This window comes from Amblyomma americanum, chromosome 1 (assembly GCF_052857255.1).
Source record: "Amblyomma americanum isolate KBUSLIRL-KWMA chromosome 1, ASM5285725v1, whole genome shotgun sequence".
Lineage (NCBI taxonomy): Eukaryota > Metazoa > Arthropoda > Arachnida > Ixodida > Ixodidae > Amblyomma > Amblyomma americanum.
In genome coordinates this window covers 84,609,162-84,681,250 of record NC_135497.1, presented here as the reverse complement: position 1 = coordinate 84,681,250, position 72,089 = coordinate 84,609,162, and positions in this window count along the sequence as shown.

Below are 72,089 nucleotides of genomic sequence, written 5' to 3'. Positions count from 1 at the left end.
GCAGTAACCTGGTCCGCAGCCGGAGTCGCGGCCGATGCAGAACCAGAAGCCGCAGAGCGATACCCAGGGCCCCGGAGCACCTCCGCAAAGGTGGGCTGAGGGACGGGCCGGCCGGGAAGGTCAAGTCGCGCCTCCGCAGGATAGGCCGGGGCCCTGGTGTCCGAGGACTCCCGGCGCTCGGCGGACCATATAGCCCGCAAGACCTCAGCTTGCCCGCGCGCATCAGAGGCCAACGCCTGGTATCGCGCACATCGGTTGACCACCTCACCAAAGAGGTCAATGATGACCAGACGATGGCTGACAGCAGTTTTGTTTTTGCAGCAGTTAACATAGGCGACCAGGTTCTCCTGCAGCGCAGTCACCTCGTTAAAACATGACATATCACAGAATCCCAGGTTAAGGAGCGGCTCGGAGGGAGCCGGTACCGCAGAAGGTGTGTCGCTCACCGCAGAAAAGGCAGGGGGCTCCCCAGAGGAGGACCCCCGGACAGGAAGGTCGTCGCTAGGGGAGAGTGGCCGCCGAGGGCTCCCGCACGCCACGGACCCTCGACGTCCCGAGGCGCAGCAGCAGGCGGCACGGTCTGGTCCGGCGCCGGAATGGGACCCAGGAGGTCGTCCCCGGCCGCCGAGAACGGTAAGCTCGCAGAGTTGGACCGGGCGCCCGATGTGCCCGAGTCCGAGGTGATGTCCGGCGAAACTGGGTGTAGCTCCACAACGGGCGAGTTGGCCCCCGTGGGCAACGTAGTAGGGGAAGAGCGCGAGGCGCTCGTGGCTGCGGCGGCGTTAGAGGTGATACCCGACCCCCAGCGGGACAGGACGGGGCCGGGCCTGGGCCTCGCTAGGGCTGGGCGTCAGAGCGAGGCCCAAAATCCGAACACCGCGTAAAAGCAGCAAAAAATGGTCGGCGTCCCGAAAAAGGGAGCCGGCGGGGACCGCGGTCGGGCGTCAGAAGGTGGGGGAAGACCCACCTGTAGGTGGTCGCGTAGACAGGCCACGCAGCAAGGCGGTCCTCGAACCGGAGCAGGGCCGCGGACAGGCGCAGAAAGGTGAGCAGGCCGCAGCGAAGTGCCCGACCACAAAAGTGGCCAGTGAATCTCAAATCGGCCTGCCGGACCGGTCACAGGAGCAGCAGGCAGGGCGCCCCGAAAGCTCCCGAAGGAGCCCGAGGCCGCAGCAGAGCTCAGAGAGCCAGGACGAGAAACTTCTTTCTCCTCACCAGCCGCGGCGGAAAGGAGCAGCGACCATGTCTAGACCTGCAAAAAGCGGTCAAAAAACCGCTCGAAGTCGTCGTGGACCGCAATGGAAAGGTCCGTAGTAGGTGGAGTCCGCAGGAATCAGGAGCGATGGCCACCGGCCCCCGCCAGCAGCAGTAGCGGCGGCGGCCCGCACCGGGCAGCACGAGCCAGGCCGCCAGGGAGCAGGAGCTGCGAAAGGCACGTACGATCAGTTCGAGAGCCGGCTCTTGCCGTTGCTATTAACTAGACTTGATGCCACCGTTCCTAATACTCCACAGCCATCTCTAATCCGCCCCTGTGAGCACGGTATGCAAAAGGTCACGTGACATAGATGGCAGATGGACCACCTGACTTTCTCAACACTCCGCCGACGCCGGGGTTTACGCTGAGCTGGACCCTTAACGATAGCTCTTAAAATGCAGGCACACCTCACAGGGTGGCTCGTGCTAAGGATTCCCCATACTTGCAAACGCCTCTGGTGCAGTCACAAGAGTCGTTAGCGCGGTGATCTCTGCTGCTTCGTACATCGAAGGTTTCGAGACTTCGGCACAAACTGGTGAACATCGTCGCCTCGAAGCTTGTACAGAAATCGAGTGTAATGATATTGCTACGGTTGTGCTTGTGCTTGGAACGCTCGTGCTTGGTGCGCTCGCGCTTGGAACGCGAAGAGGACGAAGTGCGTTTCTGCGGCTGGGCTTCGCGTGCCCGGTTGTTCGGCTGCGTGGCTGTAAGCTGTTTCCCTGTAAATATATTTTTCCCTTTTGGTGTGCACATCTTCACGTTACATTATTGGTGTGAGGTGCGGGGTACAGCCACAGCAAGCACGGAACTCCGCAGCGGTCGTCAGCTCGCCGGCTCTTCAACCATGACCAGCGAAGGGGCCGCTCCGTCGGCGTCCGCCAACCCGGCGTTCATCATTGCCCATCCGAGAGATCCTGGGACCTTCAACGGAACGGACGGCGTCGACGTGGAGGACTGGCTCGCAATGTACGAGCGCGTGAGCACACATAACAGGTGGGACCCGACCCTAAAGTTGGCCAACGTCATCTTCTACCTGACGGGCACTGCCAGGGTATGGTTCGAGACCCACGAGGATGAACTCACCAGCTGGGATCTCTGCAAGCGCAAGCTTTGTGACCTGTTTGGTAAGCCATTCGGGCGTCAGCTCGCTGCGAAGAAGGAGCTCGCATGCCGTGCACAAACGTCCACAGAGTCCTATGTATCATACATTCAGGACATATTAGCTCTCTGCATGAAAGTCGACGCCACTATGTCAGAGTGCGACAAAGTAGGTCACGTGCTCAAAGGCATCGCAGATGACGCCTTTAACCTTCTTGTATACAAGGACTGCGGAACGGTTGACGCAATCATCAAGGAATGCCGCCGGTTCGAACAAGCGAAGAGCCGCCGAATTTCTCCGCAGTTCACGCGGTTGCCGAATACGACTGCGACGTCGTCCTGTGTAGACTCGACTCCACCGAGCCGTCTGCCGACATCTGAGAGCCTGACACGACTTGTGCGCCAAGAAGTAGAGGCAATGTCCCCCGTTGCGTTTCATCCACCCGCAACAGACAGTACTCCAGCAGTATCCCTTATACAGGCTGTCGTTCGCAAAGAATTTGCCAATCTTGGGATTCAACCTGTTTGCTCAGTTAGTGCCCCATATGCTCGCCGCATGTCCCCGGAGCTCGGTTCTGAACGTGCATACTACCCTCGACGCAGCCGCAATCCAGATGAATGGAGAACACCTGATGACAGGCCCATCTGCTTTAACTGCTCCCGAGTTGGCCACATATCTCGACACTGCCGAAGCCGTCCGTCCTCGACCTACAGCCGCTACCCGCCGGGTTCTGCATATTCCCGCCGCTCTCCCTCGCCCTCGGAAACGACCTCTTCTGGCCACCACGCTCAGACCCCGCTTGCCAACCGCTCGTCGTCACCTCAGCGCCGTCGATCTCCATCGCCCCGACCTCGCCGCCCTTCGTCGCCGGCCCCATATGCCCGCTCCCGGTCGGAAAACTGATGGCTGCAGCGTCTGGGGGTGATGCTGCTCTGACGACCCGACCAGAAAACCCTCCTTTAACTCTTCATGCTCATCGGAACATCCTTAACGTCGACGTGGACGGGGTCCCTGTTACCGCTCTGATCGACACTGGAGCGCACGTCTCAGTCATGAATGCTCGTCTTCGCCGTCGCCTAAGGAAAGTGCTCACTCCTGCCCCCTCAACTGTGGTCCGTGTTGCAGATGGCGGTATGTCTATTGTCGTCGGAATGTGTACTGCTCGTGTTTCAATAGCCGGCCGCCATACTTCTGTGCTCTTCACTGTCCTCGAACACTGCCCTCATGACATCATTCTCGGCCTTGACTTTCTCACCGACCATTCCGCCCTTATAGATTGCGCCACAAGCATCGTTCAACTCGCTCTACCTGTTCCTTCAGAGCCACCGGATCCAATTGTTCACCGACTGTGCACCGCCGACTTTGTCCGCCTGGACCCCGATGCCGCCACTTATGTCCGTTTCTCCTCTGTCCCGCCAGTTCCCGATGGTGACTACATCATTACTCCGGTTCCCGATGTGCCCTTTAAACGCAGTGTTGCCCTTGCGCATACAGTTGTCACCATGTCGGCAAATCAAGCGTCCCTTCCGGTTCTCAACTTTGCCTCTTACGTTCAGCCGCTCCCACAAGGTATGTCGCTCGCCACGCTGTGCCCTGCTGCCGAATGCGTCGTATCGGCGGTGAGAAGCGTCCCACCCTCGTCGAACTGCCGCGACTCTGACGTCCCACCACCTGATGAATATGCAAAAATGATTGCTGCTGACCTCTTACCAGGGCAAGCTCACGACCTTCGGTATCTTCTGTCGTCTTTTCGCGACATCTTTGACTTCGATGACCGCCCTTTGGCTCGAACATCTGTGGTCACGCATCGCATCAACACCGGTGACGTAGCTCCTATTCACAGACGACCCTACAGAGTGTCCAGTACAGAACGCACCATCATACAGCAAGAGGTGGACAAGATACTCAGTAAAGACATCATAGAGCCCTCGTCGAGCCCTTGGGCCTCACCAGTTGTGCTGGTTAAAAAGAAGGACGGCAGCTGGCGCTTTTGTGTTGATTACCGGCACCTAAACAACATAACAAAAAAAGACGTCTATCCACTCCCAAGAATAGACGATGCTTTGGACTGCCTTCACGGAGCCAAATTTTTCTCTTCAATTGACCTTCGGTCCGGGTATTGGCAAATCTCTGTTGATGACAATGACCGCGAAAAGACGGCATTCGTCACACCGGACGGCTTATATCAGTTTAAAGTTATGCCATTCGGTCTCTGTAATGCGCCAGCTACCTTCGAAAGAATGATGGACTGCTTGCTTCGCGGCTTTAAATGGTCCACATGTCTATGTTACCTCGACGATGTTGTGGTTTTTTCGCCCACGTTTACCACGCACCTCGAAAGACTGGCGAGCATTCTTTCTGTCTTCCGTAGAGCCGGGCTACAGCTCAATTCGTCGAAATGTCAATTCGGTCGCCGCCAACTCACCATTCTCGGACATCTAGTCGACGCTTCTGGTGTCCGCCCGGATCCTGTTAAAGTTAAAGCCGTCAAGGACTTCCCTATTCCCCAGTCGTCTACGGATGTGCGCAGCTTCGTCGGCCTCTGCTCGTACTTCCGCCGTTTCATCAAAAATTTTGCCGGCACCGCTCGCCCCCTGACCGACCTTCTAAAGAAAGACACCCCTTTTACCTGGGGCCCTGCCCAAGAGGAGGCCTTTTCTTCGCTAGTCGACTTACTCACCTCCCCACCTATTCTGGCCCATTTTGATCCGTCGGCTCCGACTGAAGTTCGCACAGACGCCTGCGGTTATGGGATTGGCGCCGTGCTAGCCCAACGTCACCAAGGGCAAGAACGCGTTATTGCATATGCCAGCCGCCTCCTTTCTACAGCTGAGCGAAATTACTCAATTACAGAGCGCGAGTGTCTAGCTCTTGTTTGGGCTGTAGCTAAGTTCCGACCGTACCTGTTTGGCCGTCCATTCTCCGTAGTGACCGATCACCACGCCCTTTGTTGGCTGTCTTCACTGAAAGACCCCACAGGCCGGCTCGGACGTTGGACGTTGCGCCTCCAAGAGTATTCTTACACTGTTCATTACAAGTCAGGGCGTCTCCATCAAGACGCCGACTGCCTGTCTCGGCACCCTGTAGAGCCGCCTGATCCTGGAGACAACGACCTCGGCCCGTGCCTCTTCGCTATCTCCGATCTGGTTAACATCGCGGACGAGCAGCGACAAGACTCTTCCTTGCGTATTCTCATTGATCGCCTCAACTGTGCCAGCCGAGATCCTTCATTGCAACTGTTCGTCATTCAGGATGGCGTCCTATACCGCCGCAACCTTCGTCCTGACGGACCTCCGCTCCTGCTAGTCGTTCCCCACCGTCTCCGTTCATCTGTCCTAGCGGAACTACACGACCTACCGACCGCAGGCCACCTCGGCGTCTCCCGCACATACGATCGGGTCCGACGCCGCTTCTTTTGGCCTGGTCTGTACCGCTCTGTTCGGCGTTACGTTGCCTCCTGCGACCTCTGTCAACGCAGGAAGAGACCATCAACGTTGCCTGCTGGCCTTCTACAGCCTATTGACGTACCTCTCGAACCATTCTACCGTGTTGGACTCGACCTTCTCGGACCTTTTCCGACGTCCTGCTCCGGCAACCGTTGGATTGCTGTCGCGACCGACTATGCGACCCGGTACGCTATCACGCGTGCGTTACCAACAAGTTGCGCAACCGATGTCGCCGACTTCCTATTGCAGAACGTAATCCTTCACCACGGCGCTCCACACCAATTGCTGACGGACCGCGGCCGCTACTTTTTGTCCCGAGTAGTTGACGATATCCTCCGGTCCTGTGGCACGCAGCATAAGCTCACTACAGCTTACCATCCCCAGACGAACGGGCTTACCGAGCGCCTCAACAGGACTCTGACCGATATGCTATCCATGTATGTCTCGCCCGACCACCGCGATTGGGACGTTGCCTTGCCTTATGTAACATTTGCTTATAATTCGTCGCGGCATGATACCACCGGCTATTCTCCTTTCTACCTTCTGTTTGGTCGGCATCCTGCGCTGCCATTGGATACATTACTACCGAGTTCTACTGCCTCGACCTCAGAGTATGCACGTGACGCCATCTCCCGAGCAACTATGGCCCGTGAAATCGCCCGAGACCGGCTCACCGCATCTCAGACCTACCAGAAGTCAGTTTACGACCGCCGGCATCGCCCAGTACACTATCCGCCGGGCTCACTCGTCCTCCTTTGGTCTCCTTCTCGCCGTGTAGGTCTCTCTGAGAAACTTCTACGTCAGTACAGTGGCCCTTATCGAGTTCTCCGTCAGGTGACCGACGTGACCTACGAGATTACTCCTCTTCATGCTCCGACGTCGTCCACTAGCCCTTTGACTGACGTCGTTCATGTAATCCGTCTCAAACCGTACCACCCGCCTGCTACATCATCCACTTAGCACCGGGACGGTGCTTTTGCCGCCGGGAGTTATGCTACGGTTGTGCTTGTGCTTGGAACGCTCGTGCTTGGTGCGCTCGCGCTTGGAACGCGAAGAGGACGAAGTGCGTTTCTGCGGCTGGGCTTCGCGTGCCCGGTTGTTCGGCTGCGTGGCTGTAAGCTGTTTCCCTGTAAATATATTTTTCCCTTTTGGTGTGCACATCTTCACGTTACAATATGAACGCACTGTCACATATGCTTCGCCCTCCTCCAACGGGGTCACAGCCGCCACTCCAGTCCGCCCGTGTCCGGGGGACCGCGCCGCCGTATATCGCCGTCGTGCCGGGGTCGCGCTGCGGTTAGTGTGAAGTACCAATGTGGCCTAGAGGGTGAAACTCAGCCCAACTGCTCTGAGGATAAAGTCTGAGTGCCTCGAGGCACTCTGAGCAATAGGCGACCGCTTAGAAAGAGCCAGCCAATTGTAGACAGAGCATCCGATTTTGACCAGCCGAATACGCTATAGCTCCTTTAGAAATATAACACTGACTCTAGGGCGGTAATTGCTCTCAAAACGTTGGCGAGAAAAGCTAAACTTGCCGTGGCACTGTATAGATAAACTGTGTTGCACAATTTTAGCATATCATAGGGAATTCAGGGGCTCGTGACGACACCCAGGTTTACAAAGCCAGCAGCTGCTAGAGCGGACAGGCCTGCCACTGCGCCACCGCCACCTTTGTCTCCTGCTAATTGTCCAGCGGTCCCCACAGTTCCACCTATAAATACTCCCCGCCCCCTCCCCACGAGGTAGTTTCTAGCCCAACAACCTCGGATGAACATCCCCCGCCACCATCCGCAGAAGGCAGCATCTCTGATCCAGCCGTGTCGCTTGCGGTCGAATTCGCCCCGGTGGCTCAATGGTGAGGGCTCTCGGCTACTGAGCCGGAGTTCCCGTGTTCGAACCTGGCCGCGGTGGCCGCGTTTTGGGTGAAAGCGAAACGCAGAATGCGCCTGTGTGCTGCGTGACACGAGTGCACGTTAAAGATCCTCAGGTAGCCTAAATTATTACGGGAGCCATCACTACAGCACCTGTTTGTAACAGCGCTAGCTGTGAAGCGGCCGTTCCTAAGTTTCACGTCGCCGTAGTATGCCGTAGTCGTCGCTGTCTCACCAAGAAAACGGCGCGAAACACGGGGACAAAAGAGAAAGAAACACGAAAAGACCAGTTGGGGGGGAGGGGGAGGGGGGACTGTAACCGGTGGCACAGCCGTAGTGAAGAGACGGTGGTGCGATACAAAGCGCGCGCCGCTGCTCCAGTGTGGCCTTGCCAATGGGTGACTTGCTATGGGAACCACTTGGAAGGTGGTTAACGGGGAAGGAGGAGGAGAAAGGGAGGCAATTTAGTGATGACAGAAAAGGGGTGCCTGGTAGTTAACCTCGCATGCTACTCCAGATGAGGGTGAAGGAAGAGAGAAAAGAGGAAAAAAAATAAAACGTCAAAACGCACACAGGATCTTCAAAGTGAGTCCATCAAGCCCGTACCGCTAAGATGAGGTATTAGGGCTTCTGTCGCACGCGCATCCGAAACCGCATCATTCAAAGGTCCAAGGACATATTCCAGGAACAAGGCATTGCCCTGGCGGAGCCCTAAGTTCTTTGCAGTGCCTTACGGTGTGCATCAAAATTCTTGCAGCAGCAGACAAAGCGTCCAAAATCTTCGCGACCGCCACAGGTCGGGCACAAAGGGCTGCGTGATGCACCAGTGTTATGAAGACAGTATTTTGTGTAAGAAACGTCAAAGCGAATTCGGTGCACGCAATTATGGTCGCGCCTATCTAGACTGCGCGGCATGCTAAAGTAACAAGAGGGGTCGATACGAAGTAGGGGGTCTGTATTGACGCTTCAGTTCTTGCCACAGAGAGCGTTGCGCCCGCCAGTAGTCAGCAGGCACAAGTCTGGCGCCTTCACGACGGGAAAGAAATTGAAAGACGCTGTAGGGCCCGCTCGAGGTCCGCGCACTCGAATCCCGCGCCTCTCCCCGCGTGTACCCACGGTCACCCTTCCTCTCCCGAGTGGGGCAGGGGAAACCGGGCTACGCGGTGGGGCTATTTAGGGGGGGGGGGGGGGGATGGGGGGAGGCGACCGCCGAGACGGCCTCTTGTTTCCTGCCACGAACACTCCTGATTACCTTCCCTAACGATCCCCTGGCCCCCCGGCCGCAACATCATGTGATAGTAAACGGCCTTATTCTTAAGACCTGGCTGGAGTCTGTATGTTCGTCCTCGCGCTAGGAATCGTCCACAAACAATGCAGCCTAACTTGAGGCACCATTGCTTGAGGACGATTCCTCTGCGAAATCGAGTATCATTCGCACCAACCGCCTGCGCCTGCCTTTCCACGTCGGAAACCTATCGTAAGTCAGTTTACGACCGCTGACATCGGCAAACCCATTTCTCACCAGGCTGGCTCTTCCTCCTGTGGTGTCCATCCCACCGAATAAGACTATATGGAAAATCCTTGCCCTGTGCAATGGACCTCATTTCATAGTCTGAAAGTTCGCCGAATTGATACATGAAATTGCCCCACTCCAAAAACATGCAGAAAACCAACCTAATGCTCAACAGTCTCAAGAGAACAGCAGTTCAATATTGATAGCGAGGGGCTGGAATTGGTAAGCGAATACGTCTACTTTGGGCAGGTAGTGACCGCTGATCCGGATCATGAGAGGGAAATAATTAGAAGAATAAGAAAGGGTGGAGCGCATATGGCAGGTTCTCTCAGATCATGAATGACAGTTTAACAATATCCCTCAAGAGATAGGTATACAACAGCTGTATCTTACCGCTACTCACCTAGGGGGCAGAAACACGGAGGCTAACGAAAAGGGTTCAGCTGAAGTTAAGGACAACACAGCGAGCTATGGAAATAAAAATGGTAGGTGTAACGTTAAAAGACCGGAAGCGGGATGAGTGGGTAAGGAAACAAACGCGAATTAATGACATTCTAGTCTAAATCAGGAGGAAAAAAGTTAGCTTGGGCAGGGCATGTAATGCGAAGTCAAGATAACCGCTGGTCCTTAACGGTAACCGAGTGGATCCCAAGAGAAGGCAAGCGTAGCACGGGGCGGCAGAAAGTTAGCTGGGCGGTCGGGACTAAGAAGTTTGCGGGCATACGGTGACCGGAGCTGCCAAAGGACATGATTAATTGGAGAGACATGGCAGAGACCTTTTCCCTGCCGATGATGATGAGGATTCTCCGTAGTGATCCACCTGTCCCGCAACTGGCGCTGTTCATGCTGTTCGCCTTAAACCTTACGGAGCAGCAGATGCGCCTTCAGATTAGCTCTGAGGAGGTGGTGTTGCCACCTGAGGATTGTCTCACGACGGTGCGAGCGGAAAAAAGTGAAGAGCGGTTCTTGCTCATGGTGCTTCTTGTCTAACTAGCTCTTCGGCTGCAACTGTGCCTACGTCTTTTACTTTAATAACGGGTGTTTCATATTATTCAATACAGTTTTTCTTTCAAAAACTGATAAAGATACTTCGTTGCGGTCTGTGCATAAGGGTTTCTCTGCAAAACGCACACTATATATATATATATATATATATATATATATATATATATATATATATATATATATATATATATATATATTCATAGAAAATTTAAAATAAAGGCAAATGATTGTCAGTTTAACTACACAACTTTTTAAGTCTGTGTTTTGAGGGTTGAAGGCTGCATTGCAAATTGAAGGCTTTAACATGGAAAATGAACTGGGATTTAAAATGCCTAAATACGCACTGTGGTTCGAAATGCAGAAAGTGAAATACATGGTACTGAAGACTACTTAGGTTGGCATTCCCGTGTCGCACATTGAGGAAATGATGTCAGTTCAGTATTCAGCAGAGAAAATACTTATGCAGTTTATGCATGTTATGATGTTGGAGATCCTGGCGTTGTATTCGTGCCAGCACCACGTTTAGCGAAACCACCTGATGACAGTGCAATGTGGGAAAGTCAACCACAATGCGTTAATTCGGTGACATGTTTTCAATTTGGATATATCTCGAACCACGTTGCCGTTTTTGAAATTCACAAAATGGCCTGTGCAACTTGGCAACCACGTTGCCAAATTGGAAATTTAGAAAATGGGCTCTGTCAATTTTAGCGGGCTTCAGATTGAAAACATAAACTTGCATCCTGAAGCCAAAAATTATTAGGTTGCTTATGTAATTTTCGGTAATTATTTGTCTTTAGTTGTGTTTTCTTACGTAAATACTGTAAGCCTTATAGGTATATGCAATCTACGAGCACAGACCACACCGACGGATTTCACGGCTTTGAAATTACAGACAAACTTCAAAGCCCGTACTTTATTTCCCACTATCTTAAGATATTTTCATGCGGCACGGTAGAAAGCTGCATGTGCAGCGACTCAAGGCAATCATGTCGTAATGCGGCAAGTAGGGGGTGGTGGTGAAACACGCGGGGAAAGCACACCGGGTGCCGTTCGCCCTACTGACTGTACAGTTCTTGCCACAAAGCTCAAATCACACAATCGCGAAGTCACTATGGCTTGAGAGACAATCCAGTATCGATGTTTCCTTCAGCGTAGGAAAAAAATCATATATTACTATAGTTTGCCGACGACAAAGTCCTCAATATAATATAAAACTTCATGTATCTAACGGCGTATTCTTCATCTTGTTTGCCAAAGCCTGCGCCGCGATCCTCTCCTTACCCTGTCACCATCAGGACTCCAACCGTCCAACTTAAAATATACCAGAGGCGAAGTTCATTGCCAGGGGTCAGTGGAGGCAGCGTCATGGAGGATCGCCGTGATGCATTTCCCAAAGGGTCTCGTACACCGGCCACTCCACACGTTCATCTTTCAGCCTACCTCCGTCGTCTAGAAGCAATGCGGAATAAGGCAAAAGAGCTGCAACTCAACGTCCTGTGCAGGTGGCAGCCGTCTTGCGAAGCCTCCAGCATGCGGCCACCCCAGGCGTTCGTCTTTCCGTCAGTCATTGCTGAGTGTAGGCACGACGAATATGACGCGCCTGCTTCAACTTGACGTCTCTTTCGCCGTGTCTCCGATGTCCCACTGGCCTTCACCAACAGCTTACTTGGTGCGCTTCTTCTGCAGGCGGTGCACAAGTTCTTCCTCATCTTCTGTGGCACCACGGAGGTCAGATGGCGAAAGCGCAGTGGGAGCACCGTGAGCGGAGTCTGAGGAAAGACGAAGGAGTCGAGTAGCAGCCTTGGCCAGTGGCAGGCTAAAAGTCTCTTCCTCGCATTCCTTGACAGCATGGAGGCAGTGAGGCGCAAGTGCTCCAGGTGTGTCGTCAGTAGGGTCGAACGTGGGGCGGAAGGAGACTGTAACAGCATCAGGAACCGAATGCTGCGGGATGCCCACGAGTTCCGCATGTTCAGTGACCTTGATGACGGTTGGCGAAAGCGCGCAGAGCTCATCTGTACAAAGGTTTGTCATGAGGTTGAAAACTCCATCAACGCCGGGCACAAAGCCTTCCAGCAGGACGTCGATGTCTTCCGCATCTTCGTCTGCGATGAGTCCAGTTGGCGCAAGTGAACCAGACGACAGGATGGCAGCAGGCCCTGTTGCTAGTTGGAAGAGACGAATGGTAGCGCTTTGGAGAGGCGGCAGCATGAGGTGGTAAGTTTTCAGAAGCCGATAGCGTGGGCCGTGTGCCAACAGTACAAACACACCGTGGACGTAGGCGGCCATGACACTGGTCCCGGCGTCTGCTGTAGTCCGGAGCAGGTGGTCACACAGACACGAGTTCGCTTTTTTATCGCGGCGCACACGCTTTACGTATTGATAAGGATGGGTAAGGTGGATGTTTCTGTGCGTGAAATCGCTGAGGGGTTCCGGAGCCTGGGCCAAGTACGCAGCGTTCTCCCATGCTCCCACGAGTAGAGGTACACCTGCTCCATGCGAAAGGTACGTCTTGCTGCAGGCTATAACGCACCCGCTTATCGGTATCCGAGCAAATAGAGTGATGTTCGGGCTGCAGGACGACCGCGGCTGTTCAAGCTCAAACATGGCTCGGTGCTGCGCCATATAAGCAGCACTTACAGCAGAGCAGTGGCGTACACCGTCGACGCTGTGCAGAGAACAGTGGTCGCGCGTACAGCGCCGAGTGGAAGCACCCTGTCGCCGCGGCAAGCGTTGACGTTGCGGTCTGCAAAACACGTCGATGCCCTCGGTTTCGGCTCCGAGCTCAGTGTCGTCGTACAGCGAAGCAGGGCAGGAGGAAGGCTTGTGACTCGAAAGATGCTCAGCAGGTACGGCGCGTTCGCTATGGTGTCTGGTGCGGAACGACACCCAGGGGTACGAAAGCGGTGAGCTGCGCGAGAGTGAAGGCAGGTCCCTTCATCTTTCTCTTCCTCGCAATTTACCATGCGATCTACTTTTTGCCATACCAAAGATTGCAGGTATGTCGTACAAAAGTACGGTTTTGGACACAAAACAAAAATTACAAATAAGCGAGGCGTCCAGAACGCATCATTCCCAATTTTTGTCGACCGGGAGGGTCATGTTTTTTGTTCTGCAGCAAGAAAAAGAACATGTACATAAGAAGCACTCTGTTTGGAAGGTTATTTGCTTTGAAAACTATCAGCTACGTAAATGTGACCAGCTTTGGCAAGCAGGAGGAAATCAAGCATGCACAGCTGTTTCCTAATTGCGCGTGCATTACAGGTACCGTCACATTCTATGTGCTTGCAAGAAATTATGGGCACATTTAGGAGACGCCCACCATGGGCAACGTATACGCCTCCCACTGAATCGTCATATCCGAGTAAGGCCTTTCGCACAGTCGATTAAAATATTTTTGCGCACCTTGACGCACTCTTGAGGGTGATTTGTAAATGTGTCATTATACTCAGCTGGAGGAGAAATGCGCGCGTTTTCCCGGCACGCATAGCATTTTTCAATTCGATGTCTGATGTGACACTTCTCCCTGCGTGCAAGGGCCCGTCAGCGACGTCTAGGAAATCTTCAAGGACGCCCCTTTTGATGAAGCGGTGAAAGCTCATTTTTCGGTGTTATACCGAACTAGCTTAGCAGGTTCATTTCCTGAACCATCACAAATGTGTCGACTGGTACCGAGCCTGCACGTATACCTTACGTTCCTATTTGATTTCTTTTTACGAACCCTCATCTTTGTCTAGGCTGGACCAAAAACGGTTAAAGCTGCTCATTAAGGGCTCGACTTCGTAAACCGTAATGCCTCCCTATGACTTCTCCGGATCGGACTATGTAGCCTTGATATGCCCACTCCGACGTATACCTGCAGCTGGTACTTCCGGTTCCGCAACGACTTTGTTTGTTCGGATTACCTTCTCAGCACCGCTCATCTTGGCGTACCGCTCGCGTTGTAGTTTGCCGCTCACGTGCTACCGGGAGTGATCAATTTCTTTTAAAGCGAAAGCTTTACTACTCCATTCAGCGAGCTATTTCGGCTAGTCGCGCCGTATGCCGTATGTCATATGCGTGGCCCACGAACGACATTGAGCCGCCGTTGCCTTGCAACACCGCAGCCGCGCTCCAACAGATGGCGCCACCATCGATGCCGTCGCCGCTCGCTCCACAAGATGTGCTCCACTGCGGTAGAGGGAGAGGAGGTGTCGACTCGCGGGGTATATATATATATATATATATATATATATATATATATGCGCTTCTCCTCAGCGCATTGTAGTCGTTATGGAGAGCGCGAAAGAGACGCAACAACGACAGAACGAAGCGAGGAAGAGACAACGCGCTCAAGAGACGCCAGAAGAGCGCGCCGCACTACTCGAGAAGCGTCGTAACGAAGATGCGGCTAGATGAAATCGTGCCACGTCCCGGAGTGACTTTTTAACTGCGGAAGACACCGGTTTAAGTTCTCGAGAGCGTACGCTGCGTAGACAACGTGCCGAGGAAACGAATCTTTCGCAATTCAATTAGGGTTTATCATCATCATCATCATCATCATCATCATCATCATCATCATCATCATCATCATCATCATCATCATCATCATCAGCCTGACTACACCCACTGCGGGGCAAAGGCCTCTTCTATGTCTCTCCAATTAACCCGGTCCTTTGCCAGCTGCGCCCACCCTATGCCTGCGAACTTAATCTCATCCGCCCACCTAACTTTCTGCCGCCCCCTGCTACGCTTGCCTTCTCTTGGAATCCACTCCGTTACCCTCAAGGAGCAGAGGTTGCATTGCCTTCGCATCACATGCCCTGCCCAAGCCAATTTATACCTCTTTATTTCGACTAGGATGTTATTAACCCGCGTTTGTTCCCTCACCCACTGTACCCGCTTCCGATCTCTTAACGTTACAGTTATAAGTTTTCTTTCCATGGCTCTCTGCGTTATCCTCAACTTAAGCTGAACCCTTTTCGTTAGCCTCCACGTTTCTGCCCCATAGGTGAGTACCGGCAAGATACAGCTGTTGTACACTTTTCTCTTGAGGAATATCGGTAAACTGCTATTCATGATCTGAGAGAACCTGCCATATGCGCTCCACCCCATTCTTATACTTCAAGCTATTTCCCTCTCATGATCCAGATCTGTTGTCACTGCCTGTCTTATCTAGACGTGTTCCTTTAACGCTTCGAGCACCTCGCTACCAATTGTGAACTGCTGTTTCCTTGCTAGGCTGTTGAACATTACTTTGTTTTTTTGCATGTTAATTTTTAGACCCGCCGTTCTGCTCTGCCTATCTAACTCATTGATAATGCACTGCAGTTCATCTCCTGAGTGGCTCAGCAAGGAAATGTCATCAGCGAATCGCAGATTATTTAAGTATTCTCCATTAACTTTTATCCCCAACTGTTCCCAATTCAGGCCTCTGAATACCTCCTGTAAACAGGGGGGTGAATAGCATTGGCGAGATCGTATCTCCTTGCCTGACGCCATTCCTTATTAGAATTTTATTGATGACTTTATGTAGAACTATGATAGCTGTGCAGTTGCTATAGATATCTTCCAGTATTTTCACATAAGGCTCTTCGATACTCTGATTCCGCAATGCCTGTATGACAGCTGAAGTTTCCACAGAGTCGAATGCTTTCTTGTAATCATTGAAGGCTATATATATAGGGGTTGGTTATATTCAGCGCATTTCTCTATCACTTGATTGATAGTGTGAATATGATCTATTTGTTGAATACACTTTACGAAAGCCTGCCTGATAATTTGGTTTATTAAAGTCTAAGGTGGCCCTGACTCCATGAACGGCTACCTTAGTAAATACCTTGTAGGCAACGGACAGTATGCTAATAAGTGTGTAATTTTTCAAGACTTTAGTATCTTCTTTCATATGAATTAAGACTATCTTTGCGTTCTTCCAAGCTTCTGGTACGGCAGAGGTCATAAGGCATTGCGTATACAGGGTGGCTAGTTTTTCTAGCACAATTTCCCCTCCGTCCTTCAGCAGATCTGCTGTTACCTGATCTTCACCAGCTGCTTTTCCCCTTTGCATTGCTCCTAAGGCTTTCGTTACTTAACCTTTCATTACTGTCGAGATATCACATTGCTGTGCTCTACTGTCTCTCTCATTAACGTTCTGATTACATTCACTACTGTATTGATTTGTGTCGAACTCTTCGGCTACTTTAACTATCTTATCCATACTGCTGACATTGCCCTCCCTGTCTCTTAACGCATACATCTTGTTTTTACCAATGCCTAGTTTCCTCTTCACCGCTTTCAGGCTTCCTGCGTTTTTTAGAGCATGCTCGATCCTCGCCATATTTAACTTCATTATGTCGGCTACCTCGCGCTTATTTATTAACTTCGATAGATCTGCTAGTTCTATCCTGTTTGTAGGGTTAGACGCGTTCATGCTTTGGCGTTTCTTAATCAGATATTTCGTCTCGTGAGATAGCTTGCCGGTGTTCAGTCGAGCCGTCCTACAGCCTGCTTCTACTGCGCACTCCGTAATGATTGCTGTCAGATTATCGTTCATTGTATGTTATCGTTGTTCTTCAGTTAAGGCTGACTATCTGTTCAGCAGCGATATCCTGAATTCCTCTATTCTCCATCTTATTGATAACTCGTTAATGGACTTCTTCACTAGCTTCTTCCGTTCCCTTCTCAAGTCTAAGCTAATTCAAAACCTTACCATTCAGTTGCCGCTATAGCGCACCTTTCCGAGGACGTCCACATCCTGAACGATGCCAGGTTGAGCGCATAGCATGAAGTTGATTTCATTTTTAGTCTCACCAGTGAGGCTCTTCCAGGTCCACTTACTGTTCTCTCGTTTACAGAAGAAGGTATTCATGATCCTTAAATTATTTCTTGCTGTGAATTCTACTAATAACTCTCCCCTGCTATTCCTTGACCCTATCCCATAGTCGCCTAACGCCCGGTCGCCAGCCTGCTTCTTGCCCACCTTCACATTGAAGTCGCACATCAGTACAGTGTACTGTGAATTTGCTTTGTTCATTGCCGATTCCATGTCTTCATAGAAGCTTTCAACGGCCTGGTCATCATGACAGGATGAAGGCGCGTAGGCCTACACCACCTTCAGCTTGTACCTCCTATTGAGGCTAATAACCATAGCTGCCACTCTCTCGTTAATACTATAATAAAACTCCTCTACATTGCCAGCTATATCCTGAATTATGAGGAATCCCACCCCTAGTTCTCATCTTTCCGCTAATCCACAATAGCAGAGTATGTGCCCGTCCTTTCGTACAGTGAACGCCTCACCTGTCCTCCTAAGTTCACTGAGCCCTATGACATCCCATTCAATGCCCACTAGTTCCTCTAACAGCACTGCTAGGCTAGCCCCACTAGATAAGGATCTAGCGTTGAACGTTGCCAGGTTCAGATTCTAGTGGCGGCCTGTCCGGAGCCAGAGATTCTTAGCACCCTCCGCTGCGTCACAGGCCTTACTGCCGCCTTGGCCAGTTGCTGCGCAGCCGCTGGGGACTGAGGGCCGAGGGTTAATTGGTTTGATCATAGAAGATTGTGGCCAAGTACTACACTAGGGTGGCCAAATCTTGTTCTGGTGAGGAGTGCGTTTGTCGGTTCTGGTCACCGAGCTCAGGCCGCACGCCGGGCCTGGTGTGCAATTCCATCGACAGGCGGAGATTTTTTTTAAAGCGGTGGAGAATAGCACGACACCGGGATTCCAACCCCGGTCCTCTTGCACACGAAGCAGATGCTCTACCTCGAAGCCATCGCTAACCAGAGCTAAACCATAGCCAACTTTTTCTTTCCTGTTTTTTACCGCACCGTACTGCTGCCACCTATGACCTCTTTCAGAGTAATAAGAGGTCATCTACAGCCTGTTGGTCCCCTTCAACCTATAGATTTACCTGCTAACCTGTTTCTTACGTTGGTCTCAACTTGCAAAGTCCTTTGCCGGCGTCCCGTACAAACAATAACTGGACTGACATTACAGCTAACTGTGCGACCAGGTACGATGTGACGCACTCGTTAGCCACAACGCATGGTGCCGAATTTGCAGATTTTGTTTTACAAGACATCATCGTCCACTGTGGTGCTACACGAGTGTTACCAATCGAGGCCGCTACTTTCTGACAGAACTGGGCGATGAGATCTTCCGCTTGCATTGCATCCGCACAAGCTGACAAACTATGGTCCCCAGACCAATGCTCTTACTAAACATCTCAATTGAACATTGACCGGTTTGTTGTCAAGCTACATATATGCCGAGCAGTGCCTGATACATGGTTCTAACTTATGTTACGTTCGTCTACAAGTCTTCTCGCCGCAACACCGCCGGATCGATCCTAGAGTACGCAAGAGATGCCATCGCGCAGTGCCACCACGCGAGACAGAATTCGCGCCAACCGCCTTCGCCCGCCTTTCCACGTCAGAGACCTATCTTACATCAGTTTACGACCGCAGACATCGGCAAGCCCATTTCTCTCCAGGCTCGCTTGATCTGTACAATGGCCCTCGCTTCGTAGTCCCTAAGTTAGCCGAAGTGATACACGAAATTGCCCTACCCGATTCTCCGAAGTGGTCCACCTGTCACGCGACTGCGCGATTCCTGCTGTTCGCCTTTTAAACCTTACGGAACAGCTGATCCGCCTTCAGCTTCGCACCAGAGAGGTTGTTTTGCCACCTGAGGATTCTCACACGACGATGCACGCGGAAAGCGATGAAGAGTGGTTCTTGTTCAAGGTGCATCTTGCCTAACTAGATGTTTAGCTGCAACTGTGTCTGTGTCTTTCAGTTTAAAATCATCCAATACAGTTTTTCTTTTAGAAGCAGTGAAAGATACTTCGATGCGGTCTGTGCATAAGGAGTTCCCCCTAAAACGGACATATTTTCATGAAATATTTCAAATAAAGGCAAATTATTGACAATTTAACTAACCAACTTTTTTAATTTGCGTTTTTAGGGCTCAAGGCTACATGAAAACCTTTTAACACGGAAAAAGAACACGGTTTTAAAATGTCTAAATCCGCACTGTGGTTCGAAGTGCCGAAAGTGAAAGACGTGGTTTTGAAGACTTGTTAGGTTTCTTTCTCGTGTCGCTCATTGATCAAATGGCTTCAAATGAGTATTGAGCAGAGAAAATACTTATGCGGTTCATACATGTTGTTATGCAGAAGATACTGGCGTTGTATCCGTGTTAGCACAACATTTAGCTACACCACTTTATGAGAGCACAGCGTGGGAAATTCAAGCGTAGTGCGTTCTCTGACATGTTTTCACTTCGGATATACATTTCGAACCACGTTGCCATATTTGAAATTCAGAAAATGGACTGTTTCAATTTTCACGGGCTTCAACTTTGCAAAATAGCCTTGTACCCTGAAGCCAAAAATTATTAGGTTGCTTATGTTTTTTCGGTAACTATTCGACTTGAGAGGTCCGCTAGGTGGCGCCGCCCTGTTTAGCTTGCTGCCTATCGAGCTCCGCTTTCACCTGCCCCTGGCCTAATCCAGGGCTTCGCCCGCCCCTGGATTTCCTCTCCATCGTTTCCGGAAGGCTTCCGACGCACGTGGATACCATCGGCATCACGGCCCGCTGCCGGGCTGGCCCTTCAAGCGCCTCCAAAAGTCAGAAGCGGCGCGGCGCCTCGCTAACCCTAACGCGCCGCGCCTGCACCTCTGCAATGCAGCGTCTCACGAAGCCCCTGCAGCCCAGACCCACTGATGCCGCCACCGCGCGGCCTACTCCAACCGCCCACGCCACCGCGCAAAATCCTGTCGCAACCAACACTGTGAGCGACGCTGGGAGCTCCGGATCGAAGGCCGCGGCGCAGCCGGCAGCGTTCGTCGTCGCCGCAGCGTCCACTGCTCGCCAACTCCACGCTCTAAGAGACGTCAACACCTTTGGGCCCATAGACGCGTCGCAGCCGCCTGCGTTCGTCGACGCCGCCGGTGCCGCCGCGCCTACACCAGCCACATTACCCGCTGACACCAAGACCTGCAGCCCGGCACCAGCGTCGCAGATTGCGCCCCAGGCTGACGATTCGTCGGCAGACATGGACTTCATGGCGTCCCCGGTAGACGACACTTCATCCCCGGAAATCGGCTGGAGCACCATCGGTGCCAGCCGTAAGCCTGCTTCCGCCACCCGACCCCGCTCCGAGCTCATCACTGTTGGCATACAACTCCCTCCTGGTACCCTCAATCCCAAGCTGCCTCTCTACGACGTGCTCGCCGCAGTCACCTCCGCTGCACAACTTTCCTCCAAGACCAGTGCAGACATCACCCTTCAGGCCAAGCCAGCCCAAAGCCTTGTGTTTTTAAAAACTCATTCTCCTCTCACCGCCCACCTCCTACTTTCTATCACGCACCTTCACCTTCACGGTAAGCCTGTCAGCATCAAAACTTATTCCCCCCATCCTCCCATCTCATGCCTCGGCGTCATCCATAACGCCGGTGGCCACTTCACTCCTGATGAGCTCATGCATGAACTAGAATCTTTCAAAACAGATATTCTCGCTGCTCGCATGATGGGATCCACTCAATCAGTGCTCATAACGTTCGCTGGTACCGTCATCCCCCACTTTGTATATTTCAAACGCGTTGCCTTCCGGTGCCGTCCTCATAAACCTAAGCCTCCCACCTGCACCCGTTGTCTCACTCTAGGCCACCGCGCCCACCAATGCCCCCAGCACAGCGTTCCGGCAAAGTGCCGTCGCTGTGCTGCTCCTCTACCCGCTGACCCTTCCGCTCATGTGTGTGCCCAGCCCTGGTGCGTTCATTGCCAGGTGAATACCCACCCCTCCCTCGACCCCACTTGCCCCTTCCTCCTTGCTAAACAACGCGAGTGTGCTAAAGCTGCATACCTCCGACGCCTAGCTTTGCGCCGGGCCACTCAACCCACCACCCCCTCCTCCTCCTCCTCGTCCTCCTCCTCTAATCATGAATATCCATCAGCTCCGATCACGTCACCACCAGGCTCCTTCGCCGCCATAGTTAAAGGATCCTCGGTGCCAGCGTCCCTCTCTTCCACTACACCACCCTCTCCATCCTTGACTGACGCGAGCCGCTCCTTCGACCTCCGGCTAGCAATGCTCGAACGCCAGCAGCGAGAGCAGCAGCGCATTTCCCACGATCTACAACAGCAGATACATGCCTTGACTCAAACCCTCCAGACAACCACCTCCTCTCTTACCTCCCAGCTTAGCAAGCTAAATGAGCACCTTGCCACGTTCCCCACTCCCTCCTCCAGAGCCCAGGTCGCCCCTTTGGCTGACCTTGTCGAAACCACCACACAGGCACATCACACTCGCTTGGTTCAGCTGGAAACTTCGGTTCTCCAGATTCTTACCACCCTCCAAGCACAATCAAAGCAATTGGAATCTTTCACATCTATGCTCCAATCCGTCCATGAGTCACTGCCCCCGGCAAAAAAGAAGGAACGCGTACCATCGCGTTCCTCTCCACTCTCATAATGGCGTTTGGCGAGGACCTCGAAATTGTGCAGTGGAACTGCCGAAATCTTTGTCACAATAAGACCCCCCTCCACCAGTACCTACTCACCCGCCCCTCTCTGCCTCATTTTCTCCTTCTCCAGGAGACCCGGACGGCCCGCAATGTCCCAGGCTACCGCGCCTACCATGCCACTACGGCCACGCCACTTGCGTCTATTTATGTACGCAGTGACGTGCTCGTAGAGCAAATTGACATCCCCTCCACCCTCCTTAAATATTTAGTTTGTGTGGTTTATTACCACCCTTCTTCCCGCATCTCACTCGTCCTTTTGTCTTTTTACAACCCCCCTGTCACTTCCTCTTTATTCTCTGCTCTGGGCAAATTCCTTCACTCTCTTCCTTCTACCTCCCATCTCCTCTTTGGTGGTGACTTTAATGCCCCTCACACACTCTGGGGCTACCCACAAACCCTCAAACCCGGCCGCCTCCTGCACTGTCTGGCCCAGGAACGCCACCTCACCCTTCTTAATACTCCTGGCTCTCCTACTCGAGCGGGCATTGCCCCACAACGCTCCACGACACCCGACCTCACTTTCTCTCGGGGTTCACTTTCCTTTCACTGGCAGGTGACAGCCGAAACTCTTCTAAGTGACCACTTTCTCATTCATATCACCACCTCTCTTTCCCACATCCCTCGCTGTCATCCGGTTATTCACACTGACTGGCATGCTTTTCGCACAAATCTCGCCTCCGACTCCTTTCAATCCTACGACGACTGGACGTCGCGCATATCTGCAGCGCTCACGTCCAGTAGCCGTCGCGTTCGCTCTCGTTACCCAATCCAGGACCCAGATCCACACCTTATCCGTTTATGGCGTCGCCGTAAACGTCTTCAACGCTCCTTTCGCTCCCAACCACACAATGCCCAACTTTCCTCCCGGATCACTGCTCTGCGGGCTGAGATCGTCGCCCACTGCGCCTCCCTCGAGCATTCTCGTTGGAGTGCTCTTTGTGATGGCCTTGATTCTGCATTGCACTCGCGATCCGCATGGTCTCTCTTTAAATCCCTCCTTGGCAGTAAGCCTGCCCTTGCTCCCACTCTAGCTAAAGCCCTCACTCAGGGGACTCCCTCCGAAGTTTTTGATCAACTCGCCTCTCTCTACCTCCCGCCCCCTCTGGCACCCTCCTACCCGGTGTACTCAGGTGGACCTAACCCCGATCTGGACCAATTCTTCACTCTCCGGGAGCTCGAATCTGCTCTGGCTGCTAATTCTACACGCTCGGCTCCCGGTGAGGATGCCATTACATACACCACACTTCGTAACCTTCCTGACTGCGCCAAAGAATTCCTCCTTCAAACCTACAATGAGGCCTGGGAGAGCGGCTGCTTGCCGAGCTCCTGGACATCCTCCCTTATTTCTATGATTCCAAAGCCGGGCAAACCTCCCTCTCTCTCTAACCTCCGCCCAATCTCCCTGACGTCGTGCGTTGGTAAGACCCTTGAGCGAATGGCTCTGACTCGCCTCTCTGATTTTCTTGAGGCACGGGAGTTCTTCCCCCATTCTCTCATTGGCTTCCGACGCCGCGTCTGTGCACAGGACATGTTTCTGATTCTCCAGCAAACGTTTCTGTCCCCTACACCCACTCAAATTTACGCACTTGTGACTGTCGATGTTCGCAAGGCCTTTGACGGTGTTTGCCACGATCACATCCTTTCTCAACTCGCCTCTTTGGATTGTGGCTCCCGCATGTACTCCTATATCCGCTCATTCCTCTCTAAACGTGTGGCTCGCTTTCGAGTAGATACCCACTTGTCTAACCCACACCACCTCACCCGTGGCACTCCTCAAGGTGCTGTTCTCTCTCCTACCCTTTTCAATCTCGCTATGGCCCCTCTCGCCTCCCAGCTAGCTGAAATTCCCGACCTGCATCATATATTTTACGCCGATGACATCACTCTCTGGTGTTCATCTGGCTCTCCCGGTCACGTACAGGACACCCTGCAACGTGGCCTAGATCTCATCGACTCCTTTCTCACCACCGCTGGCCTCTCTCCTGCTCCTGAGAAATCCGAGCTTCTCCTTCTCAACCATTCCTCCTACCAGCGCTCACACAACCACTTCGTCTCTCTCCACCTTTCTGGCTCTCCCATTCCTGTCGTCACACAGTGCAAAGTTCTTGGCTTCCCTTTGCATGCGGCTAAGAATGTGCAAGCCCTCCACCGCGCTGTCACCACCTGCCACTCTGTAACTCACCTCCTGCGGCGCGTGGTCACTCGACGCTCAGGTCTCCACGAGGCTCACGCGTGCCGCGTTGCCCACGCGCTGGCCCTCAACAAAGTCTTGTACTTTGCACCCTACGCTTCCTTCAATCAGACTCAACTTAACGCTCTCGAGACTGCCCTTGTGGGCCTCTACAAGGCAGCCCTCAACCTCCCTATCACTACCTCTACCACTAAGCTCTTTGCCACAGGCCTCTTCCATCCTCTTCGTTCTCTTATCAGTCTCCATCGTGACTCACAACTTGCCCGGCTTTCCCTTACCCGTCAGGGTCAGTGGTTATTGACTCAAGCGGGTATCTCGCCCATTCCAATCTCCCCGTTTACCTCTCCTATTCCCACCCCCGCTCCCAATCTTCGTATCCTTCCCCTCCCGGCCAACATGTCCCCCGTCCTGCACGCCGGACGTCGTCATGCGGCCGCACAGCACCATTCCCCTCTCTTTGATACCCAGGGTGTAGCTTACACGGATGCCTCCTTCGTGGCTCCTCGAGGTTCCTGCGGCTACGCCCTGTACCATCCACACCTCCCTTCTCCTGAAACCCACACCAGCGGGCCGTATCTACACCCTCCAGACGCATTGTCCCTCGAGGTCCTCGCCATTGCGCATGCCCTCCAGTCATTTGCCCTCCTTCCCTCTCTCCAAGAGTACACAGTCTATTCAGACTCACAAGCCGCTATACACCACATACAGAAACGCACCCTGACCCCTTCTCTCCAACAGGAGGTCGAGCGAGCGGTCTCCGCACTGCAGCCTTCCATCGTTTTCCTCCGCTGGGTCCCTGGGCATTCAGGGATTGACGGCAATGAGCTGGCCCATCAGCTCGCCCGCGACACACTTTTCCGGGCACCGTTGATCCCCTGGCCCAAGCCCTCGGAGGACGGTGGGAGGCTCACCCTTCGCCGCACCATAAAAGAGGTCTACCTTGAGCTCCGCCTCGACAAACGCCTTTACCCTCCTCCTCATCCATCACTCACGGTGCCGGAGTCTCGCCTTCTTCGGCACATTCAGATGAATGCAGTTATCACCCCGTCCCGCCTCTTCCTCTATCGCTATCGATCGGACCCTTCCTGTCCCAACTGCCCCTGCATCTACGCGGACCTGGCCCATTGCCTCTTCTATTGCCCGGCTGCTCAGCAGTCGGGTTCCTTCCCCCCACCCTTTCTATCCATCACCACCTGGCTCGACTGGCTTGGCGCTGAAGGGGAAGAAGAACAGCGGCTTCTGGTCGCCCAGGCGGTCGACATGCTCGGCCTATAAATTATGGTCGAATAAAAGTCTTTACTACTACTACTACTACTACTACTATTCGACTTTAGTTGTGCTTTATTACGCAAATACTGTACGCCTTGTATGTATACGCAATCTACGAGCACAGGCCACACCAGCGGATTACACGGCTTTGAAATGAAATACCTGCGCAGGAAAGTTTCAAAGCACCCATGGTATATTTGTCCCATCTTAAGATATCTTCACGCGGTACGGTAGACAGCTTCACAGCGACGCAGAGCAATAATGTTATGATGCGGCGGGTAGGGGGAGGGGACGAAGCACGCGGGGAAACCACACCAGGTGCCGTTCACTCTACTGGCTGCACTGTTCTTGCAACAAAGCTGCTTGCACACACTTGCGAAGGCATCATGGTTTGAGAGAAAAAGCAATATAGATGCGCGTAAGAAAAAGAAAGCATAGTACCATAGTTTGCCGACGACAAAGTCCTTGATAGAACATAAAATCTGACGTATGTATCGGCACATTCTTCATTCTCTTCGCGAAGGCCTGCGCCGTCATCCTCACCTTACCCTGTCACCATTAGGACTCCACCCGTCTGGCTTGAAATTTATACCGGAGGCGAAGTACATTCGTAGGGGTCAGTGGAGGCAGCGTCATGGAGGATGGGCGCGATGCATTTCCCAAAGGGTCCAACACCGGTCACTCCACACGTTCATCTTTCAGCCAACATTGGTCGTCTACAAACGATCGCGAATAAGGCCAGAGGGCTGCAACTCAACGTCCTGTACAAGGGGCAGCCGTCTTGCGAACACTCGAGCATGCGACCACCCCACACGTTCATCTTCGCGTCATTCATTGCTGGCTACAGGCACGACGACGAAGCTGACGCGCCAGGCGTAACTTGACGTCTCTTTCGCGGTGCCTCCGATGTCCCGCTGGCCTTCACCAACAGCAGGCGTGGTGCGCTCCTTCTGCAGGCGGTGCACAAGTTCTTCCTCGTGGTCTGTGGCACCACGGAGGCCAGATGGCGAAAGCGCAGCGGGAGCACTGTGAGCGGAGTCTGAGGTAAGACGAAGGAGTCGAGTAGCAGCCTTGGCCAGCGGCAGGTTACCAATTTCTTCCTCGGATCCTTTCACAGGGGAAAGCGTTCCAGATGCATCATCAGTGGGGTCGATCGCGAAGCGGAAGGAGACTGTAACAGCATCATGATGCAGATATTGCAGGTGGCCCAAGAGTTCCGCATGTTCAGTGACTTTGATGGCGGTTGGTGTAAGCGCAAAGAATTTGTGTGCGCAAAAATTTGCCGTGAAGCGGAAAACTCCACCAACGCCGTGCGCAAAGTCTTCCAGCAGGATGTCGAGGTCTTCCGCATCTTCGACTGCGATGAGTCCAGTTGGCGGAAGGGCGCGAGACGACACGATGGCAGCAGGGCCTTTCGCTAGTTGGAAGAGACGAACAGTAGCGCCGTGGAGAGCCGGCAGCACGAGGTGGTATGTGTTCAGAAGCCGATAGCGTGGGCCGTGTGCCAACAGTACAAACGCACCCTGGACGTGGTCAGCCGTGACACTCCTCCAGGTGTCTGCTGTAGTCTTGAGCAGGTGTTCACACAGACCGGAGTTCTCTATTTTATCGCGGCGCACACGCTTTACGTATTGATAAGGATGGGTAAGGTGGATGTTTCTGTGCGTGAAATCGCTGAGGGTTTGCGGAGCCTGGCCCAAGTGCGCAGTGTTCTCCCATGCTCCCACGAGTAGAGGTACACCTGCTCCATGTGAAAGGTACGCCTTGCTGCAGGCTATAAGGCATCCGCTTGTCGGTATCCGAGCAAATAGAGTGATGTTCGGGCTGCAGGACGACCGCGGCTGTTCAAGCTCAAACATGGCTCGGTGCTGCGCCATATAAGCAGCACTTACAGCAGAGCAGTGGCGTACACCGTCGACGCTGTGCAGAGAACCGTGGTCGCGCGTGCGGGGCCAAGTGGAAGCACCCTGTCGCCGCACCAAGCGTTGACGTTGCAGTCTGCAAAACACACCGATGCCCTGGGTTTCGGTTCCAAGCTCACTGTCGTCGCACAGCGAAGCAGGGCAGGAGGAAGGCTTGCGGCTCGAAAGATGCTCAGCAGGCACGGCGCGTTCGCTATGGCGACTTGTGCGGAACGCCACCCAGGGGCACGAAAGCGGTGAGCTGCGCGAGAGTGAAGGCAGCTCCTTTCATCTTTTTCTTCCCCGCGACCAGGTATGAAAATGCGCCCAGATGCCGGGAGACGTTTTACCATGCCAAAGATTTCGCTTATGTCGTACAGAAGCACGGTTTGGACAGAAAACGGTTATAAGTGTGAAAAAAATTCATATCTAGCGACGCCTCTAGAACGCATCGTTTCCAAATTTTTTGCCTGACCGGGTGGGTCAAGTTTTCCGTTCTACAGCAAGAAAAAAAAAGACATATAGGAAGCACTTTTGTTTAGAAAACTCTCCGCTACGTAACTGAGACCAGCTTTGCCAAGCAGGAGTGAGTCAAGCATGCACTCCTGTTTCCTAATTCCTTGTGTATTTCAAGTACCGTCACATTTTATGTGCCTACAAGAAATAATGGGCAACTTTCGAAAACGCGCAAAACGGGCACAGATACGCGTCCCACTGAATTGTCATATCCGAGTACGGCCTTTCACACACTCGATTAAAACATTTTTTCGCACCTTGACGCACTCTTGACGGTGATTTGTAAATGTGGATCATTAGTACTAAGCTGGAGCAGATACACCCGGCACCGGTGACAGTTTGCCCGCGAGGAAATTGATATGGGCGTGCCAACGCATATCGTGATCAAAGTGCACTCCGAAACATTCCATTGATCGTACAACTTCAGTTGCACAGTTGTTAAGCACAGTATCTCCAGGTAACACGGCATTCATATTTTCGGATAATAGATTAAGGCTTTGGTTTTTTCGGTGTTAATTATAAGGCCCTTTTTGGAGAGAAAACTGATGTAACTTAGCACGCTGTTGGAGGTAGCAGCAAATCATCTGGGGATTTGGATGAAAAGAGGAGTGTAGTGTCATGGGCATATATATATATATATATATATATATATATATATATATATATATATATATATATATATATATATATATATATATATATATATATATATATATATATATATATATATATATATATATATATGCACGTGGTCACAGGATCAATGTTATTGAGATCGTTAACGAAAATGCTGAACGAAAGAGTGCCAAATATGCACTCTTTTGCAGAGGAAAGACATTTGATGGTTAGCCGTAACATGCACAAATTGCATGCTTTCTATGGCTAAACTATATTCAAGTCGAATGGCGTATTTCGAATGTCATAAGTCAATTAACGACGCAATTTACGAAGCAACGAGACACGTTGACTGCCCCGAAAAACTGCAGGCGGTCCTAGTTGTCCAGATTTTCTTCTAAGTGTCCATTTCTGCCTCCATTGTGTTGTTAATGTACTAGTGCCTCTTTTGTCGCTTTTGACGGACGCTTTTGCCGGCCTGCGATCCTGAGTGTGATCTTTGGGAAGGCACGGTGGAGGAACTCTGGGGCGTTCCAGCGCGAATTTACAAATGCTTGCCACAAATATTCACCCGATAGGGTCCAGCCGGCACGCAGCTATTTGTTTCACGCTTTTCTTGTACCGAGGGGGGAATATGAGATTGAGTATGAGTATGAGACTGATTCCCGTAACGAATGACCAAGCTTCATATAGAAAGCCGCGTTCCCGGATTTCAAATCTGTTTCCTAATCTACAGTATTTCACTTCCGTTTTTCATGCTCTGCACTGTGCGGCAGGTGAGATCTGCAACATGTGCTCTACGATTAATCTGTTTGCGTCCAAATTATAAAAAAAAGTGCTGCCGTAATCCCTGAAGCGACGCTCGCTCTTTGCCTCGACTTCGAACAATCCCTTGCCTCCAGAACCAGTGACGACCCGATGGGGCGCATTTCCAGGAGCAGCGAAGTGCTATGCAGAAAACCGCACCAAGGCAGCAGACTTCGTGGAGAAGGTGACATCTTCTGCAGCGCAGCTGCTGCAATAAGTTGCAACCAACGGCGCTCTTGCCAGTGAGCTTTGCTGCGTCGAGAAGTACCGATTTATTCCAAACCCAATTGCAAAACTGCAAACCGCGGTACTGGTTCTAGAAACGCAGCTCGAAATTTTGTATCTTGTTGCAGAGAAGTTGCATGGCACTGCGAAAGACAAGTTTCGGAAGTTGCTTGAGAAAAGTGCAGACATAAATTGGGTTCGTTCAAAAGGAAAACAAAACTAACCTTTTGGCTTTAGCGTAAAAAGAACATTCAGGTTTCTGCCAATGGCCTCCGTGGAAGTGGAGCCCTTTATGACTTCAAGAATGTAGTAGCGGAGGAAAGGCGTAATCTAAGCAAATAGGTACTACAGTTATATGTCTGACTATGCCTTCAAGTGAAGAAAGTTGAAGATTCGATACCTGAAGGTAGCGGGTCTTTCTCCGTGCAACCCTGCTTCATATATTGCCTGGACGCTGGGACCGTACCATCTCTCACTACTGGACTTTAGAAAATCAGCTAACCTTTTTCCTTTACTTTAATCATTATTGCAACCTTCATCGCACCATCTCCCATTGATGCCCAAAGGCAATAAATCTCGTGAAATGAAAAGTATAAAGAACACCACCAAAATACAACGTTGCCTCACCCTAAAAGACCTGAAGGCAAAAAAGAGACAACTTTCGGTTTAGGTTTACAAGGGTTTAACGTCCCAAAGCAACTCAGGCTATGAAGGACGCCGTAGTGAAGAAGAGCTCCGGAAATTTCGACCACCTGGGATTCTTTAACGTGCACAGTCATCGCACAGAAGGCGGGCCTCTAGTATTTCGCCTCCATTAAAAGAGAACTTTGAAAACATTCACGCCTGCCCACGTTTTCCCGAAAAGTGTCCTGATATTTTAGTGTTTTTCAGTGTAGCATTGTCCCGGTAAACTAAGCTCCAGTGCTCTCATAGCAGGTAGACAAAATTTCGCATTCAATCGCTACTTTATTAGCTGCGTAAGAAGTGCGTTATTATACTGTGACGCGTGGTGCATGGACTAGCGCGCTCCGAGACAAGGAATATGCAAGTAAATTGCTTTTTGTAAGGCTAACTTGTTGCCACAAAAGAAAAGAAAACAACACGCTGTCAGCCGACTTGTTCTCAGCGATAAAATTCTCGAGCATCGCAGAAACTGTCGTGCGGCATGGATACAGAGCATTCCACTCGCGTCTCGTGCAGTCAACGCAAAGTGATAGGGAATTTCTAAAAGCGATAACTCAACGAATCTTCGCTGCAATTTTCGGAGGAAACGAGCGGTTACATTCAGATATATACACATGTTTCAAATAACATTATCCTGTACATCTTTTGTCCCTCGACACCGGAAGAGGTGACAGCCGCAGCACTCTTGGATGTCGGCAAACCAAGAAGAACATGCTTTATGCACGTGTTATAAAATTCTGTGAAACTTGAAAGGAACAGCTCAGATATTCACGCAACATTGATTCGCGAAAGCAAATCGGGTCATGTCACCTGATGGGGCTGAATGAAGGCGAAATAGAATTCTTCAAAGCTTGCCTTTGCGCGGCCATTTATAAATTTATAAGGCATCTGTACTTTTTCGCCTACATTCAATGCACAGGCCAGGTGTTAAAAGAAGTGCTATGGAATTTCGAATTTTCCATGCTTTTTGATAAGTGTCTAGCATTAGAACGCCTCACGGGCCAATCAAACACGTCAAAGAGAACACGTAAACGACATTTGCGAATCTGCACCTCCGATACCAATCCACGTGTCACTAATAGACCCTTTGCATAACTCTGGATGTCAGCTTCCCTACACAGCGAGAACCCCTTCAACATGGCTACCCTGCGTCTTTTTTCGGGCAGAAATTAGGTGCAGCTCTAGCAAATTCTAGCCACTAAATATTTCCGCGGGTCTCTCCTGCACACTTTTTCAGTGTGTTCCGATCGCAGTAAAGGGGTTAAGCGCTGTTCAGACAAGTCATTGCTTGGCAGGTGCAACCCACCTGCCGCGCATTGCACTCGCGACGGGGGGAAGAGCAACTGTGTCAAGCCGCTGCTCGCCAGGTGCGTGCACGGCATAAGTCTTTCTGCTTGTCTCCAGCCCTGCACCCAACTTCTGCCCTCAGGACGGGCCACGCCACCATGGTAAATGAGGTGTTGATGTTGAGGGAGGATAACTTTCGCAGATTTGCGAATGACCTACGAGGCCTTCCTGGACGTGATCGTATCACTGTGTGTCATGCGACGGTTCTATCGTCAGACAGCGCTCGGAAGCGAGTAAATACCATTCCGTAGCTACTCCAGAATTATTTATTAGGTGGTGCACTACGCTGCTCACTGACGGAGCAGAGGCTGCGAATACTCATTGGCAAAATAAAATGAGGGGAACAAATAATAAAAAAAGGTAGAAGACGAAGACGTATGCCCTGGCCCTCAAGCTTAAAGCACATATTTGCAAAAGCACTGTGGCTATAGAAGGGAAACATAAGATCAATAAGTGAAAAAAAGAAACTATACGCAGTATTAGTATGCCGATGACAAATTCCAAGTTCATTGGTGAGGGTAGGTGGAGGCAAGGATATGACATATGACCAGACTGTTTCTCCCAAATAATTCAGCATGCGGCCACTCCACACGTTCATTTTTCCGTCATTCTTCGTTGACTAGTCTCTACGCGGAAGACGGGGTACTGGCTGCAACTCAACGTTCTGATGCAGCCGCCTCGCAATGTCTCCAACGTCCCGCTGGCCCTCAATGAATGCGAGCGGGGCGCGCTCCTTTTCTGAGCGGTGCACAAGTCCTTCATCGTCTTCTATGGCACCACAGAGGCCAGGTGGCAAGAGTGCAGTGGGTGCACTGTCAGCAGAATCGGAGATAGAACGAAGGAGTCGAGTAGCAGCCTTGTGCAGCGGCAGTTCCTTCGCGTGTGTTTCAACATCGCGGAGGCCATAGGCACAAGCCCTGAAAATATATATCATCAGTAGGGTGCATCATGAGGCAGACGACTCTGGCATTATCGCTAAGCAGATGTTGAAGCATGTTAATGAGTTCTTCTGCACCTTCGGTGTCACGGTGGGCAGGTGTTGTAAGCGCAACACGCGTGCCATGACCAAGGGTTTTCGTGAGACGGAAGACACCGGCACAGTCCTCGATGATAGCTTCCAGATGGACGGCAAGCTGTTCCGTATCTTCGATTGTGGCGAAGCCAGGCATCACAAGCACATACGGGGCTCCAAGAAAAAGGTTCGTCGTAAGATGCAGGAGACGAGTGAGAGCACAGTAAAGAATAAGGAGGGGCACGAGGCGGTCGCATTTACCATCAGGGTGGTTGGGTCTGTGCGCCACGAGTACCAACGTTCCCCGGCCGCCGGCAACGATGGCTTAGTGCACGACCTGTGCTGTAGATTTCACCAGCTCCTCTCTGTCACCAGCATGTTCTTTGCTGTCATTTATAGAGTTTGTGTACTTGGAGATACGATCAATGACGGCGCTCAGGTGCGTGAAATTGTAACGGCGCTCTATGGCCGTGTTGAATAGCAGGACGTTGAGTGCTGCACCAACCATCACTCGTACACCAGCTACCACAGTATCGGACGCGCACGGCTCGTCGTAGGCGGCTAGGAGACCAGCTGCGCGCACAGAGCGAGCGAGGCGTCTTAGGGTGACCATGGCTGTTGAAGCTGGAAGGTGGGGCGGTGCTGCCCCATCGGACCAGGACTCACGGCCGTACCGCTGGGAAGACCAGTGAAGCTGCGCGTATGGGGAGAACTTTGAGTCCATGAGAAGTGGCGGCCCATAACCGAAAGTGATCTGGAGCCGTTCAAACCCTTGTTGCCGTCCATAATTCCCGCCGACGCCTCCAGTTTCGGTGCTCGCGTCAACAGGTTGCTGAAACGTCTTCGCGTAGTGCTAGATAGGGAGATGGGACATCATTTGATGGTGCACGGTGGCACAGCAAGGCTTAGGAAGGGACAGGAACTTTCGCTGCGTGGCCTGCGCCAAAGGCGATTCGACGGCACCTGTAGCCCGAAGTGGGAGAGAGCTGCACGAGTTCTCTTCATCTGTCTCTTCGTCGACATGAGTAAAACGGCCTCCAAACAGCGACGGCCGGCTTCGTTTCAAGCTTTTTTTAGCCAGTTTTTAACGCGACAGCGTTAAGGGCCCCGTGTCGAAGGAAAGCCGGTGTCGGCGTCGTTGGCCGCGAGCAAAAAATTGCCGAAAAATGCGCAGAGATGTAAGGTACCAGGTGGGCCACCTATGTCATGTGACCTTGGACGTCATCACAATCAGCCCAACACATTGTGAGCGCACAGGCCACCACACTAGGTGGCAGTTGAACTAATGATTGCTCGCGAGAGGTTGCTCTGGAAGAGCAACATGGGTCGCACGAGCCCCACCGATGGCAGCAGCTGTCAGCGCAGCACAGTGGCGCATAGCTTTACCAGTGCACCACTGCACCAGAAATGGTAGGAGGACTGGCAGGGATCTATGAATACAATGTAGAGAATGACCAATTCCGCACATATGGGCATTAACCCATGTACGCTATCGCGGCAGACACAACCTTAAGGCGGAGCTGAAGTGCTTTGGTTGGTTTGGTTTAACGTTCCAAAGCGACTCAGGCTATGAGGGGCGCCGTAGTGAAGGGTTCCGGAGATGTTCACCACGTGGGGTTCCCTAGCGTGCTCTGACGTCACAAAGTACACGGGTCATTAGCATTTATCCTTCATCGAAATTTGCAGAATGCAGGTAAATCCTGCCGCGGACGGGATCGAGCCTGCGTCTTTCGGGGCAGCAGCCGTGCGCCATGACCACTGAGCCATCGCGGTGGCAGGGAAGGTGACATTCAGCTTCTGTCTTCTCCACGCCGCTTTTCTGTATACCATGCATTAGATAAAAATTGCTGCAAGGTGATTTACCAGCATTCTGCACTCTTTATTTTGGGGCTTTCTCTTAATGACTGTTTTGTTTTGCGCATTACCGCCTCTTTTACACACTTGTAGTCGAGGGTTCGGCGGCATGCCGCCTGGTCAGGAATCATGGTTTGATGAGATTCACTGGTCACTGACCAGTCAAACACAAATAATGACGTTTCGGGAGCGCTATGGCTCCTTTGTTCACAATGAGCAACCCTCTGGACGTGCCGGGCTTTTTGTAGCGGTTAGCATCATTATTAGACATTTCGCATAGATAGGGTGTAAGGTGCCGTCATTCTTATTTATTGTGTTGGCGTAGTCTGAATGATTAGTGATTCGAGATTTCGGCGGGCTGATACATTCTTTTTCGTTGCGAATATGTCTACTTCATCCCAGTTAATTTCATGGCCAATCTCTTGCACATGCTGCGCGATTGCATTCGTTGTCACGTTTCCTTTTCGTACATCGTACTGATGTTTTCAGGCGTCTCGTGAAATCTTTCGTTTCGCCTATGTAAACTGATGAGCAGTCGGCGGAGGCAATTTTGTAAACCACGCCGCTGAACTTGGCACGAGGGAGCTGGGCTTTCACGTTTGCTAGCTCATTTCTTATCTTGATTGTTGGTACATGTGCAACATGGACGCCGTGCTTGCGGAACATCCGTGCCAGCGCCTCGCTGATCCCTGATACATGCGGGTAGGGGATCGTGTCGGTTTCGTTGCGTTAGCACTTTTGTCTTCCCGGGCAGTAGGCTTTTTCGGTGGAGCCACTCTTTGTGTGTTCCGAATGAAGGAAAAGAGGTAGCCGTTTCTTTTCAGGCCATTTTCCACGGTGTTCATTTCGTGGTTTAGGGCGGCGTCTTCACTGCATACCTCCCTGGCACGGTTGATTATAGAGGCAGCCACTGACCGCTTATGACTGACAGGGCTTGCTGATTTGAAATGTAGGTACCTTCCAGAGTGCGTCGGTTTCCGGTAGACGCGAAAACTAAGACCTGTCGGAGTACGTGTTACCATGGTGTTAAGGAACGGAAGGCAGCCGTCGGTCTCTTCGTGAACAGTAAAGTTGATTGAGGGCTCAGTGGCGTTGAGGTGATCCAGGAAAGTGCGGGTGTGCTTTCGGTCTATGACGCAGAAGAAGTCGTCCACATACCTCAGAAATACTTTTGGTCGCGTTTGGAAGGTGGCCAAAGCTTTGCTTTCGATGGCTTCCATAGCAATGTTAGCCGCTGTGACCGAAATAGCTGCCCCCATTGCTATGCCAAAGGTCGGTTGGTAGAAGTTGCCGCTGTACGTAAAATATGCGTTGGCGAGACGGAAATGCAAGAGTTGGCAAAGTTCCGCTGCTTCATACGGCGTCCGATCATGCCACGAAGTTTCATTCTCGAGACGCTGTTTACATGTCTCAACTGCGAGATCAACAGGTACGCTTGTAAATAGCGAGCAGACGTCGAAAGAAACGATCTCGTCTCTGTCTTCTAGGGCGACCGCTTTCCGCTTTGACCTTGTCGATGAAGTCGGATGAATTCTCGATGTTCGGGCCTGTCTTGCCCTCCAGCGGAGACAGAACGCCGTGAAGGTACTGTGACAACGAGTACGACGGAGACTTTCTAAAATCCACTATTGGGCCCAGGGGAGTGCCTGGTGTATGCACCTTTGGAAATCCGTATATGGCGGTCACTGAGCCGTTTGTACATAGACGGAGGGATGCCCTTGAAGATTTCTGTGAGCATTTTTTGAAGAGAAGTCTGCACTTTGGGAGTAGGGTCTTTCGGGATCCGGCAGTAAGTGGTCTCGTCCTGAAGCATGTCTCCATTTTATCCTTGTAAGGAGACCGGTCAAGGATAACAGTGACATTTCCTTTATCTAACGGTAGGATGTCTATATCCTTGTTAGCCTGGAGACTTCGTTTTGCTGAGCGTTCATCCTGACCAAGAGGGCGGTTTGATGACGTCTTCTTCATGCGTAACAACGCTCCTATCGCCTTCGGTGGAACTTCATCCTGAACGTCTGGTTTCAGAAGTCGTATTGAGCCTTCTACGGCGCATGCAGTCTTTTGTGGGTCTGGTGCCTTCTCTTGGTTGAAATTCAAACCTTTGCTGAGCACCTTGGCTTCGGATGGGTTCAGTTTGTAGGACGACAGGTTCCGTGTTTCGATGATTGGTGTGGCTCTGGTCACTGTCCCCTTTTCAGCAAGTAAAGTCTGCAGCCTTTGATCCTGTGATTTCAGATGTCTCTCCTCTCTTCTTTACATTTCTTGGTTCGCAACTAACTGAACGCTGGCGAGGACATGCGGAGCGGTAAGTTCCATGTCGCTATGCAAAGAACAGTTCGGTTTCTACGTACAGCCCCAACTTCTACCAACAGACCTTTGTCACAGCAATGGGGACAGCCGTCTCGGTCACAGAGGCTAACATCGCTACGGAAGACATCGAAAGCAAAGCTTTGGCCATCCTCCAACCACGACCAAATGTATTTATGAGGTATGAGGGCGACCATAGATGGGCAACCTCATGAGGTTTCGGACTCATGAGGTCGACCTCAACATCAAATTGACCTCAACCTCACGTCGTTAGGTGAGGTTGAGGTGAGGTCGGCGACGGCTCGAAATTTTGTGAGTGAGGTCAGCAAATCAGACCTCAACCTCACACGTGAGTTTGAGGTTGAGTGAGGTCGTCATTCAGTGAGGTCGAAGTTTTGAGGTAGGGACTTTTTGCAGTTGCCACGTCTTACTCCCACGAGTGCCGCTTCCGAAGTGGTGTTGCAATGCATCACCGCAATGTTCATGCAATGACGCTTGGTGTTCGGTTTTCCCTGTTTGGACAACCGGACGCCACAGTTCCCTCTTAGCTTCCGGTTCTGCGCCGTAATGTCCGTGCAGTCTGAGCCTACAGGAAGACCCACGCCTCTGGTCTTCCCGGAAGGAGTGTTACTGTCACAGCACGCCACTCTCCCTCCCCTTTGCTCAGCTGGCGTAGCACCCATAGCTGCCTGCCGCTCGGTTCGAACTCCCGGGAGCGCGCAAAGCACGTAACTCACGTTGACCCGCGATTGCTTTGTTTGATTCCGCAAACAAATAAGTTCCGTCCAACCAGCACGCAGTAAATTCGTCGCAGCGCGGATGGCCCCAAGCAAGACTGCTTCGTGTTCATACTGGTTGCCGGCGCGGACGTCATGGCTCTTGCCTTGCAGTCGAATAAAGGGAATCCTGCTGTACATTACAAGCATTAACAGAAACTGGAGTAACCGGCACATGCGAGAGAATGTGAATCAAGTGGATCCTAACAAGGACGCCTGCTGATTTGATTAAAAAAGCACGAAGCCAGAAAACCTGTATAACACCATCGAAGCTTTCGATCGGTGACGTCCCCTTTCGAATCTCACACCAATTCTGTGTATTCCCGTTTCGTAATGCAAGCAGATGCAAATATAATTTCACTTTTTTATCCTTCCGAGTCACCTCTCTTTTGGTCTCCGGTTCCTTGTTCCTTTTCGGAAATTCACTTATTATGCCGAAACACCGCAACACGAGACGAAAACGCCAGCATAGCGGTGTTTCAGCGGCGAAAAAGTGCAAAACTATAATGAATGTATGGTGATGTGGTAGCTGATTCCCTTCCCATTTTTTTAATGAAGATGTGGGAATAGAACTGATTACATGCTCGCGCTGTGCTGCTGAGTCGCTGTTTAAAAACCTTCTAATATGACGTTTAGTGGGACACACTGTTGTTCGCTTCTATTTTTAGTGTGGGATTTTTGTTTGTATGTTTCTAATCATTCTAATCATTCTCTTTACCCGCCGCGGTGGCTCAGTGGTTAGGGCGCTCGACTACTGATCCGGAGTTCCCGGGTTCGAACCCGACCGCGGCGGCTGCGTTTTTATGGAGGAAAAACGCTAAGGCGCCCGTGTGCTGTGCGATGTCAGTGCACGTTAAAGATCCCCAGGTGGTCGAAATTATTCCGGAGCCCTCCACTACAGGCACCTCTTCTTTTACTCCCTCCTTTATTCCTTCCCATACGGCGCGGATCAGGTGTCCAACGATATGAGACAGATACTGCGCCATTTCCTTTACCCCAAAAACCAATTATTATTATTATTATTAATCATTCTCTTTTTTGTAGCGATAGCTACATTTCGGTAGCATTTCGAGCCTTCAGCGTGGCGGCGCATTCACGTGGTTGGTCACGTGGTATGGAGCAGCTGCCTGCAGCGCGGCGCCGTGGCTGATCACGTGGTTCGTCGCGTGGTTGATCACGTGGTGCGGAGCAGCTGTCGGCGGCGCGGCGCCGTGGCTGATCGCGTGGTTGGTCACGTGACCAAGTTCCACTCAGCAAGCTGTAGCTATTGCTTCACTCCAGGTTAAACCAGAGCTAAACCATCGCCAATTATTTTCTTTTCTCGTATGGTATCAGTTAGGCTGGTGGCCTGCCTTGCAGACGACCAGGCACTACACGTTATCTTTCCATTAACTATTTTGCAGAGACCTATCGTTCACCTTAAACGGCTTCGCAGAATGCTCGCGCGGTGCTCGTTGATAAAAACCGTCGATGATGCTGGCTTATCATGATTAGTTCAGTTTTGAAGGAAAGCGAGTGGTTGACTTAAAGCAGCTTGTCTCAGACTGGTTGACGAAATGGTACCCAGAATTCCTATGAGGCGTATGAGTACTTAGACAGTTTTTTTTTCTACGCGGGGGGGGGGGGGGGGAGATTTCGCTGCGGGGAAATTTGAGCGGAGAGCCATGGTGCTCTTGACAGAGAGAGCGGTTCAAGCTGCCCACTCTAAGCCAGTTGTTTTGACCCGTGTGATTTTAATAGGTGGAACAGTGTTGGAAGACGTATACTCTAGCCCTTTCTTTCGAAATGCCGCGGGTTCACCGAGTCATCGGAGAATTCCCAGGATTTCGAAACCATTATCATCGCCACCTGGAGGTAAGTGGCGGAAACGGGGAGGGTCTTGACCTCCCAGGAACATCAACATCATCGTCCTTAATTATTAGCGGCAGGTATTCCTATTTTCCCGCACAATAATGGTCTTCGGTTGGTGGGTAATGTACAATTTTAATCAATATTCTGGCAACTTTTAATTTGGTAGCGGTATATCAGACTTCCTCGGGCTCATAAAGACAGACTGTTAGCATCATCACCATCACCATCATCTCGAGAGTCAAAGGCATGTGTCGTTGCATGATCTTCGCAGTATGTCATACATAAGAACTGGCGCGTTTATCTGCTGGACAATCCGAATGTCATTAATGTGGACTGGGTTGTGGGCAATCTGTAATGCTTCATGCGCGCATGTGTAGTAATGTCGGATCCACATGAATCTTGAAATGGGGGTGGAAGGGGGTGGATGGGGGTCTGGTATGACGAGAAATTACATCGCTGTCGAGTGAGTAGGTGTGATGTAATATTACAGCGTCATCACGTGACTAGGTTTGATGGTACATTACATCGCTGTCACGTGACTTGGTATGACGTCGAACTCACATGATGCCATCACTAATTATACTAATTAGTATCAGCGCTACCTAATCAAATTAATTAGATTTCATTAATTATGCGGCGTCATCACCTTCGTCGCGTGACTCGTTGGCTCGTGACGCCACATGGCGCCGTTTTTTGTGGGCACTTTTTGCGGATATGACCTTGAAAGTGAGCCATCTAATGCTTTCACATTAATAAACGAAGCCGCTAAATTCTACACAGAGATAAATACAACGTGCCTCTGTTGATGTACTACAGTCGCAGCTTGTTAAGTGTTTCGAAGGCAACATACAGAGGACTGAAAAGAGCATTCTCGCTATGCCGGATAGAGCTGGAAAATCGAAATATACTGACATGCGTCTGCATAACCGTCGCATTGGAAAGTACATCGACGACCAGTTTCTTTATATTCGGTAACTATTCTCAAGCCTGAAAAGAGTAACGCGAACACCTCCCCCCTCCTTGCGTTTTCCGGTAGATGGTGTAGAAGAGCTGTGTTTGTCAATTGCCGGTTCGTGCGTGAATGAGCGAGATACTTCCAAAACGAACAAGTATACACGAAGCAAGTTGCCAGATATTGACGCATATAAAGTACTCACCAACGTACTGGTGGCAACCGTGTATGGGACACCCGTGACCGCAGTCCATATACTCTCTGGGGGTTCATCCCAGGTTATAAGCTTCTCCTATTGCGTGCACATCAATAGTGTGTGTACACACCTTATTAAATTATATCATCATCATTTTGGCTTTCCTGTGTAACCGGATTCTCAGAATTGTTTTTAACGGAAAACGTCTTAATCGCTTTCTGTTTTGTTTTTCGTTTTTTTTTCTGAGGTCGAGGAGCCGACCTCAACCTCACAATTTGAGGTTGAGGTGAGATTGAGTGAAATCAGCAGTGGCTTCAGGAAAAGTGAGGTGAGGGCGCCTAAGAAGACCTCAACCTCAACTCATGAGGTTGAGGTTGAGTGAGGTCGGCAAATTCTTTTTGAGGTTGCGCCGCCGCGGTGGCTGGGTGGTTATGGCGCTCGACTGCCGGCCCGGAAGACGCGGGTTCGATCCCGGCCGCGGCGGTCGAAATTCGATGGAGGCGAAATTCTAGAGGCCCGTGTGCTGTGCGATGTCAGTGCACGTGAAAAAACCCCAAGTTGTCGAAATTTCCCGAGCCCTTCACTACGGCGCCCCTCATAGCTTGAGTCGCTTTGGGACGTTAAACCCCCATAAACTCATAAACTCTTTTTGAGGTTGAGGTGAGGTCCAGATTTTTTAGGTCAAATGCCCACATCTGTGGACGACTGTTTCTGCGTCATAGACCAAAAGCACACCCGCAGTTTCCTGGATCCCCTCAACGCCATTGAGCCCTCAATAAACATTCCTGTTGAAGAAGAGACCGACGGCTGCCTTACGTTCCTCGACACCATGGTAACCCGTACTCCGACAGGTCTTAGTTTTCGCGTCTACCGGAAACCGACGCAATCTGGAAGGTACCCAGACTTCAATTCAGCGCACCCTGTCAGTCATAAGCGGTCAGTGGTTGCATCTATAATCAACCGTGCCAGGGAAGTATGCAGTGAAGACGCAGCCCTAAACCAGGAAATGAACACCGTGGAAAATGTCCTGAAAAGAAACGGCTACCCGCTTTCTTTCATTCAGAACACGCAGAGTGGCTCCATCCAAAAAGCTTACTGCTAGGGAAGACCAAAGTGCTAACGCACCGAAACCGAGACGAGCCCCTATCACGTATGTATCAGGGATCAGCGAGGCGCTGGCACGGATGTTCCGCAAGTACGGCGTCCATGTTGCACAGTGTCCCTACAAGCAAGATAAGAAATGAGCTTGCAAACGTGAAAGACCAGCTCCCTTGTGCCAAGTTCCCCGGCTGCTCATCAATTTACATAGGCGAAACGAAAGATTTCACGAGACGCTTGAAAAAACATCAGTACGATGTACGAAAAAGAAAAGTGACAACGAACGCAATCGCGGAGGATGCGCAGGAGACTGGCTATGAAATTAACTAGGATGAAGCAGATATATTGACAACGGAAAAGAATGTATCAGCCCACCGAAATCTCGAATCATCCTCCAGACTACGCCCACACAATAAATAAGAATGATGGCAAATTGCACCCTATCTACGCGAAATTCCTAAGAACGCTACTAACCGCTACAAAAAGCCCGGGACGTCCGGCTGGTTGCTCATTGTGAACAATGGAGCCGTAGCACTCCCGAAACGTCATTATTTGTGTTTGACCTTGGTCAGTGACAAGTGAATCTCTTCACTCACCTTCCTCTCAATTCCTAGTACTGGAGCCTTACTCTTAGAGTCGGTGAAATTACACAATACACCGCCAATGTACACTTGTTCACGCCGTTCTCGGGGATAGGACGCGCCACATGCCCGGGATTCGTGGCGCTCTTCCTGGTTTGTGCGACAACCTCCGACTCTTGCTTCCCCATCTCCTGCGCGTTCCCGTGACCCCAGCGCGCACTTGGCTTCTCTCTCTCAGATGCCGTTGCGCACACGCTGCGGAGACGGAATGGGCGAGCTAAGTTCCGTAGTTGCGTGTCGTATATACATACCATCGAGCGCCGGTCGCTTAAACTTAGCCCTCGACATTGCGGATATGTATGTATGTACTCCGTCCTTGGAGTGTGAGCATCTATGGACTGTATCGTAACCCACTGAAAGAGAAGGCAGACGCCAAGTGCCCTGCGTCCCTATTTCGTCTTTCATAGTTTGTGCTGAGAATCAGGCGAGGGAATTTTTCGCTTCGCAATGAGACTTGTTCAAGCTGCCTCTGAAGACAGAAGATATTCGCTTCTTACGAAAGCAAAGAGTTTCATATGATAACACTTAAAGTATGCAGTGTATATGGTCATGTAGTTTGTTATTACCTCGATGAGACAGTTCCACATTAACGGCTAGCACTATATGCCTTCAGCAACCCGGCATTGGTGTTTGATTACAGCCGTAGGGCCAGTACTTCAAATATGGCAACCCGTATTACGTTGCCGTTGCTACGGTTACCGTGCTTGCTTAGCCGCGTTCGCCGTATGATCGTAATTACGGTAGTTTGCGTATTTACCGCACGACGGTGCTAAAACTCTCTATATTATTGATGGTAGAGAGCTCCGGCATAGAACGCCGACAAAAAGCGATGAACATTGCGTGGCACTGCGAAAACAGGTTTTTTAGGAACGGAAGTGTAAATTTGTGATGCGACAACAGTGATCACATTTTATTTATTCAGGAGCAATAGAGTGCGCTGAATGCTGATGGGCAGATCAGATATGCATGCAGGATAGATCAGCGGAACGACCTCCACTGCGGTAGCGTAAACCAGTCATGCGATGACTAAATCATGAAAGTTCTAATCACCTGTCTCTACCTAAGATTTATTTTTTTTGCTAAGACAAGAAATCACGTCATTTACCCACCTCTGTTGCTTGCGTATCGTTGGCAGCAATCCAAGGAACGAAGATAAATAATGTGAATCTATGGCTGTCGTTTCAGACCAGGCGGGCCGTCCATAACCTATGAAACGGGTCAGCAGCATGCATGTATGGCGCACAGTAATGATGATTATATTGCGACCGTACCTTTTGCAACGGATGGATGGATGGGTTGATGGACGGTTGTGTGGATGTTAGTTGTGTCCCCTTCGAAACCGGGTGGCGGAACATGCCACCATGCTCGACTTTTATTTTTCTTTACATTTGCCTAAACAAACCTGTCGAACTTACGGGCATTATCAATAAATTTGCGACTTTTGTTTGAATACACGTTTCACTGACTTTAATCATTTTGACCATTTTTTAATCTGGAACTTGCACCTTTGCGTTACGGTCCTGCTTTGGAGTCACACATTTAATCGCGCTTTGCTAACGTGAACCGCAGCAACATTGACATTATTTTTCTTATCTCTAAATCGTAGGGTCTCAGGGAGAGTGACTGTGCCTGTGTAGACATCCGGTTGGATAATGCCCATTTCAGTAAAATATGCTCAATTATTTCTACGGAGTTATGATACATATGTCACCTTCTTGCTAAATTTCTTTTTGTAGCTTCTCGTTCTAAGACACCCTGATCTCGCTTCAAATAGTAGGGCGTAGCCTCTTTCGGTATCATAGAATGATTTCTTCCTGATTTGTATTTCCATTTTCTACGGACGTCTAGTCTGATTTTTTTCCCATTGAATCAATCCAGTTCTTACACTCAGTGCTTTGGACGTATCGGTCAAAGCTCCTTATTTCTCCGTCCTGTTTTCCTAAAAAACTTACTGGTTAGTTTTCTCGTTTTTTTAGGTCACTGTGAATCGATATATTTCTACAGAAGTGCTTAAATGCCTTAGTTGTCAACCTTTTATCGTCCACTTCTTTCAGGCGTTCTTCATAGCTTCATACTTCGCGTGCTTCCCGTGCTCACCGGCGTCACCATTTAGGGCCATCTCCATGGAAATATTTTCATTTATTATTGAGAGGAAACATTAGAGTGGGCGGTGAGATAATGCGCGAAGACGCTGATACTGATTGCTTACTCTTTCTGCGCGCTGCAGAATCTGAATTAATAAATACCTGCTGCGCTCGCCCCGCATATTCTCGCGGCCTTTAGAAATCAAGAGTTCGCCAAGCATTCAAACTTTCCGCGAAGATTTTCGATGTTCAGCTTCGTGCAGAAGGTGGTGGTAGCCGCACAAACTAGAAGCGTCTGTTGGGATTTTCTGGACGCGATCTTATCGTAAGGCTTTCGTTGCAGCGAAAGCCCTCACCGTAGCAACCATATTTTCATTACACGACCGCGGTGGGCAGCAAGTAATTGCAGCTCCGTAGCGTTCGTTCGCGCTGACTGACTTGGCGGGGCAGTACGCTGCTCTCCGCCGGTATCACAGCTGTCAACCCACCACAGCAAAAAGAAACTGCGCACGGCCAAGATCAAGCAGAAGATTTTTCACCGATCTTTCGAGGGCGCACAAGTAAATGCAGTGTGGCTGGGCGAAGATTGTGTTGTTCTACATTGAAAGCAGACTACTAATTTGCAGACAACTTTACGATTCCATGCATCCGGTGCTGCCTTCCTATATTTGACAAAGCTAGAGCCGGGGTACGATTTTTTCGGTAACCGTCAGGACTCATAACGTGCCTCTCAAAGTTCATTGGTCGGAACAACTGGATACAACACGAAAGCGAGTGGCCACGGGGGTTTTTCTAGAGCGTCCAACATGGAGGAACTTTCTTGGCGCCAACTTTCACTCACACACATATTAATAAAGGCAACGTTGCTAATCAAGCTAAAACCGAAGTATTTTTTAACTTGTGAAAATAAAACAATGTAATAGATTGCTGGAGGAGAAGTTCATTGCCCGGGATGAGTAGAGAGAATTAAATCGTGCATGGCCCCAGTGTCTTTCCCATAGGGTTAAACGTTTGGCCACTCCACAAGTTCATCTTCGCATCGGTGGTCGACAAGGCGCGAAAACAAATATGGAGCGCTGGCTGCAACTCGAAGACCTGATGGAGCCGACAAGCCCCGCCTCCGACGTCCAGCTGGCCATCACCAACGGCCGGCCACCGTGGCGAGCTCCTTCTCCAGTCGATGCACAAAACCTTCCTCGTCTTCTATGGCGCCACGGAGGCCTGCAGGGGTTCAGCAGCAGCCCTGGTCAGCAGCACGCCAAGTTCTTCCTCGTCTTTGGGCGCATCATCAGTAGTGTCGATCGTGCGTCCGTAAACACGAACAGCATCATGGAACAGACGTCGGATGACCTTAATGAGATCTGCATGTTCCGCGACTTTGATGGCGATTAGCGTAAGCGCACAAGATGTACCAACACCAAGGTTTGCAGTCAGAATTAAGACCTCGTGAACATCCTGCAGATCTTCGAGCAGGACGTCAACTTTTTTTGTATCTGCGACTGTGGTGAAGCCATTTGTTGCAAATACACGTTGGGCTTCGCGAACGAGGTCCATTGCAAAATGGAAGAGACAAGCGATAGCGCAAAGAAAAATCGCGAACACACGGCTGTCACGTGCAGCGACCTTACAGTGGGGCCTGCGTGGTAAGGCAACAAAAACACCCCGGTGCGGACAACAGTGGCATAGTGCCCGATGTGTACGGTAGTCTTGACCAGTGGCGCAGCTTGCTCTTCTTGGTTGTCAGGAGCAGGCATTTTGTGTTTAGACAGGCGACCGATGGCGCGATTCTTGCGAGCAAAATTCTGGTAGCGCTCCGCGGCCTTGACGAAGAGCAGACCGTTGTATGGTGCACCGAACAGCACTGGTACTTCAGATGCCTCCATGAAGGAAGCGCACGAGTCGTCGTAGGACACTAGCCACTTCCCTTCCAGCAGCTGCGAATACGGCACAAGACTCGGGTAGCAGAGTGGCCGCGGGTGGTGTAGCACGGACATGGGCCAGTGCTTCTTCATCGCATCAGGACTCACGATTGCGGCGTCAAGGAGTCCAGCGACGCTCCACTTGTGGGTACACCTCTTGAGCTTGCGGGAGGTGCCAAGCTCTAATCAAAGGAACCCGTAGCCGTTGCAGTTGTTGACTTCGTTATCCACAAATCTCGCTCACTGCTCCGGTTTCGGTAACCTATAGGGTACTGAAACGTCGTCTTGTTGACCTATACGATAAGACAGGACAGCGTTTGATGTCGCTTGGTGAGGCAGCAAGGCTTAAGACTCGAAAGATGGTCAGCGGGCCGGGCACGTTCACTGTGCCGCTGCGCCGAAAGCAATAGAGGGCACGCGTTCCGCGAGGTGCGCGCAAGTGCATGGAATGAGCTGCTTTCAGCTTTCTCTGCGTCAGAATTACTTAAAAGGGCGCCGATACACCGGTGACCTAATCTGTTTGTGTGCAACCAGAGAATTTTGGTCCTGCCTCGAAGTACGGCATCCAGCTTTGGGCTCTTCCTGTAGCCATGTCACACACGTACAGTAGCCACGGCAATCGACGTGGCGTGACTTGGCTGCACTCTGCAGGGTCTTCGGTGTTCCCGTTTCCTCTGGTTGTTGTTTCGCAGACGCACTACTTCCGCAGCCTCCGCTACGTTGCCTACTATGTATGAAACGGACCATAGTGACTCGAACGGATTAATAGATTACTCTAGGAGGGGACTGTTTGAGGGGGGAAGAGGGGAGGTCACACCACTTAAGAATGACTGAAGATGTCAATGACATTTTTGTTTAATGCAACCAAACCTATCTCTCGTTGTTCCTTCTGTATGATTTAAAATTGTATTATTTGGTTGTAAAGTCGGGGGTCTGGTACATTCGGAGGCGTCATTGTGGCTATCTCCATTTGGCGCTACTGACTCGCTTCCGCGTGAACCCGGCTGGCAGAGGAATCAATCGCGGTAAGGTAAATTAAAGAATATTTTTTCTCAGTTGGGTGGGAGGAGGGGGGGGGGGGCTTGTTTTGACGGACACGGGGAAATAGCGGCCGAGACCTTCGGAAGGCCAGCGCCCTTCGGGGATTCACCACCTTTCTCTCAGTGCTGAGCAAACTGAAAATTTGCTCCAATTACGCTGTGTTCGAACTAATGCGAGCCCGATTGAAACGAGAAGCTGACGCTGATTTTTGCACAGGTAACAGCATTGGCGACGTGTAAGCGTGCGATCGGCCTTGAGTGGTATGACGTCAAGGTCCATATACTATGACTAGACCGTGTATATAAGCAGTGAAAGCTACCAATATTGTAGCTTTTCTATCAAAACATCAATGTGAATGCACTATACACGCAAAGAAATAAGTGGAAAGCGCTTGTAAACATGTTTAATGGGTGCGCACATAGAACTTTTGAATGAAAGAGAGTTGGAGAAGAAGACGAAGACCTAGTGGGTGGATACGTGTCTGCTTCTAGGTCTGTGTTTTCGCTTTTCGCTGTCTTCTCGTGTGTGGCGTGGGTCGGACAGTGCCCTCCGTGCGACCGAATGCTGACGACGCCCCTACGGAGAAATTCCCGGCACGGCGGGCGCATTCTCAAGTGAGAAAACCCAACCGGAACCCTCAGGGGCAAGCTAGGCTTAGCTCGGCGCTGCCGAGCGAGGCCGCGCTACGCGTCTGCATGGATTCTGCGTTGTCGACGACGGCTACGCGGATGCCCGCTGTGTTGCCACCTGACGCAGCCTCCACGTCCAGGCAATCGTCAGCGCCTCTAGGCCTCCAGCCTGCGCCGTCTTCCGATGCTACGACTTTGGCCTGTGACATGGACTGCTCTACCGCCTCCGTGCCCGTGGCACTCCCTCAAGAAACTGTGCCCGTCGCGCCAGTTCATTATTCCCACCAAGGGCCGTCACCAGCGTCTGAGCCTCCTCCACAGATGCCTCCCGTGAGTCAAGGCTCTCTTTCGCCTGCTGCGAACTCGTTCCGCGTTACCATCAAGCCTACATTGCGCTTTGATATGACTGCCATCCCTGCCCGGAATGTTCAAGCCACAATTGACCATGCCCTTGGCTCTTCGAACTACTGCGGGTTTGTCGTCCATCGCCCATCGAACACCATCACGGTAAACTTGTCATCCTTGATGGACGCCCAGAAACTTTGCGCAGTTACGCGGATCCCCCTGGATGACAGCAAGCATGTCCCGGTGCAAATATATTTTGCATCTGGTCCTGACACACTCCGCTGCATGGTTTATCATGTCGACAGCACGAGCCCTCCCGAGGAGGTGCGCGCAAATATTCGCTGCTCAACTCATGTTGTACTGCAAGCACGGCCTATGGGTCGCCGGGGCTCATACCTGCTCATCCTGCAAGGCCCGTTGACTCTCCCGAAGTACCTTACCTACTACGGTGCGATCGTCAAACCACAGCCCTTCCGACCTCGTCGTATTTTTGCTATCACTGCCACAAAGAAGGACATATGCAAAATACCTGCCCTAATCCAGCAGCTGTGGCCAACATGAATGAACCAACAGCTCATTGTGCCCTGTGCAAATCGCCAGACCATGACATTCGCTCCCCCGCTTGTCCAAAGAAGAAGCAAGCGAAGAAGTTTCACAAGTCGCCTGCAAAAATGGATGTCCCGACAAGTAATCGCTTTGCAGCTCTCGCATGTGACGACAACGACTTCCCTGAACTTCCTTTATCTGAGCCTGCTGCTCACCATACGTCTCCTCGCCAGCGTACATATGCACAAGCGGCTCACCTTCCCGGATCAAATGGTACGCCCAAACGTCCAGTGCATCCATCACATGTGGATACTACAGATGAAGACACAGCTTTAGACAATGCCATCGCGGAGGCTCGCCGCCGACTAGACGAACTCACCCAGCGCCGGGAACAGCGTCGTTCTCAATCCTCTCGAAGAATTCTCATAACTCGGGAGCAATCATCAGAGGAATCACCTAGGGTAAGCACTGGCCCACAATCAGGTGCCGACCACCTGTTAGACGTGCCTACCCCGACAGTGGACAAGATATTAGCGCTGATGAAGCAGGTGACATCCCTCATCGTGGAAGCTCTTCGGCCTCGTCATGGATAGCGCATCATCATCGGTGGTGGTGCAGTGGAACTGTCGAGGTTTCGCTAATAAGGCCTCTGAAGTGAACATCCGCCTTCGCGACGGAAAGTTGAGGGCATGGGCGTTCCTACTGCAAGAGCATAATGCACTCCCACGCCTTTCAGGTTTCTGCGCATACCATTCACCATCTATCCCCGATCGCCGTTGCACCGCCTCCTCCCTCAGCCCAGGTAAATCTGCAATTTATATTCACAGTTCAGTTCCGCACACACCGCTCGACCTTTCACGGTGGTGCAACACACGTCAAGAGGTTGTCGCCCTTCTCGTAAAACCTGCACGCACACCCCTTATTCTAGTTTCTTTTTATAGTCGTCCTGGCTCCGCATCTCCCAATCTGGGATGGGTTCGTTTTCTACGTTCTACCAACTCGGGTATCCCTATTCTAGTTGGCGGTGACTTCAACGGCGCACACACTGCGTGGGGTTACCCATCGGATTCCTCAAGGGGTTCACACATCCAAGGGAGCTTTTCAGATCATTCCTTTCAACTTTTAAACCACCCGAATACTTCTACCCGCCCACGAGGTGGCCCGTATTCACCTGATTTGACTTGGTGGTTAGGCCCCGGTAACCCTCGTTGGGCTGTTGATTCTGATACTTGGGGTAGCGATCACAGCCCTATTTTTATCTCCCTCACGCCTACGCGTCTACGGAAAATACGCCGCACTGTACGAATAACATCATGGGATTCTGTACGCGCAGACAATCATTTATCTACATTCAACCCCTCTTCAGCATTGTCTACTCTATCTGATGTTCTCGCTACTCACACTATTACCACTACTGTAAATGAAGATGACCCAAACCCGGACATACATCTCTTGAATCTGTGGGCTCTTCGTCGCCAGGCGGATCTTTACGCTACTCGTCACCCCGATGACCCTTCGGCTCTTCCTACTCTTCACCGCGCTACCGCACGGGCGCGGCGCTATGCAAAGCGGCTAGGCAGGCAACGCTGGGCTGCATGGTGTGCCCGCCTGTCCTCTACGCAGGGCAATCGACATCTTTGGAGAGTGTTTCACGCCATGGAGCGCCCTTCTCAGGTTGCAGATTACACAGAGAGCATTCGCCTCGCGCTAAATGTGGATGAGGACACATTTGCACAACAAGCGGCCCGTCAATTTTTTCCAAACCATGACTGCACCGCTACGTCTCCACCTGACTTATCGGTAACAGAGCCCCCCGATGGGATTACTTCTGACCTCACCATGGCAGAGCTGCTGGCCTCCATTGACCGTTTAAAAACTACTACTACTCCCGGGCACGACGGCATACCTAACTCCTTATTCCGTAACTTGGAAGGGAGGGCTTTGGAAACCCTACTTGATACTTTTAACGAAGTGTGGCTTTCTGGCATCATGCCGGGAGACTGGAAGCATTCTATTGTGGTTCCAATCCCCAAGTCAGGTCAGCCTCCAGTATCTCTCTCGGCCCTTCGTCCAATTTCTCTTACCCCTACCATCTGCAAGCTTTATGAAAACATTCTAGCCGCACGCTTATCATGGTGGCTGGAATCCCATGATTGTTACCCAGATTCCCAAATTGGTTTCCGCCCACATATTGGAACGGAGGACGGCCTTGCTACTTTGGCTGCTGACGTGCTTGACCACTCTCCACAGAGTCACCTTGTACGAACCGTAATCGCTACAGACATAACAAAGGCATATGATAACATCCTTCACTCTGCCATTCTCGCCTCCCTTCAAACTCTTGGTCTCCCTCACCGGTTCCTCCTCTCCATTCACGCCTTTTTAGCAAATCGAACCTTCAGCGTGCGTGTCCACGGAAAGCCCTTTGGTAATTTCACTTCCAATAGAGGAGTGCCGCAGGGCTCCGTTCTCGCCCCCACATTGTTTAATGTGGCTTTAATTCCTCTGGTTCGAGCCCTAGAGACCATCCCTTCTATCCGCGTGCTTGCATATGCCGATGATATCACCTTGTGGTGCTGTCATCCAGGTGCGTCTATTCATCAGTCGGTCCTTCAACACGCGCTGGATGTATTGACATCTCGCCTCCCACCTTTGGGTCTAACACTCTCTCCTACTAAATCATGTTTCATTCGAATTGGAAATAAAGCCGCCTTACGGAAAGCTCCCCCTTTAAATTTTACGGTACATAATTCTCTGATTCCTCAGGTAGAAACTGTTCGTATTCTTGGTCTTCTCCTCCATACATCTGGGACTGGCACCCCGTGGCTGACAGCCACCCGTAAATCGGCTCACGCTACTCTAGGTCTGATTCGTCGCATAGCTATGCGCTCTGGTGGCGCACGTGCTCATACGGCCCGCCAGCTTGTGCGCTCTATCCTTCAGCCACGGATAGTATATCAGGCTCAATTTCAACGTCTCACCCGCAGACAGTGGGACTCCCTTGAAGCTATCAATCGTGAGGCTATGCGCGTCATAACATATCTGCCTCGTTTAACACCCATACCTGTGCTACAGGAGTTCGCCCAACTTAATACACTCAGTGAGATCATCGACCAACGGGTGGCAAATAGAGCTCGAAAACAGTCTCTCAAACTTCATCGTTTAAAGACACTTCCTCCGTGGTCCTATTGCCAGCTCACTGACAATCGCCCCACTGTTTCCCCGTCGGTATCAGCAGCGTATCTGCCTGAAGGGTGCATATTATACACGGATGCATCTCATTCTGCAGAGAGGGGAGTTACTGCTGTGTATAGTCCATCTCATCCGCATCTCAACTCTCGCGCGACGTATACTGCGGATACGTGCACTCCCCTGGCATTGGAACTTCAAGCCATTTACAATGCCATTGCTTCCCTTCCGCTCGTTCCAACATTCAATACAGTTCACATTTACACCGACTCCCGCGCCGCCCTTAAACAGCTGAAGGCTGTTCGACGAACGTTCCAGATTTCACAATCTATTCATGTGCTCTGCGCAAAGTATCCATGTCCTGTGCGCATACACTGGATTCGCGGCCATGCCCAGGATCCACATAACATTCAAGCGGATGCTATGACTCATCTTCATACATTAGACGATCCGCCACCTTCCCCTCTTCCCCCAGATCCGTTCCTGTCCCACGTTTCCGATTCCGAAGTTCTGCGCCAGCGAACACGCGCTCTAATTCCTCCGTGTTCGCACCCTCTCCCCCGTAGTCTTACTCGGCAGGAGGAGGTATCCGTGCGCCGGATTCGGGCAGGGGCGGCTCTGACACCATCTGTCCGTCATCGGTGGCGTGCCAAAGATCTGCCACTACCTGACAGGTGCCCTCACTGTGGCGCTGCACCGGACATATGTGATGTGCGGCACTTGTTGTGGACGTGTCCAGCGACGGCTGCTATCAGAAAACGGCTCCTCAGGGAGGTTGGCCTGCGGTGGAACCGCGAAAGTGACTTCGTGAAGTGGACAATGGACAACCGTTTCATTAACAACCTCTGCGACTACCTCAGCGCAACGGTTCTTCACTCCTTCTTTTAACTTTCAATCCCGTGCATTCCTTCCCCCCTTTCCTTTTCAACTTATGCCTCATGGCACACTTCTCGAATAAAAAAAAAAAAAAAGAGAATACAAATTTACAGAAAGGTGAAAGGGAAACCGTAGAGAGAGATGAAGAAAGGGGGTTAACAAAAAAATCTCAGGCAGGGATTAATATGAGGCTCATGAGCAGAACACTGATGATGTGGCTTTATGATGGATACTTCACAACAATTCTAGTGAAGTCTGCAGAGTCTCTGAATCTATTAAACACAAAAAATAGCTTGCAAGCTCCACCATCCGCCATATACACTTTTGACGCGTGCGTATCGTTAAAAGCACGTAAGGGGACGAAAAACGCCAGATGTCAGTGTCAGAACACAACACTAATACCCAGATATGTGTATCCGTAGCATTCCATGTTTTCATCACTATACCGCGGCAGGCAGCGACTAACTGCTGTCCCATAGTGTCTCCGCACTAATATTAAGGTGCGGTACGCCGGTCCTGCAGCTGTTAATTAGCACAAAGGTTATGATCGACCTTAGAAAAATATATTGACATATTCTTGCCCCAAAGCTCCATGCTCGCAATCGCCAAGGCAACAATGCCTCACAGACGAGCAACGATCGATGTGTTTTCTGCGTGTAAAAAAAAAAAAACAGTTTCCCGACGACAAAGTCGACATTAGAACTTAAAAATTGATGTTTCCAGCTGCACCTCAATTCTTCAATCTATATATTTCAAAAAGCCTGCGCCGGGATACGTTTGTTACACCGTCACCATCAGGACTCATTGCGTCTGGCTTGAAATTTACCAGAGGCTAATTTCGTTGCAAGGAGTCAGTGGAGGAAGTGTACCATGGAGGATGGCCGCGATGCCTTTCCCAAAGAATCCAACACCGGCCACTCTATACGTTCATCTTGCAGCGAGTCTTGGTCGTATAGACACGATGCCGAATAACGCTAGCCGCCTCTCGAAGCCACCAGCAGGCGGCCACCCCACACGTTCGACTTCGCGTCATTCATTGTTGGCTATGGGCACGACGACGAAGCTGACGCGCCTACTGCAACTTGACGTCTCTTTCGCAGTGCCTCCGATGTCCCACTGGCCATCACCAACAGCAGACTTGGTGCGCTCCTTCTTCAGGCGGTGCTCAAGTTCTTCCTCGTGCTCTATGGCACCACGGAGGCCAGATGGCGAAAGCGCAGCGGGAGCACCGTGAGCGGAGTCTGAGGTAAGACGAAGGAGTCGAGTAGCAGCCTTGGCCAGTGGCAGGTTAACAGTTTCTTCCTCGCATCCTTTGATAGGCGCAAGTGCTCCAGGTGCATCATCAGTAGGGTCGATCGCGAGGCGGAAGGAGATTGTAAAAGCGCCACGAAGCAGATATTGTAGGAGGTTCACGAGTTCCGCATGTTCAGTGACCTTGAAGGCGGTTGGCGTAAGCGCAAAGAATTCGTGCGCACAAAAGTTTGCCGTGAAGCGGAAAACTCCATCAACGCCGTGCGCAAAGTCTTCCAGCAGGATGTCGAGGTCTCCCGCATCTTCGACTGCGATGAGTCCAGTTGGCGCAAAGGCGCGAGACGACACGATGGCAGCAGGGCCTTTCGCTAGTTGGAAGAGACGAATAGTAGCGCAGTGGAGAGGCGGCAGCGCGCGGTGGTCAATTTTCAGAAGCCGATGGCGTGGGCCGTGTGCGAAATGTACGAACACACAGTGGACGTGGTCAGCCGTGACACTGGCCCCGGCGTCTGCTGTAGTCCGGAGGAGGTGTTCAAACTGACCGCCGTGCTCTTTTTTATCGCCGGGCACACGCTTTGTGTATTGATAAGGATGGGTAAGCTGGATGTTTCTGCGCGTGAAATCACTGAGAGGTTGCGGAGCCTGGCCCAAGTGCGCAGCGCTCTCCCATGCTCCCACGAGTAGAGGTGCACCTGCTCCATGCAAAAGGTACGTCCTGCTGCAGGCTATAAGGCACCTGCTCCTCAGCGTCCGAGGAAATAGAGCGATGTTCGGGCTGCAGGGCGGCCGCGGCTGTTCAAGCTCAAACATGGCTCGGTGCTGCGCCATATAAGCAGCACTTAAAGCAGTGCAGCGGCGTACACCGTCGACGCTGTGCAGAGAACCGTGGTCGCGCGTGCGGGGCCAAGTGGAAGCACCCTGTCGCCGCACCTAGCGTTGGCGTTGCGGTCTGCAAAACACACCGATGCCCTGGGTTCCGGTTCCAAGCTCAGTGTCGTCACACAGCGAAGCAGGGCAGGAGCAAGGCTTGCGACTCGAAAGATGCTCAGCGGGCACGGCTCGTTCGCTATGACTGCCGCGGAATCCCACACAGGGGCACGAAAGCGATGAGCTGCGCGAAAGTGAAGGCATCTCCCTTCATCTTTCTTTTCTTCGCGATCAGGTATGAAAAGGCGCCCAGATGCCGGGAGACGTTTTACCATGCCAAAGATTTCGCTTATGTCGTACAGAAGCACGGTTTGGACAGAAAACGGTTATAAGTGACGCCTAGAACGCATCGATTCCAAGATTTTTGCCCGACCGGGTGGGTCAAGTTTTCCGTTCTACAGCAAGAAAAACAAAAGACATATAGGAAGCACTTTTGTTTTGAAAAATCACCGCTACGTAACCGAGACGAGCTTTGGCAAGAAGGAGGGAATCAAGCATGAACTGCTGTTTCCTTACTCCGCGTTCATTAGAAGTAACGTCACATTTTATGTGTCTACAAGAAATAATGGGCACGTTTCGAAAAAGCGCATCACGAGCACAGATACGCGTCCCACTGAATTGTCATATCCGAGTACGGCCTTTCACACAGGCGATTAAAATATTTTTTTGCACCTTGACGCACTCTTGACGGTGATTTGTAAATGTGGATCATTAGTACTCAGCTGGAGCAGATACACCCGGCACCTGTGACAGTCTTCCCGCGAGGATGTTTATATGGGCGTGCCAAGGCATATCGTGATCAAAGTGCACACCGAAACATTCCATTGATCGTACAAGTTCAGTTGCACAGTTGTTAAGCACAATATCTCCAGGTAACGCGACATTAATATTTTTGGATGAACGATTAAGGCTTTGGTTTTTTTGTGTTAATTATAAGGCCCTTTTTGGAGAGACACCTGATGTAACTTAGCACGGTGTTAGGAGGTGGGAGCAAATCATCTGGGGATGTGGATGAAAAGTGGGGTGCGGTGTCATCGGGATATATAATATTTATACGTGATGTCGGGATCAATGCTAATAAGAACGTTGACGAAAATGCTGAACACGAGTGCCCAAGATTGCTTCCTTGAGGGACGCGTACATGAACAGGAAACGCATTGGATGAGTAGCCGCTAACATGCAAAAATTCCATGATTTCTGTGGCTCAAGTATATTCAAGTTGAGGGCCGTATTTCGAATGCCATAAGTCAATTAACGACGCAATTGAAGCAATTTATGAAGCAACGGGATACGTTGAGTGCCCCGCAAAACTGCAGGCTGTCCCAGTTGTCAAGATTTTCTCCTCCATTTCTGTCTGCCTTATGTTGTTAATGTACCAGTGCCTCTAGTGAACGGACGCTTTTGTCGGCCTGCAATCCTGATTGTGATATTTGAGGAGGAATGGCGCAAGAACACAGGTGCGATCCAGCGCGAATTTACGAATGCTTGCCACAAATATTCACCGATAGGGTTCAACCGGCGCGCAGATATTTTTTTCCCAATTTCTTGTACCGAGGAATGAGTATGAGACTGATTCTTGTAACGACTGACCAAGCTTCATATAAGAAAGCCGCGTTCCCGAATTTCAAATCTGTTTCCTAACCTACAGCATTTCACTTCCGTTTCTCATGCTCTGCACCTTGTGGCAGGTGAGATCTGCAACATGTGCTCTGCGATTAATGTTTGCGGGCAAATTTAAAAAAAGGGGTGCCGCAATAACTGAAGCGATGTTCGCTTTTCGCCTCGACTTCGAACAGTCCCTTGCGTCCAGAACCAGTGACGACCCGATGGGGCGCATTTCCAGGAGCAGCGAAGTGCTATGCACACAACCGCACCAAGGCAGCAGACTTCGTGGAGAAGGTGACATCTAATGCCGCGCAGCTGCTGCAAGAAGTTGCAACCAACGGCGCTCTTGCCAGTGAGCTTTGCTGCGTCGAGGAGTGCCGATTTATTCCAAACCCAATTGCAAAACTGCAAACCGCGGCACTGGTTCTAGAAACGCAGCTCGAAATTTTGTATCTTGTTGCAGAGAAGTTGGATGGCACTGCGAAAGACAAGTTTCGGAAGTTGCTTGAGAAAAGTGCAGATATAAATTGTGTTCGTTTACAAGGAAAACAAAACTAAGCTTATGGCTTTAGCGTAAAAAGAGCATTCAGGTTTCTGCCAATGGTCCCCGTTGAAGTGGAGCCCTTTATGACTTCAAGAATGTAGTAGCGGAGAAAATACGTAACCTAAGCAAATAGGTACTACAGTTATATGTCTGACTGTTCCTTCGAGTGGAGTATGTAAAAGATTCGATACCTGAAGGTAGCGGGTCTTTCTCCGAGCAACCCTGCTTCATATATTGCCCGGACGCAGGGACAGTACCATCTCTCACTACTGGACTTTAGAAAATCAGCTAATCTTTTTTCATTACTTTAATCATTACAGCATCCTTCATCACACCTTCTCCCATTGATGCCCAGAGGCAATAAATCTCTTAAAGAAAGTGTAAAGAGCACCGGCAAAATACCACTTTGCCTCACCCTACACTATCTGAAGGCAAAAAAAGAGAGAACTTTTAAAGCATTCGCGCATGGCCACGTTGTCCCGAAAAGTAGACCGATTTTTTAATGTTTTTCAGTGTATCATTGTCCCGGTAAACTAAGCTCCAGTGCTCTCGTAGCAGGTAGACAAAATTTCGCATTCAATCGCTACTTTATTAGCTGCGTAAGAAGTGCGTTATTATACTGTGACGCCTGGTGGACGGCGCAGCGCGCTACGAGTCGAAGAATATGCAAGTAAATTGCTTTTTGTAAGGCGAACTTGTGGCCACAAAAAAGAAAACACGCACTCAGCCGAGTTGTTTCCAGCGATAAAATCCTCGAACATCGCAGAAACTGTCGTGCGTCCTGGATGCAGAGCTTTCTACTCGCGTTTCAGGGAGTCAACGCAAAGTTATAAGGAATTTCTAGATGCGATAACACAACGAATATTCACGGCAACGTTCGAAGGAAAGGAGAAGATACATTCAGATGTATATATATGTTTTAAATAACAGTATGCACGTTTTGTCCCTCGACGCCGGAAGAGGTCACAGCAGCAGCACTGTTGGATATCTGCAGACGAAGAAAAACGTGCTGTATCCACGTGTTAGATAATTCATCGAAAGTTGAAAGGCGGAGTGCTTATATTCTCGCAACATTGATTCGCAGAAGCACATCGGATCATGTCACCTGCTGGGGCTGAATGACGACCAAATAGAATTCTTCAAAGATTGTCTTTGCGCGGCCATTTCTAAATTTATTGGGCGCCTATACTTTCGCGCCTGAATTGAATGCACACGCAAGATGTAAAAAAAAAAACTGGTATGGAATTTCGAATTTTCCATGATTTTGGATAAGTGCCAATTATTAGAACACCTCACGGGCTGATCAAACACGTCAAAGAGAGCATGTCAAAGACATGTGCGAATTTACACCCCCCGATTCCAAGCCACGTGTAAATAATGGACCCTTTGCAAAACTCTGGATGTCAGCTTCCCTGCACAGCGAGAACCCTTTCAACATGGAAACACGGCCTCTTTTTTTGGGGGAAAAAATTAGATGCAACTCTGGCAACTTCTGCTCACAAAATATTTCTGCGGGCCTCTCCTGCACACTTCTGCAGTGTGTTGCGATCGCAGTAATCGGGTTAAGCGCTCTTCTGGCAAGTCACTGCTTGGCAGGTGCAACACACCTGCCGCGTGTTGCACTCGCGACGGGGGAAGAGCAACTGTGGCAAGCTGCTGCTCGCCAGGTGCGTGCACTGCATAAGTCTTTCTGTTTACCTCTAGCCCTGCACCCAAATTCTTCTGGGGCCACTCCGCCATGGTAAAGGAAGAGTTCATGTTGAGGGAGGCTAACTTTCGCAGATTTTCAAATGATCTACGAAGGCTTTGTAGAAGTGATCATATCACTGGATATTATGCGAAGTTTCTACCGTCAGATAGCGCTCGGAAGCGACTAAATACCGTTCCGTAGCTACTCCACAATGATTTATTTAGCGGTGCACTCCACTGCTCACTGTCGTAGGCGGCTAGGCACTTCCTGGACACCAGCTGCGCATACAGAGCGAGCGAATCGTCGTAGGGTGAACATGGCTGGTGCAGCTCTAAAGTGGGGTGGAGCTGCCCCATCGGACCAGGACTCAGGTCCGCTCCGTCAGGCAGACCAACGAAGCTGCGCTTACGGGAAGAACTTTGAGTCCTTGAGAAGTGCCGGGCCATAACCGAAAGTGGTCCGGAGCTGATCAAACCCTTGTTGCCGTCCATAAATCCCGCCGACGCATCCAGTTCCCGTCTTCAGCAAGTTTTGAAACATCTTCGCGTAGTGCTAGATAGGGAGATGGGACATCATTTGAAGGTGCACGGTGGTGCAGCAATGCTTAAGACGGGACCGGCACTTTCGCTGCGCGGGCTGTGGCAAACGCTATTCTGCGGGACGTATCTACGCCCCAAAGTGGTCTAGAGTGGGACGAACTCCCTTAATGTTTTCCTTCGTTGACACGAGCTAAAACGGCCGCCAAATAGCGACGGCTTGCTTCGCTTGAAGGGCTCTTTTTGTAGCCAGTTTTTAACGCGACAGCGCTAAGGTCCCCTGTCGGAGAAAAGCCGGCGTCGGCGTCGTTGACCGCGAACAAAAAAATTCCCGAAAAAAAAACCATGGATGTATTTAACTTTGGTAGCAGGAGGGCCACCTACGTCGCGTGACCTTGTGAAGTCATCGAAACCAGCCCCCCGCATTGTGAGCCCACTGGCCACCGCGGCAGGTGGCACCTAAATAAATGAATGGTCGCGAGAGGTTGCTCTTAAAGTGCAACCTGGGTCGCACAAGCCCCACCGATGCTAGCAGCTTTCATCACACGACAGTGGCACATAGCTTAGCCAGTGCAGCACTGAACTAGAAGTGGTGTGAGGACTTCCAGGGATCTATGAATGTAATGTAGAGAATCACCAATCCGCATTTATTGGCATTAACCCATTAACGCTATCGCATCCCACCCTTAAGGCGGAACTGAAGTGGTTTGGTTAGTTTATGGGGTTTAACGTTTCAAAGCGGCACATGTAGGCTATGAGGGAAGTTGTAGTGAAGGGCTCGAGAGATTTTAACCACCTGGGGTTCTTTAGCGTGCTCTGACGTCGCAATGTACACGAATCTTTAGCATTTATCCTTCGTCGAAATGCTACCGCCGCGGACGGGATCGAACCTGCGTCTTTCGGGGCAGCAGCCGTGCGCCATGACCACTGAGCCACCGCGGCTGTACGGAAGGCGACATTCAGCTTCTGGCTTCTCTCCGCTACGCTTCTCTATACCATGCATTGGATAAAAATTGCTGGGAAGTCATTTACCTGCATTCTGCACTCTTTATTTTGGGACTTTCTTTTAACGTCTGTTTTGTATTGCGGATTACCGCCTCTTTCACATACGTGTAGTCGAGGGTTCGATGGCGTACCGCCTGTTTAGGAATCATGGCTTGATGAGATTCATTGGCCAGTGACCAAGGTCAAACACAAATAATGACGGTTCGGCAGCGCTGCGGCTCCCTTGTTCACAATGAGGAACCAGCTCGACATCCCGGGTTTTTTGTAGCGGTTAGTATCGTTCTTAGACATTTCGCGTACATAGGGTGCAATGTGCCATTATTCTTATATATGTATTGCCTTGGGCGTAGTCTGGATGATCAGTGATTCGAGATTTCGGCGGGCTGGTACATTCTTTTTCGTTGTCAATATATCTGCTTCATCCCAGTTAATTTCATGGCCAGTCTCTTGCGTATGCTGCGCGATTGCGTTCGTTGTCACTTTTCCTTTTCGTACATCGTACTGATGTTTTTCCAGGCGTCTCGTGAAATCTTTCGTTTCGCCTATGTAAACTGATGAACAGTCAGCGCAGGCAATTTTGTAAACCATGCCGGGAAACTTGGCGCGAGGGAGCTGGTCTTTCACGTTTACAAGCTCATTTCTTATCTTGCTTGTTGGGGCATGTGCAACATGGACGCCGTGCTTGCGGAACATCCGTGCCAGCGCCTCGCTGATCCGTGATACATATGGGATAGGGGCTCGTTTCGGATTCGGTGCGTTAGCACTTTTGTCTTCCCTAGCAGTAGGCTTTTTCTATTGAGCCACTCTTTGCGTGTTCCGAATGAAGGAAAGCGGGTAGCCGTTGCTTTTCAGGTCACGGTCTTCATTTCGTGGTTTAGGGCGGCGTCTTCACTGCATACTTGCCTGGCACGGTTGATTAGAGAGGCAACCACTGACCGCTTATGACTGACAGGGTGCACTGAATTGAAATCTAGGTACCTTCCAGAGTGCGTCGGTTTCCGGTAGACGCGAAAACTAAGACCTGTCGGAGTACGGGTTAGCATGCTGTCGAGGAACGGAAGGCAGCCGTCGGTCTCTTCGTGAACAGTAAAGTTGATTGAGGGCTCAGTGGCGTTGAGGTGATCCAGGAATGTGCGGGTGTGCTTTCGGTCTATGACGCAGAAGCAGTCGTCCACATACCTCACAAATACTTTTGGCCGCGGGTGGAAGATGGCCAAAGCTTTGCTTTCGATGGCTTCCTAAGCGATGTTAGCGGCTGTGACCGAGATGACTGCCCCCATTGCTGTGCCAAAAGTCTATTGGTAGAAGTTGCCGCTTTACGTAAAATATCGGTTGGCGAGACAGAAATGCAAAAGTTGGCAAAGTTCCGCTGCCTCGAACGGCGTTCGATCCTGCCACGAAGTGTCCTTTTTGAGACGTTGTTTACATGTCTCAACGGCGAAGTCAACAGGTACGCTTGTAAATAGCGAGCAGACGTTGAAAGAAACGATCTCGTCTGTGTCTTCTAGGGCGACCGCTTTCCGCTTTGACCTTGTCGATGAAGTTGGATGAATTCTTGATGTTCGTGCCTGTCTTGCCCACCAGAGGAGACAGAACGCCATGAAGGTACGGTGACAACGAGTACAACGGAGACTTTCTAAAATCCAGTATTGGGCGCAGGGAAGTGCCATAATTCGTATATGGCGAGCGCTGAGCTGTTTGTACATAGCGACTGATAATAAAGCCGTTTAATACACGGAGGCATGTCCTGGAAGATTTCTGTGAGCATTTTTTGAAGAGACGTCTGCTCTTTGGGAGTAGGGTCTTTCGGGATCCGGCATTAAGTGGTCTCGTCCTGGAGTATGGCCCCCAGTTTTTCCTTGTAAGACGATTGGTCAATGATAACAGCGACATTACCTTTATCTGCCGGTAGGATGGCTATATCCTTGTTAGCCTGGAGGATTCGGATTGCTGAGCGTTCATTTTGGCCAACAGGGCGGTTTGATGACGTCTTCTTCATGCGTCACAACACTCCTATCGCGTTCGTTCGAACTTCGTCCCGAACGTCTCGTTCCAGAAGTCGTACTGCCCTTTCTAAGGCGCTTGCAATCTTTCATGGGTCCGGTGCCTTGTTGGGATTCAGGTAGCTTGGCTGGGCCGGAGAAGAGTCGAGGACGATCGGAGGAAGAAAAATTGGAAAACTTATACAAAGACTATTTACATACTGCACAGTTGAGAGCAACTGAGAGTGCTTCTCAGTAAAGAGACCTTCTTGGCGGTCGGAAGTGTCCCGGTACCTAAACCAGCAGCTCGTTAAGTACCCTTCCTATTCTCCAGATTCCTGGCTGGGGATTACAGTTCGAAGAATGATGTCCAATCAGACGATGACACTGGTGATACCACCCACGGCGGGGCGGTGCTGATGTTCTCTCGCAGCTCGGTCGATGGAAAGGGAACAGGACCCGGTCACGTTGTCGTCCACACGGCCTCCAGGTGGGCGCGCATGTGGGTCCGGCTTGCGCCCATGTATAACAGGAAGGCGCCTGCGTGACACAGGAATGCGGGCTGTCTCTCAGCAGGGGTTGAAAGGTCTTCTACTGATGACCGGAACGCGGAACCTCTGTCGAAGGCGCAGCTCTCGGGCAATTGTTCAACCCCAGCGTGACTGAAGAGGACAACACTCCGTTCGCCGACCTGATGGCATGTTCGAACACGTGGGGACGCTATTGTCGCTGCTTCCGACATTCCTGAAGACACGTTTCTTACAGAGGGCTCATTCACCTTCGCGGTGGTTTTCAGGGAATCCTCTCCATGTCCAAATTCGCCGAACTCAACAGCAGGAAGAGAGCGCGAGCACAGCAGCCTTGCCTTGGTTGAAATTCAAACCTCGGCTGAGCGCCTTGGGTTCGGATGGGTTCAGTTTGTAGGACAACAGGTTCCGTGTTTCCAAGATTGGTGTGGCTCTCGTCGCTGTCCCCTTTTCAGCAAGTAAAGTCTGCAACTTTTGATCCTGTGATTTCAGATGTCTCTCGTCTCTTCTGCACATTTCTTGGTTCGAAACCAACTGAACGCTGGCAAGGACATCTGGAGCGATGCATTCCAATTGTTGGTTTGCAAAGAACTTTTCGGTTTCTACGTACAGCGGCAACTTCTACCAACAGATCTTTGGCACAGCAATGGGGGCAGTCATCTCGGTCACAGCGGCTAACATCGCTTAGGAAGTCATCGAAAGCAAAGCTTTGGCCATCTTCCGACCGCGACTAAAAGTATTTCTGAGGTATGTGGACGACTGCTTCTGCGTCATAGACCGGAAGCACACGCGCACTTTCCAGCATCACCTCAACGCCATTGAGCCCTCAATCAACTTTATTGTTGAGGAAGAGACCGACGGCTGCCTTCCGTTCCTCGACAGCATGGTAACCCGTACTCCGACAGGTCTTAGTTTTCGCGTCTACCGGAAACCGATGCACTCTGGAAGGTACTTAGATTACAAATCAGAGCACCCTGTCAGCCATAAGCGGTTAGTGTTTGCCTCTCTAATCAAACGTGCCAGGCAAGTATGCAGTGAAGCACCGTCCTAAATAACGAAATGAAGACCGTGACCTGAAAAGCAACGGACACCCGCTTTCCTTCATTCCCAACACGCAAAGAGTGGCTCAATAGAAAAAGCCTACTGCTGGGGAAGACAAAAGTGCTAACGCACCGAAACGAGCCCCTATCCCGTATGTATCACGGATCAGCGAGGCTGGCACGGATGTTCCGCCAGCACGGCGTCCATGTTGCACATGCCCCAACAAGCAAGATAAGAAATGAGCTCGTAAACGTGAAAGACCAGCTCCCTCGTGCCAAGTTCCCCGGCGTGGTTTACAAGATTGCCTGCGACGGCTGTTCATCAGTTTACATGGGCGAAACGAAAGGTTTCACGAGACGCCTGAAAGAACATCAGTACGATGTTCGAAAAGGAAAAGTGACAACGAACGCCATCGCGGAGCATGCGCAAGAGACTGGCCAAGAGATTAACTGGGATGAAATAGATATGATGACAACGGAAAAGAATCTATCAGCCCGCCGAAATCTCGAATCACTAATCCTCCAGACTAATCACTAATCACTAATCATCCACATTGCACCCTATCTACGCGAAATGTCTAAGAACGATGCTAACCGCTACAAAATGCCCGGGACGTCCGGCTGGTTGCTCATTGTGAACAATGGAGCCGTAGCGCTCCCGAAACGTCATTATTTGTGTTTGACCTTATTCAGTGACCAGTGAATCTCTTCACGCAACTTGCTCTCAATTTCGAGTACTGGAGCCTTACTGTGAGAGTCGGTGAAATTACACAATGCACCGCCAATGTACACTTGTTCAGGCCGTTCTCGGGTGTAGGACGCGTCACTTGCCCGGAAAGCGTGGCGCTCTTCCTGGTTTGTGCGACAACCTGTGACTCTTGCTTCCCAATCTCCAGCGCGTTCCCGTGACCCCAGCGCGCACTTGGCTTTTCCCTTTCAGATGCAGTTGCGCACACGCTCGCGGAGATGGAACGGGCGAGCTAAGTTCCGTAGTTGCGTGTCGTATATACATACCATCGAGCGCCGGTCGCTTAATCGTAGCCCTCGCACTGCGGAGAGTTATGTATATATACGCCGTCCTTGGAATGTGAACATCTACGGACCCTATCCTAACCCCCTGAAAGGCAGAGGCCAAGTGCCCTGCGTTTCTATTTCGTCTTTCATAGTTTGTGCTGAGAATCAGGCGAGGGAATTTTTACGCTTCGCAATGCGACTTGTTCAAGCTGCCTCAGAAGACAGAAGATATTCGCTTCTTACGAAAGCAAAGAGTTTCATATGATAACACTCAAAGTATGCAGTGTATATGGTTATGTATTTTGTTATTACCTCGATGAGACAGTTCCACATTAACGGCTAGCACTATATGCCTTCAGCAACCCGGCATTGGTGTTTGATTACAGCCGTAGGGCCAGTACGGCAAATATGGTAACCCGTATTACGGTGCCGTTGCTACGGTTACCGTGCTTGCTTAGCCGCGTTCGCCGTATGATCGTAATTACTGTAGTTTGCGTACTTACCGCACGACGGTGCTAAAACTCTATATTATTGATGGTAGAGAGCTCCGGCATACAACGCCGACAAAAAGCGATGAACATTGCGTGGCACTGCGAAAACAGGTTATTTAGGAACGGAAGTGTAAATTTGTGATGCGAGAACAGAGATCACATTTTATTTATTCAGGAGCAATAGAGTGCGCTGAATGCGGATGGGCAGATCAGATATTCATGCAGGGTAGATCAGCGGAACGACCTTCACTGCGGTAGCGTAAAACAGTCATTCGATGACTAAATCATGAAAGTTCTAATCACCTGTCTCTACCTAAGATTTATTTTTTTTGCTTAAACAAGAAATCACGTCATTTACCCACCTCTGTTGTTTGCGTGTCGTTGGCAGCACACCAAGGAGCGAAGATAAATAACGTGAATCTACGGCAGTCGTTTCAAACCAGGCGGACTGTCCATAACCTTTGAAACGGGTCGGCAGCATGCATGTATGGCGCACAGTGATGATGATTATATTGCGACCGTACCTTTAGCAACGGATGGTTGGATGGGTTGATGGACGGTTGTGTGGATGTTAGTTGTGTCCACTTTGAAACAACGTGAAGGCAAATGCCACCATGCTCTACATTTCTTTTTTTTTACATTTTTCTAACCAACTCTGTCGATCTTAACGGTGATATTAATAAATTTGCGAATTTTCTTTGAATACACGTTTCACTGAATTTTATCATTTCGACCCTTTGTAATCTTGAACTGTAATCTTGTGCTACCGCCCTTCTTTTGAGTCAGATATTTATTCGCGTTTTGATAACGTTAAGTGCAGAAACATTCACATTATTTTTCTTATCTCTAAATCCTTGGCCCTGAGCGAGAGTGACTGTCCCTTTGTAGTTATCTGGGTGGATACTGCACATTCTAATAAAACATGTTAAATTCTTTCTAGGGAGTTACTGTACATGTGTCAGCTTGTTAAATTTCTTTTTGTAGCTTCTCATTCTAAGACACCCTGATTTCGCTTCAAATAGTAGGACGTAGCCTCTTGCGTTATCATAGAATGAATCCTTCCCGATTTGCTTTTTCCATTTTATACGGAGGTCTAGTCTGATTTTTCCCCATTGAATTAACCCAGTTCTTACACTCAGTGCTTTTGGCGTATCGGTTAAAGCTCTTTATTTCTCCGTCCTGGTTTCCTACATATTACTGGTTAGTTTTCTCGTCCTTTTACGTCACTGTGAATCGATATATTTCTACAGAAGTGCTTAAATGCCTTAGTTGCCAACCTTTTATCGTCCACTTCTTTCAGGCGTTCTTCATCCTTTCATACTTCCCGTGCTTCCCGTGCTCACCGGCGTCACCAGTTAGGGCCATCTCCATGGGAATATTTTCATTTATTATTGAGAGGAAACTTTAGAGTGGGCGGTGAGATAGTGCGCGAGGATGCTGATACTGATGGCTTACTCTTTCTGCGCGCTGCAGAATCTGAATTAATAAATACCTGCTGCTCTCGCCCCGCATATTCTCACGGCCTTTAGAAATCAATGGAGTTCGCCAAGCATTCAAAATTTCCGCGCAGATTTTCGGTCTTTTGCGTCCTGCAGAACGGGGTGTTAGCCGCGCACACTAGAAGCGTCTGTCCGGATTTTCTGGGCTCGTTTTTATCGTAACGCTTTCCTTGCAGCGAAAGCTCTCACCGTAGCAACCATATTTTCATTACACGACCGCGGTGGGCAGCAAGTAATTGCAGCTCCGTAGAGCTCGTTCGCGTTGATCGATTTGACGCTGCACTACGCTGCTCTCCTCCGGTGCCACAGCTGTCAACCCACTAGAGCAAAAAGAAACTGCGAATGGCCAAGATCAAGCAGCAGATTTTTCACCCATCTTTCGAGGGCGCACAAGTAAATGCAGTGTGACATAGCCAAGCAAATATTGTGTTGGTTTGTATGGAAAGCATATTACTAATTTGCAGACGAGAAAGTTATGTATTTAACTTCAAGATTCCACGCATCCGGCGATGGCTTCCTATATTTGACAAATCTAGAACCGGATTCCCCTTTATTCGGCAACCGTCAAGACTCAAAACGTGCGTCTCACAATGTACCAGAGGCAAAAACCGAGTGGCCGCGTTGATTTTTCTAAATGAGCCGACATGCGGCTACTTCAGAGAACACAAACTTAGCATCGCGAAAATCGAGCGAAAGATACTTGGCGCGAAATTTCACTCACACACATATTTATAATTGCGCCGCTGCTTAATCAAGCCAAGAGAGAGAGAGAGAGAGAGAACAACTTTATTGAAAATGCCTGCAGAATCGGTTAGGCTCCCTCCACGCAGGGAGGACAGGCTTTTACCGCGACGCGGCCACTACGTCAGTCTCGTGCGTTGTACTCCTCGAGGTCTTGGTCCCTGGCTACTTCCGCGGGTCCGAGACGGCCGCCGCCCCCTTCCTGGGGGTGCTGACCCCTTCTTCTCGGTTTGGCTCGGTCGCAGCCTTTCTAGAGCTGCCGAGACCTGCTGGACTGCCTTGAGTTGTGTCTCTTGATCATAGCTCCTCGTTGCAGCCTCTAGCTGCGGCGGGATCGTCGTCTTCTCGCTGGCTTCTCGCGGATTTACACTACAGTCCCAGAGGATGTGAGCAGCGGTGGCTCTCTCGTTCGCGCACAGTCTACACACGTCACTCGCGTACACACTCGGACACACGTGCTTAGCTAGCACCGGGGTGAGCAGGGACCCCGTCTTTTACTGTCTGTATAACACTGCCTCCTTCCGGGTAAGCCCCGGGTGAGGTGGTGGCATAGTCTGCCTGTTCAGCCTGTACCATTCCACTATTTCGTTGAAGGTGGTCATCTTGTCCTTGGCACTGCACCACGACCAACACTCCGAGTCGGCCGTGTTTGCAGCCGCGCGGTTGGTTAGTCCTCGCGAGGCCGAGTTGGCCGTCTCGTTGTGGTTCACGTTCCCGCGTTCCGTCACTGCCCACACGTCACGGGCCGGAAACCACTTGATCACCACAGCACTTTTGCGCCCAATGTCTTTGGCCTTGCGCAGCATGCGCGCGGCCTCACTACATACCCTATCCTTGGCGTAGTTCTTCACTGCCGTTCTAGAGTCACACAGCACTGTAGTGCATCCGGGGTCGGAGACGGCCAAGGCGATGGCCACCTCCTCCGCCCGGTGCGCTTCTCGAGTCCGGACGCTCGCCGCGGTCTTCGTTGCACCCGTCGATGCCCCGACATCCACCGCCGATGGCATTGACCCTCGATGGCTCCTCGATGGCGTTGACCGCTTCTTGTAGCGCGGTCTCGATGTGTCCGCCGCTTCCTCCCGGTACCCATAGCGTAACGTCGTCGGCGTAGATGGTGTGCCGGACGCCCGCTACTCTTTCTAGCCGGCTGGCCACCCCGATCATCACGAGGTTGAAGAGTAGCGGGGAGATCAGCGAGCCCTGCTGAGTTCCGACGCTGCCCAGCTGCTTCTCTTCGAGCTGCAGGTCTCCCGCGCAGATTTCGGTGGTCCGTTCCGTCAGGAAGTCTTTGATGTACTGGTATGTCCTCCTGCCCATGTTTAGCCTGGATACTTGGGCCAGGATAGCCGAGTGCCTCACTTTATTGAAGGCGCTCTGCAAGTCCAGCCCGAGTATGGCTCTGCTGTCCTTGGTGCCCGTCGTATCGTCGATGATCTCGTTCTTTAGTAAAATCATGGCGTCTAGCGTACCGAGCTCGTTCCGAAACCCGATGATGAAATTTGGGTAAAGCTCCGATTTTTCCAGGTAATGCTGCCACCTGTTCATGGGAACGTGCTCGAGGACTTTTCACGCACGAAGTGAGCGAGATCGGCCTGAGGTTCTCTATGTTGGGCGGCCTGCCTGGCTTGGGGATGAGGATAGTCTTGGCTGTTTTCCATTGCTTTGGCAGCCTTCCTTCTTGCCAGCACTTCTAGAAGTTCGTGAGCTTTTCGATGGCCGCTTCGTCGAGGTTCTTGCGCGCTCTGTTGGTCACTCGTTCGGGACCCGCGGCGGACCTGCCATTGAGATCCTGCAGGGCAACTCTGACTTCCCACGTCTGGATGTCTCGATCTAGCGTCTCGTTCTCGTTGCCTTGGTAATCCGGGTGTCTTTCCGTGGGGGTCGTCAGTAAGTACTTGGCGTCCAAGCGTCGCTTGACCTCGTCCTCCCCGTGGTCGCAGATTGCCTTGTATAGGATCCTGGCCAGGTTGTTGTGTTGGTGGCCCTTGGTCTTGGTTTCATCGAGGAGGCGCCGCAGTATGTTCCATGTCTTGCCCTTGTGCATCTGTCCGTCGGCTTCGTTGCAGGCCTCGTTCCACTGTTGGGTGCATAGCACCCTGCAGTGGACCTCGATCTGCCGGTTGAGCTCGGCGATCTTCTTCCTTAGACTTCGGCTGGTTCGTCGCTTCTGCCACCTCGCCTTTATGGACTGCTTGGCTTCTATCAGGCTTCTAATCAAGCCAAAACCAAACTATTTTTTTACATGCGAAAATTAAGCAGTGTAGTAGTTTGCTGGAGGCGATGTTCATTACCCTGGATGAGCAGAGAGAGTTAAATTGCGGATGGCCCCAGTGTCTTTCCTAAAGGGTTAAACGCTTCGCCATTCCATACGTTAATCTTCGCATCGGTGGTGGACAAGGCGAGAAAACGAATATGCAGCGCTGGCTGCAACTCGATGAGCTGATGAAGCCGCCTCGCCACGCCTCCGACGTCCAGCTGGGCATCACCAACGGTGGGCACCGTGGCGCGCTCCTTCTCCAGGCGATGCACAAAACCTTCCTCGTCTTCTATGGCGCCAGGGAGGCCTGCAGGTGGCAAAAGCGCAGCGGGTGCGTTGGCCGCAGGGTCTCCGGTAAGAAGGCGTCAGCCTTGGTCAGCAGCAGGTTAAGGTCTTCCTCGTGTTTGGGCGCATCATCACTAGGGTCGATCGCGCGTCGGTAAACACGAACAGCACCAGGACAAGATGTCGGAGGGCCCTCATGAGATCTGCACGTTCCGCGACTTTGATGGCAGTTAGAGTAAGCTCAAAAGACGAACCAACACCAAGGTTTGAAGTGAGACTAAAGTCTTCGTGAACAACCTGGAGATCTTCCAGCAGGATGTCGATTTCTTTCGTATCTTCGATAATGACTAAGCCTTTTGTCATAAATGCATGATGGTCTTCGAGAACGAGGTCCATCGCAAGATGGAAAAGGCAAGTGGTAACGCAAAGAAATATCGGCAGCACAGGGTTGTCACGTGCACCGACATTAAAGTGGGGTCCGTGTGGTACGGGAGCCAAAACTCCCCAGGTGTGGACAACAGTGGCTTAGCGGCCGATGTGTACGGTAGTCTCGACCAGTGTCGCTGCTTGCTCTTCTTGGTTGTCAGGAACAGGCTCTTTGTGCTTGGACAGGCGACATGTGGCGCGATTCTTACGAGCAAAATTATTGCAGCGCTCCGCGGCCTTCACGAAGAGCAGACTGTTGTCTGGTACACCGAACAACACTGGTACGCCAGCTGCCTCCATGCAGGAAGCGCACGAGTAGTCGTAGGCAACTAGGCAATCCCTTTCCAGATGCTGCGAATACGCCCAAAAGACCAGTGCTTCTTCATCGTATAAGGACCCACGGTTGTGGAGTCTAGGAGTCCAGCGACGCTCCACCTGTGCGTAGACCTCTTGAGCTTGCGGAATGCGCCGTGCTCTAACCAAAAGGGACCCGTAGCCGTTGCAGTTGTTGACTTCGTCGTTCACAAATGACGATGACTGCTCCGGTTTCGGTATCCTACAGGGTGCTGAAACGTCGTCGTGTTGAGCTATGCTGTGAGAGAGGACATCGTTTGAGGTCGCCCGGTGGGGCAGCAAGGCTTAAGACTCGAAAGATGATCAGCGGGCTGGCCACGTTCACTGTGCCGCTGCGCAGAAAGCAATTGAGGGCACGCGTTCCGCGAGGTGCGCGCAAGTGCATGGAATGAGCTGCCTTCATCTTTCTTTGTGTCAGAATTTCTCAAAAGGGTGTTGAAAAACCGGTGCCCTACTCTGCTTGTGTGGGACAAGAAAATTTTTTCCTGGCTCGAAATACAGCATCCAGCTTTGGGCTCTTCCTGTAGTCCTTCCACACAGTAGCCATGTGAATCGGCGTGGAGAGATTTGGGTGCATTCTGCAGTAGGGTCTTCTGTATTCGCGTTTTCTCTTGTTGTTGTTTTTGTATTACGCTTCTGCCCCTCGGCCTCGCACACTACGCTGAGCGCGAAATATTTGCACCTTTCTCAGGTGTGTCGAAGATTTTACAAATCGTATCGCACCTACAACCTTAACTAAGCGCTCAGACCTCGCGGCACTGACGCGTCAGATGCCTTGCAAATGTGGCGCTTCTGCTTGGTTCGTGCGACAACCTTTTTGCTTTTAATCAACACAGCGTGCCTTTTGACATAAAAAGTGGTATACTTGTACCCAACGTTCTGGGCCCAAAAGTTTTAAATATTGGAAAATTGTAAGGAACTAGCTGTTACGGAAATATTGAAGGTAATGGGCCATTCTTCCGATTTATAGCAACATCTTTGTTTTGAAGCTTGCCGTCGCTCGCATCAAGCCGTTAATACTACCGAAGAAAACCTATTGGGAACGCTTTTGATGATGGCAAAAACGTTATCAGCAAAAAAATGCAAACTTGCTGACGGGAGGTCTACGGATATGTTGACTGCCATTGTGAAATCTTAAAATAAATCAATAAAATTGCGGTCATTATGCCTTTCCTACTTAAAAATGGTTATCCAGAATTGTATGGTATGTTACAAATGCTGGTACAAATCTGATTTCCCTCCCTGCCATATTTCCGAGCACCAGAGTATGCATGCAGTTGTCATTTCCCGCTCACAACAAGCACCCGCGCTCAAATACAAGGGTGCCAGGAACGCTGCTTTGGGCGAG